Below are 52,020 nucleotides of genomic sequence, written 5' to 3'. Positions count from 1 at the left end.
AATTTTTTTTTTTAATCGAAAGGTGGTGTGTGTCAATTGGTCCCATTTAAATTTATTTGAGATCTAACAACTACTTTTCGAGTTATATCTAATAATGCGTTTTTACTTGACGCTTTTTTCGTCGACCTACGTTGTATTATATACCGCATAACTTTGATACTAGATGTACCGATTTTGATAATTCTTTTTTTGTTGGAAAGGAGATATCCCTAGTTTGGTACCATGATAAGGAAACCAAGATCTGATGATGGGATCCCAGAGAAATCGAGAGAAACTCTCGAAAATCCGCAATAACTTTCTACTGGATGTACCGATTTTGATAATTCTTTTTTTGTTGGAAAGGGGATATCTTTAGTTTAGTAACATGATAAGGAAACCAGGATCTGATGATGGGATCCCAGAGAAATCGAGGGAAACTCTTGAAAATCCGCAATAACTTTTTACTGGGTGTACCGATTTTGATAATTTTTAATTTAATCGAAAGCTGATATTTATCATGTGGTCACATATAAATTTTATCGAAATCTGATAACTACTTTTTAAGTAATCTTTGATAACGCGTAGTTACTTGATTATTTTTTCTTCGATCTACGTTGTATTACTCTTCGATGTAATTGAAGTCGGTTTTTTTTTCGTTTGCGAGCAAACACAATTATTTATAGATAAAAGGAAAGGAAAAGGAAATTGAGGCTCTGTTGTACCCATCTGTTAGACAATTAAACTAGGTTTCATTTAGTATATAACACGTTACATACTATAGGTAAAGGTTGTAATGGGAGATGAAAATTAAACCATGTCGAATACTCTAGTAAGACTACTTTATTAATATATTACTCACGTTATTTATACTTACATTTACGATATACGCTTATATACTGAATATCATACGCTACAATACGCTAATAGGCTACACTATCGTTTATTTTTATCTGGTCTTCCTTACTGAAGTCATGTACGGAATGATTGGCAAAAATGCTAAGTATCAACTGTTACTTTGATTTCGTAAGCTAGATGATTCTTAATTCGATTATTTATTTTAAATCATTTTAGTTCAATCAATAATGAAGAACTCAAACCAAATTTAAATAATCACAATATTTTAGTAAAATACACTTTACCTATACTAATATTATAAAGAGATAAAGTTTCTAACTTTGTTTGTTTGTAGGGGTTAATCTTTGCAAATAGTGATCCGATCACGAAAATTCTTTCACAACAGAAAGCTACACTATTCAGAAGTGACATAGGCTATATTTTATTGTGATTAAACAAAAAATTCTCGTGTCACAATGTTAGTTACCGAAACCGCTCTTCCGAAACGGCTTGACTGTTTTTTTATGAAATTTTTGTGTGCATATCGGGTAGGTCTGAGAATCGGCCAACATCTATTTTTCATACAGCTAAGTTATAAGCGGGGGGGGGGGATTAAGGGGGATTATGAACATATATGGCAAAACAACGTTCGAGGGCTCAGCTAGTTTATTATAAACAAACTTATCTTGTCTTCCTCATTTTTTTAAATGTCAAGGCAGTGTTCTATTATTACTATCTTTGCGTAGTTTTCATACATCTCAAACGCGTATAAAATGTTTCACTTCTATAAGGCTTCGAAGACTATTAATATTCATCTTCCATATAACTAAAAACAATGGTGCGTAGAAACTTTCTAATTAATCGTGCTTTACTTTAGATTGCATCATCACTTTCCATTAGGTGAGATCAATGGCATACGTTTGTTATTAACTTCTTGCATTAAAATTGTCGGTGATACGACATGGCTCAGATAGGATACGTGGATCGTAAGTAAAAGTGCAGATTCAAATATAAGCAAGCATCGCTAAATTTTTAAATTACTTCTTTTTTAATTCCTTTTGTGTTCTACGATTATGAGTAATTAAACAGGGATGATTTTTTTCGTACGTCACAGAAAAAATTCAAGAAAAGTACGTGAAGCAATCCACAATAAAACAGCATGACGTAATTCAACCTAACGATGAACCTTCCAAATATTAGGAGATTAGAGATACTTTTGGCGTTTTCCCAACAATGGGACAGTATTTTACTATATATATATATATATATATATATATATATATATATATATATATATATATATATATATATATATATATATATGTGTTAAATGCGTGGTGACCCTAAATCAGGTCTGACTTCCTTCAGTGATTATTTCCATACCCAAGATGTGCGGTTAAATGCAAATAATTAAATTCATGAGCGAGTTCGTACTCTGACTTGCACTTCGTTGATTTTCTGATGGCTGTGACTACAACAATTTTTAATAATGGCTTGGTCCGCCCCTGAACTTACTATGTTTATATAAAATAATTACTAGTTTAGTAAGAGTTTTATCACTCTTGAGGCGTGTTATCACTTTATTTATTGTATGTACAATTCTGTATCTATTCTTTTAAAGCGTGTTCTTTAAACAACTACTTAGTTTTATTACTTTTCTGATTGCATTTTTTTTTTCATTTTATAATTACGTGTACAAGAAGATAGAGCAATAAGCGTTTGTGATTTGTTTTTAATTATTTATACGGCAAGGGAATTATTGTCGAGGAAAACTTAATTTCACATAAAAATTATCATTTAATCTATAGAGATTATATGTATGCATTATATTAAGGGTATGCATACGAACGATGCGTGGTTTTTCTGAATTGGGTCCGTTTAACTTTAAAAGTGATAAAAAGTATGTAATATATTACTTATAACAATAACATAATTTGCATGAATATTTCTGTCTTATTATAGCCAATAAAAAGAAGTTATTATTATACTTATTTTTGTTAGTTAAAAGTAATAAACCCGTCAACACATGATAAATTTTTTTAATTCAATTTAAATACATTTTTTTTTTATATCACTAGGTCGACAAACAAGCGTACAGCTCACCTGATGGTAAGCGATTACCGTAGCTTATAGACACCTGCAACACCAGAAGCATCGCAAGCGCGTTACCGACCTAATCCCCAATCCCCCCAGGAGCTCTGGTCACCTTACTCACCAACAGGAACACAATACTGCTTGAAAACAGTATCTTGAAACAGTGATTTTGCTGTGATCTTCTGTAAGGTCGAGGTACTACCCCAGTCGGGCTGCTCCATCTTTTGAGCAGCAAATTCCTACTGTGCCAGCCACCTCAGTTAAAAAACACAACAACTAATATAAATAAATAACATATTTTTTTTTAGCTGCTCTAAATACCAAAGTCAGTCTTGTCAATGTCTTCACTGAACAACAGATGACTCACCGAACATTGAAGCATCTACTCTGATACTGGCAATTCCGCAAGGGAGCTAAAGCCAAAGAAGAAGAAGAAGAAAATACATGATAAAATATATTAATCTTTTATTGATATTGCACATTTGTGACTTATTGGTGGCTCTTGACCCTGCAACCAAGCCACCATACAACTGGCGCTTGACAAAGGCCACTGATGCGTTCTTAGCTTGAAGTTTGCCCGCGCATCGCTCACGTACATCCGTCACGCTTGGCGGCCACTCGGATATTCGTTTAGTTTGCTCTTGGACTTGGTGCCACTAGTGCGTATGTGGGCATGACCGCGCTGTGATTATGAAAATATAGTGATGAGTTCCAAGTAAAATACTTTACTTGTAGACTGAGAAAATTAAAGAAAATATATATACATGTAAGTACAGTTTTCTGTAATATTTCAACAACGCAGTTTTTTTTAACTCTTTATATAATGAAATTTGTAAACTATATACCTATGACCTAAAGTATTTGTTGCAAATCAAATTGTTGAAATTATGTGTTGACATAGAGACATAAATTTAAATAATATGCTTAAATAATTAATCTTATTAGTTTACAAATTCTTCCAGCGGATATGTATAAGTTGTTAAACTCTATACAAATAAATAAAATTGGAGTGTCTGTTTGTAATATTAAAATAACCGCTTTTTACTCAATGTATGTTGACGTATACGTGATACATATACCAAAATAGTATTTTTTACATTGTTATCATGTACACCTTAACACCTGCTAGCGATCGTTACTCATAGTAGGGAATATATCCGCCAACCCGCATTGGAGCAGCGTTGTGGATTAAGCTCTGATCCTTCTCCTACATTGGGAAAGAGACCTATGCCCAGTAGTGGGATATTACAGGCTGAAGCGATTACAGACTATATATGTGTTTACTGGCAAATATTAACAATTAGATTTAGATCACAGCTAAATAATACTGCTTTCAAGCAGTATTGTGTTCCTGTTGGTGAGTAAGGTGACCAGAGCCCCTGGGGGGATTGGGGATTTGGTCGGCAACGCGCTTGTGATGCTTCTGGTTTTGCAGGCGTCTATAAGCTACGGTAATCGCTTACCATCAGGTGAGCCGTACGTTTGTTTGCCGACTTAGTGATATAAAAAAAAAATAATAATAATATTTCAAACTAGCTGTCCCGCGACTTCGTCCGCGTGGAATTTAACAAAAAAGTTAATGTTCTGTTTGCAGAGTTATATAATAAATTCGTAAAATAAAATAAGCCTACTACATCAGATATCTGCCAGTGAAAGTCCTGTCAAAATCGACCCAGCCGTTTCAGAGATCAGCCGGAACTAACAGACAAACAGACAGACAGACAGACAGACAAAAATTTTAAAAAAATGTTATTTTGGTATATGTACTGTGTACACGAGTACATCCATATGCATTTAGTAAAAAGCGGTTATTATTTTAATATTACAAACAGACTCTCCAATTTCATTTATTTGTATAGACTAGCTGATCCGACAGACGTGATCCTGTCTCATAAATTGTCAAACGAGGAAAATTATAATAACCGTTAAGTTTTCTTTCCATTTCTTTAAATTTTCCAATTATCTGAGCATTTCCTTAACTTAAGATTATACAGAAACCTTAAACCTGCTGCAATGTCTTAGCAGACTTCAAATAAAAACCAATCATTTTGTTATATTATAATTAAAATAAAATAAGTGATCATTTTTACTCTCGAATTTTGCACACAATACATTTAGCGTTATGCTTTTATTCATATAGAAGATATCAATGACATTAAAAACACTGTTAAGGAATTGTAAAACTATTGCTGCCTACAAACTGATATACAGAGTAAGTTAAGTAAAACTCGAAGTTAATATTTTTCTTTTCAATTCGAAATACCTATCATCATACTTACACAGCGGAATGTTATAAAACATATAGTCCACAATACGAATATAAAGCCTAACATTAGAACATACTAATAATTTATCAATGATTATCTCTTAACGTCTCAAACCTTACTAATGTATTTTATAGCCGTGTGGCAGTTTTATGGACTTATTTATTACAAGTAGCCTGAGAATAGTAGGTATCAGTAAGTATTATGATTATGATACAATACGTTCAAGCTACCTTCAAAAGTAACTCCTATGATATCAAAGGCCACCGGATGGATCTTTTCGTCTCAAGGCACTGAAAATAGCCCGATTCGTACAGATGGAAGTATAACTACTATTAACGATTAATAGCGATATTGCCTTGATTACGTGTAAAATATGGGTATGTTCTATTACAGCTGACAATGGAATTACATAGTAAAAATGTTTAAAAACGTACAATACTAGCTGTACCCCCGATTTCGTCCGCAATTGGAAATCTTGATTTTCCGCCCCTCTCATAAGGGAACCTTTCTATTTACCTCAGATCAAAGTCTTATGAGGAGAGTTATTATTCTACAAGAACCGCACCAGCCCTCTCCTTATTAGTATGGACACAAATCATACCAAATTATATTTAAATCAATTTCGATTACAAATTATTTATTTATTATATTTATTTATTTAGTAAGAATCACCAAAAAATTACATGTTTAAAAAAATTACAATCAGTTATATGTCAAGGTATTAAATCTCTAATATATATAAAAGCGAAAGGTCACTCACTCATCACGAAATCTCCGAAACTATAACACCTACATGCTTGAAATTTGGCAGGTAGGCTCCTTATAGGACGTAGACATCCGCTAAGAACGGATTTTACGAAAATCGACCCCTAAGGGGGTAAAACGGGGGTTGTAAGTTTGTATGAAAGTCCTATGTTTTTGAAGTAAGAGACTTGAAATTTAAAATATATGCTCTATAGATGATGAAAAGGTGTCAAAATAATGTATCTTTAGAAATTAACTCCCTTTTGGGGTTAAAACGGGGGATGGTAGGTTGACTCACTCATCACAAAATCTCCGAAACTATAACACCTACAAAGTTGAAGTTTGGCGGGAAGGCTCCTTATAAAGCGTAGACATTCGTTAAGAACGGATTTTACGAAATTCGACCCCTAAGGGGGTAAAACGGGGGTTTAAATTTTGTATGAAAGTCGTATGTGTTTGAAGTAAGAGACTTGAAATTTAAAATGTTCGCTCTTTAGATAGTGAGAAGGTGTTCAAATAATGTATCTTTAGAAAGCAACTCCCTTTTGGGGTTAAAACGGGGGATGGTAGATTGACTCACTCATCACGAAATCACCGGAATTATAACAGCTACAAACTTGAAATTTAGCAGGTAGGTTTCTTATAGAGCGTAGATATCCGCTAAGAACTGATTTTACGAAACTCGACCCCTAAGGGGATAAAACGGGGGTTGGAATTTTGTATGAAAGTCCTATGTTTTTGAAGTAAGAGACTTGAAATTTAAAATGTAAGCTCTATAGATAGTGAAAAGGTGTCCAAATAATGTATCTTTAGAAATCAACTCCTTTTTGGGGTTAAAATGGGGATCGTAGGTTGACTCACTGATCACGAAATCTCCGAAACTATAACACCTACAAACTTATAATTTGGCAGGTAGATTTTTTATAAAGCTTAGACATCCGCTAAGATCGGATTTTACGAAACTCGACCCCTAAGGGGATAAAACGGAGGTTGGAAGTTTGTACGAAAGTCCTACATTTTTGAAGTAAGAGCCTTGAAATTTAAAATGTATGAAAGAAAGAAAGAAAGAAAGGATGGTCCCATCCATCCAGGATGGACAAAGATGAAATTCGGCAGGGAGGTAGATTATAGTTAGTAGACGTCCGCTAAGAACGGATTTTGCGATAATCTACCGCTAAGGAGGTTTTAATTGGGGTTGATAGTTCGTATGAAACATATACAGCAGCTATAAGTTTGCCTGATAGGTTATTTATACTGCAGCCTGAAAATAAAACTAAAAATGTGGTGTATAGAGAGGTTTTATAAATATACTAATATACTAAATTGTGCCTTTTAAAAAGTTACCCAGTGTGATAAGCATTTCAAGTGACTGAAATAAAAAAATAATTTGCGTTAAACATCTTAATAGTAATGCATAACTTCATAACCATGCGAACGTAGTTGCGGGCAACAGTTACTGTATTATAAAACAAAGTCCCCAAAAGTGTATGTGATCGATTCCTTCAAAATCTACTGAACGGATTTTCATATGGTTTCATCAATAGAGAGAGGGCTTCAAGAGGAAGGTTTACGGAAAGGCTAAGTCGATTTTGATGATAGTTTGCCGGAAAACTTTATGACATCCTGATTTCAACGCGGGCGAAGCCGCGGGTACAGCTAGTATTACTTTAATTATGTGCGTAATAAAACATCTATACCTACTTATAATACCTAAATACCGTAACACGTTCAATTGTCTACATTGGTAATTTAACAAAAATTTGGAGGACAATCTGTAATTATATTATATACTAGCTGTGCCCGCGGCTTCGCCCTATAAGGAACCTACTTGCCAAATTTCAAGTTAATAGCTGTTATAGTTTCGGAGATTTCGTGATGAGTGAGTCAACATACCATCCCCCGTTTTAACCCTAAAAGGGAGTTGATTTCTAAAGTTACAAATAAGTACATTATTTGGACACCTTCTCACTATCTATAGAGCATTCATTTTAAATTTCAACTCTCTTACTTCAAAAACATAGGGACTTCCATACAAACTTCCAAACCCGTTTTATCCCCTTAGGGTCGAGTTTCGTAAAATTAGTTCTTAGCAGATGTCTACGCCTTATAAGAAACCTACCTGACAAATTTTAAGTTTATAACTGTTATAGTTTCGGAGATTTCGGGATGAGTGAGTCAACCTACCATCCCCCGTTTTAACCCCAAAAAGGAGTTGATTTCTAAAGATACATTATTTGAATTCCTTTTTACTATCTATACAGCATACATTTTAAATTTCAAATCTCTTACTTCAAAAACATAGGACTTTCATACAAAGTTCCAACCCCCGTTTTACCCCTTAAAGGGTCGAGTTTCGTTAAATCCGTTCTTAGCAGATGACTACGCTTTATATGGAACTTACCTGCCAAATGTCAAATTTGTAGCTGTTATAGTTTCGGAGATTTCGTGATGAGTGGGTCAACGTAACATCCCCCGTTTTAACCTCAAAAGGGAGTTGATTTCTAAGAAACATTATTTGGACACCTTTTCATCATCTATAGAGCATACATTTTAAATTTCAAGTCTCTTACTTCAAAAACATGGGACTTTCATACAAACTTCCAACCCCCGTTTTACCCCCTTAGGGGTCGAATTTCGTAAAATTCGTTCTTAGCGGATGTTTACACCCTATAAGGAACCTACTTATCAAATTTCAAGTTTGTAGGTGTTATAGTTTCGGAGATTTCATGATCAGTGAGTCAACCTACGATCCCCCGTTTTAACCCCAAAAAGGGGTTGATTTCTAAAGATATATTATTTGGACACCTTTTCACCATCTATAGAGCTTACATTTGAAATTTCAAGTCTCTTACTTCAAACACAGGACTTTTATACAAACTTCCAACCCACGTTTAACCCCCTTAGGGGTCGAATTTCGTAAAATCCGTTCTTAGCGGATGCCTACGTCTTATAAGGAGCCTACCTGCCAAATTTCAAGTTTCTAGGTGTTATAGTTTCGGAGGTTTCGTGATGAATGACCTTTCGCTTTTATATATACTAGCTGTGCCCGCGGCTTCGCCCGCGTTGAAATCAGCGTGTCACAAAATTTTCCCGGCACACTTCCAGTTAAACTCTCATTATAATCGGCTTAGCCGTTCCGTAAACCTTCCTCTTGAACCGCATGGAAATCCGTTCAGTAGATTTTGAGGAAATCGATCACATACACTTTTGGGGACTTTGTTTTATAATACACTAACTGTTGCCCGCGACTACATCCGCGTGGTTATGAAGATATGCATTACTATTAAGATGTTTAACGCATTTTTTTTTACTTCAGTCACTTGAAATGCTTATCACACTGAGTAACTTTTAGAAAGGCACAATTTAGTATAATTTAATACTTGTTTTTATAAAACCTCTCTATACACCACATTTTTAGTTTTATTTTCAGGCTGTATATGTTTCATACAAACTATCAACCCCAATTAAACCCCCTTAGCGGTGGAATATCGCTAAATCTCTCTACTCTACTACTATTATCTACCAACTATAATCTACCTCCCTGCCAAATTTCATCTTTAGCCATCCTAGATGGATGGACCTTCCAGCTGTTTTTGGGTTCTCGTGATGAGTGAGTCAGTGACCTTTCTCTTTTATATATATAGATTACGATGTATTATTTGGACACCTCCTCACCATCTATAGAGCATATATTTTAAATTTCAAGTCTCTTACTTTAAAGACATAGAACTTTCATACAAATTTCCAACGCCCGTTTTATCCCCTTAGGGGTCGAGTTTCGTAAAATTTGTTCTTAGCGGATGTTTACGCTCTATAAGGAACCTACCTATCAAATGTCAAATTTGTAGCTGTTATAGTTTCGGGGATTTCGTGATGAATGAGTCAATGTACCATCCCCCGTTTTAACCCCGAAAGGGAGTTGATTTCTAAAGATACATTATTTGGATACCTCTTCACCATTTATAGAGTATACATTTTAAATTTCAAGTAGCTTACTTCAAAAACATAGGACTTTCATACAAACTTCCAACCCCCGTTTTACTCCCTTAGGGGTCGAGTTTCGTAAAATCCGTTCTTAGCGGATGTCTACAATGTATAAGGAGCCTACCTGCTAAATTTCAAGTTTGTAAAAGTTATAGTTTTGGAGATTTTGTGATCAGTGAGTCAACCTACGAACCCCCGTTTAACCCCAAAAAGGAGTTGATTTCTAAATATACATTATTTGGACACCTCCTCACCATCTATAGAGCATACACTTTAAATTTCAAGTCTCTTACTTCAAAAACATAGGACTTTCGTACAAACTTCCAACCCCCGTTTTATCCCCTTAGGGGTCCAGTTTCGTAAAATTTGTTCTTAGCGGATGTTTACGCTCTATAAGGAACCTACCTATCAAACGTCAAATTTGTAGCTGTTATAGTTTCATAGATTTCGTGATGAATGTGTCAATGTACCATCCCCTGTTTTAACCCCGAAAGGGCGTTGATTTCTAAAGATACATTGTTTAGAGACCTCCTCACCATCTATGGAGCATACATTTTAAATTTCAAGTCGTTTACTTCAAAAACATAGGACGTTCATACAAACTTGCAACCCCCGTTTTACCCGTCTAGAGGTCGAATTTCGTAAAACCCGTTCTTAGCGAATGTTTACGCCCTATAAGGAGCCTATCTGCCAAATTTCAAGTTTTTAGGTGTTATAGTTTCGGAGATTTCGTGGTAAGTGAGTAAACCTACCATCCCCCGTTTTAACTCCAAAAGGGAGTTGATTTCTAAAGATAGATTATTTGGACTCCTTCTCATTATCTATAAGGCATACATTTTAAATTTCAAGTCTCTTACTTCAAAATCATGGGACTTTCATACAAACTTCCAACCCCCGTTTTATCCCCTTAGGGGTTGAATTTCGTAAAATCCGTTCTTAACGGATGTTTACACTCTATAAGGAGCCTTCCTGCCAAATTTCAAGTTTGTAGGTGTTATAGTTTCGGAGATTTCGTGATGAGTGAGTCAACCTACCATCCCCCGATTCAACCCCAAAAGGGAGTTGATTTCTAAAGATATATTATTTGAACACCTTCTCATCATCTATAGAGCATACATTTTAAATTTCAAGTCTCTTACTTCAAAATCATAGGACGTTCATACAAACTTGCAACCCCCATTTCACCCCCTTAGGGGTTGAGTTTCGTAAAATCCGTTCTTAGCGGATGTCTACTTCCTATAAGGAGCCTACCTGCCAAATTTCAAGTTTGTAGGTGTTATAGTTTTGGAGATTTCGTGATGAATGACCTTTCGCGTTTATATATATTATAGACTAGCGACCCGCTCCGGCTTCGCACGGGTATAAAATATAATTATAGCCTATGTCATTCACTGAAAAAATGATTAAAATCGATCCAGTAGTTTTGATTTATTCATTACTGCCCGTGGCCCGCACGCGTTAACTTAGAGTAAAAGCCGGCCGGAACCGTCGCAAACGCTACGTACCGCGATTTTTAAATCTGTAATATCTTCGAAAATATTCATTTAAATCATATGCTGTAAAGGGCCATATAGATCTATATTAAATAAAAAACATATTTAAGGTATTTAATTGGATAAGGATTAATACTGTATTGGTTAAAATCGCTTCGAAAATTAGCCATTATTTGTCGTAAAAAGTAAATGACAAAAAAATGTTATTGTGGGATATCCATAAGAGATAGGTATATACCATCGCGGAGTTTTCTGTAGACCTTTTCAATGTGTACAATACTTAGTACATTATTTTGATAAATCTCGTAGGGTTTAGCCTGCGTTTGCAATTTAAGCGAAAAAAAATTAATTATTTACGACATAACATTAGAAAACTCAAAAATAACAGTATTTCTCCACTACTTAATGGATGTTATCATACATATAAACCTTCCTCTTGAATCAATCTATCTATTAAAAAAAACCGCATCAAAATCCGTTGCGTAGTTTTAAAGATCTAAGCGTACATACATGAGCAGGGACAGAGAAAGCGACTTTGTTTTATACTATGTAGTGATATAGATTATAGACTATAGATACATCGATTATAGATTATAGATTGAAAAATGACTAAATTCCAAATCACACGTCTGAATTTTGCTATAGTCAACTTTTTACTAATATTAACCCCAGTGCTGAGTATAAGCCTTTTTCTCCATGTAGAAGGGTGGAAGCTTAATCTTCTACGCTGCTCCACTGTTAAATCGTTAAATATGTTTTTATTTGACTGACATAAAACCATTTACCAGCTTATAGACGTCTGCAACACCACAAACATCGCAAGCGCGTTGCCGACCCTAACACCAATTCCCCCCAGGAGCTCTGGTCACCTTGCTCACCACCAGGAACACAACACTTGAAAACAGATTATTTATCTGTGATCTTCTGTAAGATCATTCCAGAAATTTCCTGCTGTGCCCTACATCAGTAAAGTACCCAGTAAGCATAAAGTAATTGACGTCAAGGAATAGTAAAGTATTCACATACTGTTCGTGTTCTATGTGCGTTACATTTATAGTAGATTTTTATTTGTGTAAAATTCTGTTCATCTAAAATTTTGTTTTTACATACTCGTTAATAGTGCTTAAATGTGTAACACTTCACACTTAAATATTGCCTCTACGTTAAATGAAATTTTTGCAGACATAGATTATTTTATAAGGTGGAACAACCTTGCCTAAAAGTTAGTTAGCAGCAGAAAAAGAAAGAAGGGTGTGTGAATATTCCACTGCTTGGCAATTCGGATCACGTCATCGGTACTCATCGGAAAACTTGCACTGCGTCAGCATTACCGACGGTCCGATGCGTGTGTTTCGTGCGATGCGAATCAGTGGACGCTTTTATAGAAATTTATATACAAAGAATTTTAAAATATGTTACGTGTGATGCATCCGAGCCTTGTGATATGAAACTACGAACAGCTAACTAATAATAAACACTAGAAAAGAAAAATTTACCTATAAAAGTAGAGCTGTTTTCACACAAAAATAAATGTAGTTTATAGCTATATTTATAGATTTGTTTTCAGACAAGAAATCCTAATATTTAATATTTTTCGCAGACAATTAATTTACTTACTACACTGAACACTGAATCGCAAAGAAAGAGGGTCAGTAAGAAAATCTTCAACAACTTCAAAAGTACCTCACCTAGCTTGTACACCCAAGTTAGAATATTTTTTATATGTTATGACATAGTGGTTCTTAAAAACCAACTTAAACTACTAAAATAGCTTTTATTAATTTTAATTGTTCCGTTGGTTCCTTGGCAATCAGAGATAAATTAATCTTGTAACAAAGATCAGTCTGTAAAAATCCCTTTTTTACATCATAACCTACCGCTTATTATTTAACCCTACCCATGTAGGTACTAATTGCCATTCCCTGGAATTAAGGCGTCTACGTGATCCACCAGGTAGAATCTTACACAGACTTAAGTATATAATAACTACTAAAATTCGACGAACAAAACATACCCATCATTACGGAAGACAAGAGACTGTGGTTCCCATACAACATAAATAAAATATATATTTTAAAATATAAGTACATAAGGTTAATATGACATTTTTAATTAATATAGTGTAGACAATTTAATGTTTTTAAAAATGAAACAAGTTCTCAAGCCGGTTTATATAATTTCGTTTGGTAGAGCGATGTCTACGTTTTTATTTTGACCGGTTAGTAGGAATTAATTAGTACGTAATCAGTTTAATAGAGGTCTATCCTAAGCCTATTAAATTAATAAGTAGTTTCAGCGATAAGTATTGAAATCGACACCAAGTCGATAAGTATGATAAAATATTATTTTTATGACAAGGCATATCAAGTCGACTTTTTAACCGACTTCCAAAAAAAAGGAGGAGGTTCTCAATTCGATTGTATTTTTTTTGTATCTCTTTACCTCAGAACATTTGACTGGGTGTACAGATTTCGAAGATTTTTTTAAACGAAACGTGGTGCTTGTCATGTGGTCCAATTTAAATTTAATTTAGATATGACAAGTTTTTTTTTTCTTCTAAATATATAGACTAGCGCTTGAATGCGATCTCACCTGATGGCAAGTGAAGATGCAGCCTAAGGTGGTGTGCGCTTGCCTAGAAGATGCCTATTCACTCTTGATTTAAAGATACCCAAGTTATAGTTCGTTGGAAAAACAGAAGTCGGAAGGGCATTCCAAATTTTTGCGGTGCGTATTAGGAACGAGGAAGCAAATCGTTTAGTGCGAGATCGTGGGATTTCAACCACATAGCAGTGCAGATTCATGCCTTGCGGTTCGGTGGTAGTAAGGTGATGGTGGAACCAAATTGTAAAGTTCTAGAGCACACTCTCCGAAATATAACCTGTAAAATACCGACAAACAAGCAACCTTGCGCCGATGTTCGAGACTTTAAAGTCTAGAGCAAACCAGCGATTTGTCACCTATGAGTCTTTTGGCGCGTCGATCCACAGAATCCAAAGCAGCGAGCTGGTACTTAGCAGAGCCATCCCATAAGTGGCTGCAGTACTCCATACACGATCGAACTTGTGCTTGGTAGAGAGTAAGAGGCTGTTCCGGTGTGAAGTACTGCCTTACTTTATTGAGGATACCAAGTTTCTTACCAGCAATTTTTGCCTTGGAGTCTATGCATTGTCCGAAGTTCATATTAGACGAAATATTTATGCCTAGATGATCAATACTATCGGTGATCGGTTCAGATACACCTCGGAAAGTCGGAGCTAATGGGAATAGACTCCGTTTGGCGGTGAAAAGACACGCTTGCGTTTTGGAAGCATTAAATTTGACTAGGTTGGCGTCACCCCAATCGGATACCTCTTTCAAAGCCAAATTAATGCGTTCAACCAGAGCTTCTCTATGCTAATGAGTTTCAGCCCCACCAGCTCGGGGACCGGACACGTATCTCTCCGTAACAGTACTGTCATCCGCGTATCCAAAGATACCGGGCCTGAGGAGGTCATTAATGTGAATCAAGAAGAGGGTTGCAGAGAGAACTGATCCCCGAGGGACACCGGCATTAACCGCCATCAAGTCAGACGAGGAGCCATCTAAGACCACCCGAAATGATCGCCCACTCAGGAAATCTGATATCCAGTCACACAAGCTCGGGGGTATTCCGTAAGCTGAACGCTTGCTCAATAGGCTCCCATGCCAGACCCGGTCAAATACCTTCGATACATCAAGTGAGACAGCTAGCGCCTCTCCGTGCTTGTCCAAGGCCTCCCCCCCAGATGTGCGAGGCGTACACTAAAAGATACCCCGTGGACCTGTTACGGCGGTAAGCGTACTGCTGCTCCGCCAGGAGGTCATTCAACTCGAGGTTTGCTAGGAAGACTAGTACTATACAAGTACTTTTTGATTTATCACTAATAATACGGGGAAGGTTGAAATAACGCGAATTTCTCATAAACAGTTGGTGGGATTGTAACCAGCCCCGGATTTAAGGGGGGGGGGGGCGAGCCACTTGCCCCGGGTGGCAGTTTCGTGGGGGCGTCAAATCCTTGAGCTATACGGGTGTGAAATCGCAAAGCACAGCTAGTATATCTATATTATAAAGCTATTGGGACAATTCACATAAATTATTACACCTATCTAAATTAATGAATTTTATAACGATTGAACTTTTTGTAATAGGAATTTGTACTGAATAAATACTATTTAGTTTTTTATTTTATTTTTTTTTTTTTTTTGTTTTCAATATTGACAATTTTACTAATCGATCAATGATTAAAAAACTTTACAATTTCGTTGTTTCGTCGTATAACATTTGGACATTAATACATTTAAACATCAAAACTTTCGCGTTTTATTTAAAGTAGAAAGTAAAAATAAAATAACTTAATGTTTTTAAAAACAAATGCGTCATAGTGTAATACTAACTGTACCTAATTATAGAAGAGACATTTATCATAGATTAAATTCTTAAAAACTTCGATTAGGCCATTCTAGATACGCTTTGCAATGTTATGTATATTGACAAACTAATTATGCAAGCTAAATTTAGTATTAAATAATTGTTGGTAAGTGTGGAATGTGACATGGCAGTCTTCTCAATCAGTTCAGCCGAGTTTCACCCAGAGTATTCACGCTGTTACTTTTACAACGCGCGGCCGCACATGACAACGCTCTGTTTCCTTAAGTCTCATTGTCATTTAATACGTTGTTTGATGGAAAACTTTAACTTTCCACTCCTGTTAACTTGAACTTCTTGTACACGTGACAATTTAATAAAATCACATTGGACAATACTTCTTGTGTTTCATCTTTATAATTTAGTAAAACTAAAACTAGTATTTATGCCTCTTAGGCCTTGTTATCTTAAGAGCTAAGACGTACTAAAACGACCGCTTAATGAACAAAATTCTCTTCTATTTTTGATTTATATGGATCATAAATCTTAATCATATCTAAGTTATATAGAAATTTTACTTTCACGTTGTCAGGTCTGTTTTCATTTTTCTGGTGGCAGTTTATTTAAATATTATCTGTTACTTTATTATGCCTAAAATAATTCTTCCAAAAAATAAAACACAAAATCAGGTAAGTATAAAAAATAATTAATGGATGATCATTTTTTACCGAGTTCGTGTTCTATAGTGGATTGAAATAACTCAGTTGGTTGAAGCCTAAAGAGCTGCAAATCAGGTATCACGAGCTTTGCGGATGGGTAATATTTATTTTTTTTTTTTTTTGAGATCACGATCACGACTTGCAAATACTTAACATAAATATTTACAAATGGATTATAGAATAGAAATATATGAAAAATTATTTTTAATATGAAATAAACTGATAATCATCTCTTAACAATATACTAATTAATATGGTACTTACTTAGTTACTTTGGAAAATTAATATTTTTATTTATTTATCGCACTATGTAAAAGTAAAGTAAAAGTTAATATATATATATGTACTAGCTGACTCGGCAAAGGTTCTCTTGCAGCTAAACGCTATTTAAAATTAGGGGTTGGTGGTAGAAGGGTCAAAATTTAGGGTTGTATGTATTTTTCAACGCCAAATCATAATAAAATAAAAAATAAATAATTTACCTACAAATTAAAAAAAAAATAAGGTAATAACTAAATACAACTATAATACAATTAAATAAAAAAAAAAAAATATATATATATATATATATATATATATATATATATATATATATATATATATAATATATGATCTACAAGTAATTTCTTACAGCATTGGAAACTAAAATAATAAACAGCATTAAAATTTCCTTAAGTAAGAGGTAACATATTGGGATAAATATATTTACTTATCTAATAAGTGATGTGAATGTCATTATAATTAGTGATGTGCCGGATCGTCAAAAATGTATATCCGCGGATACGGATCCGGATACGGATATTTAGTGTCAAGATCTGCGGATGTGGATACGGATCTTTATTTATTCACTCAATCGGTGTCAGTGCGTGACCTTGAAACGATAGTTGACGTCAGGCCCGCTGCAACGACGAGCAGGACTTATGTTGCCAGATCTAATAACCCTTTTATCCGGAAAAAAAATGTTTTTTCGTATACGTACATTTTTAAAACAACAACATTTAACGTTATCGTTACATCCGCTACCGATACAAGGGTCTATGCAAATAATAACTAACAAAAAAAAACGGAAAATGGTTTTCTCGTTACTTATATTATTATTATTATTTTTAATTTATTTATTTTAAGTCGCTTTTTAACAGCTAAGGTCATTAGCGACTACAATAATAACATTTATATAGTCGTGTTCATATTTATCTTTTTCAAAAAGTTAACTGTCTGTATAAGGACATTTTCAATTAAACAATCTTAAGTTATTAGGTAGGTTACATGTTGATTTATCTCTATTATAGGCTTGACAATCTACTACTATAAGATCCTCGAGAAAAGTGACGGATACGGATACGGATTTCATTTTTCTCGCGGATATCCGCACATACGGATACGGATACGGATATCCAGAATATCACTAATTAAAATTAAGCTCGCTGCCACAAATGCATCATGGTATTTTTTTATATGTATTATTAGCTCACCGACGTCCTGTTTATCCCTGTTTATCGATTATACTTCAAAATGTACTTTCTTTAAAATTAAATTATAAGTTTACTAGCGACCCGACCCAGCTCGCAAAAACTATCAGTGTTCCTCTACTATATTATGCATGTATTATACTCACATATAAACCTTCCTCTGGAATCACTCTATTTACTAAAGAAAACCACATCAAAATCCTTTGCCTAGTTTTAGAGATCTAAGCATATAGATAGCGGGAAGAGACTTTGTTTTATACTAAGTATGTAATGATGATTTACCAATAATCCTTGCGTCAAATTACGAAGCAAATGGCAATGAGACACGTAGATTTCATACAAAAAACTAGGGTCATCAAATCACCAAACACAAAAATACTATAATCGTAAGCTTGTACTATCACAAAAGATTGGGATGTGATTTATCACCTAGATAACATGACTGGATACCGTTGTGGATTCATTTGCCAGCGCGGGCGAGATCGAGTGCTCCAAGCCGAGGTCCACAGTCCACACCGTTACTTTAGCGCCAAATCTGTCTACAATACGCTCCATGTACATACTTTGATTCGGATAAGAAATTTAAGGTCACGATCCGGTTTGCGAGCTGTCTGCGTAATCTTAAGCCTGACTTAGAAGCTTCCTTGTATGGCACCGATGCATAATTTAAGTTTATCACATTTTGCGGCCAATGTTAATCTTTACCCTGATTTTATCGGAATGAAACTGAGTTATGTGAACGTATTTACGAATTGCGACATATCTATGAATTAAAAAATGGTATTGTTTTCAATCAAGTTAAGTGCATAATTTAAAAAGATTTACATTCGACTTTTAATATAAATTTCAACAATCAATTTTAATTTATTTTAAACTAGCTGCCCGGACAGACTTCGTTCTGTCAAAAGTTAATAATAATATTTTTTTTCTCAATATTTTTCTTAATTTTTTTTTTCTTTTAGTATTAAAACTGTTCGTGGTTCTTAAGGAACATATAGAAAAACGAATTAGGCGAACTAGTCGAGCCATTCTCAAGTTATACGCTTAGCTACATTCATTTTTAACCGACTTCAAAAAAGGAGGAGGTTACTCAATTCAACCGTATAATATATATTTTTATGTATGTTCGGCGATAACTTCGTCTTTTACGTACCGATTTTGATAATTATTGTTTGTTGCATAGGAGATATCCCTGGTGTGGTACGATGATAAGGAAACCAGGATCTGATAATGGGATCCCAGATAAATCGAAGGAAACTCTCGAAATCTGCATAAATTTTTACTGGTGTAAGCCGATGTTTATCATGTGGTCACATTTAAACTTCATCGAGATCTGATTACAACTTTTGGAGTAATCTTTGATAATGCGTATTTACTTGACAATTTTTTCGTATACCTACGTCGTATTACTTGTCGATATAATTGAAGTCGGTTTTTTTTTCGTTTGCCTGCAAACACAATTATTATTTATATAGATACATAATCATTTGTATTTTGAAAATCTTAATCATTTATAAAATGCGGAAAGTGCGAAAAATTAAATATAAATGCGAAAATAATAACTTATCAAACATTTTATAACTAAAACATAGTTAATTGAACGCAATTGCTGTTGTTTATTTTAATTAATTTAATCTCAATGTTACTAATTGCCAACTTATAATTAAATATCTTTCTTGTAAATGCTTATAATTATGTTTAATATTTCCCGGTCAGTTACCTTATATAGGTAGAAAAATAAGTTTACTTAAAAATAGTATGTTGTTGCCATGCGCTGTTAACTTACTTGTACCGACAATGTCCCTTGGGGATGAGAATTAATACGTTCGTTGCCCCTCTCAGACTAGCGCTTGTATTCCTGTCTTTTATACTATTTCTGTACATACAAGTGAAATAAAAAAAAATACCGTAACTAAGCCTACGTCCATACATACGAGTATATACCTCTACACGAACAGGCTTATACGAGTACATGCTGCAGACGCATTGCTGTACAGAAATAAATTTACTTATATTACTTGTTTACTAAAAGTAATATCCAGATATAATTACTTGCTCAATGTTCTAAATCTTTATATATCTACATGACATCTTCTGTGCTCATCTGGCGCCATTGAAATTCATTAATACTAAAGAAGAAGTAGAAGAAGAAATTACTTTAAATATAATAACCTAATAATAATTAAGTAAAGGATATAATATATCACCCAGTCACTCAAAGGCTTGTTACTAATATATCGTTTGTAGTTAATAGCATAGCGTATAGTTAAGCAATCTAACTAAATATATGACGAATATTAATAATTGTGTTTGCTAGCAAACGAAAAAAAATCGACTTCAATTACATCGACAAGTAATACAAGGTAAGTAGACGAAAAAAAAGAACAAACGCACTAGTCGTCACTACGATTTTTGAGGGTTCCCCTCGATTTCTCTGGGATTCCATCATGAGATCCTAGTTTCCTTATTATCGAAATCGGTTCACTAACGACGAAGTTATCCCCGAACATACATATATATATATATAGACGGTCGAATTGAGTAACCTCCTCCTTTTTTGAAATCGGTTAAAAAAAGTGAAACTGTCTTGGTTATTTAATTTGTTATAACTACGAGTATATAATCAAATTATTACAGACAACAATAACACTAGGTTCAGTTTAGTAAGAATGTTTGAACAGTAATGAGTTAATAATTATTATCTAACATATTATTCATTAACGATATCAATAGCTGTTTCACCAATTCGAATTTTTATGTATTTGCTGACGATCTTAACATATTTAGACCAATCTGTTCCAATGCTGATGCTTTACTTTTGCAGGGCAACTTAAACAAATTGGTATTATAGGGTCAAGGCAATGGCATGGTCCTTAATACGGATAAGTGCCAGGTTATTTCTTTCTCGAGAAAAAAAAATCTCGCTTAGAAGGTCTTACTTCATTGAGGGTAGCATTTTATCAGAGGTGTCTCATGTGCGCGATTTGGGGATAATGCTTGATGATCGACTCCGTTTCCATGTTCATATTAACAATATTGTCAGCAAAAGCCTTAAGACCCTCGGCTTTATAATCCACAATTGCAAAGATTTCAAAAACCCCCAGACAAAAATTACTACTCAGCCCTAGTTCGTAGCAACTTGGAGTATGGTAGTGTCGTGTGGAATCCTTATTACGATATCCACTATAAAAGAATTGAAAAGGTACAGAAAAGATTCCCACAGCACCTCTCCTTTTATCACAATATACCTAGATCGCTCAATAGTTACGAGGAAAAACTAAAGCATCTTAAATTTCCACCACTTGTGAATCGAAGACGTCTCCACGATCTTGTGTTTCTGCACAAGTTGGTGAATGATGTCATTGACAGTTCTTACTTATTAAATAAATTAAACTTTCACGCCCCTTCAAGAGCAGCAAGACCATCTTCATTTACTTTAATTGTAGGAAAATTCACCCGTACTCGTCAGGGACGCCATTCCCCAATTAACAAGCTGATGATGATTTTTAATTCGTTTTACAAATCTAATTGCAGAAAAAACATTGATAAAAAGGTAAAAAAGAACCGATTATAATATTTCTATTGACATTTTTTCGACTAACTTATCAATTTTTAAATAAAATATAATAGTTCCTTAATGATTTTTATTCTCTAAATAACACGTATTTACTTGACTATTATTTCGTTGACATTTCTTTAAACTAAGAATAGACTATGAACTATAAGACCCAATTTTATTATGTGTATAATATATAATTATGATAATAAAATAATTAATTCCAAAATATATTCTGTTCATACACTACTTTTTTTTGAAACCTACGAATATAAAAATTAGTTTTGTTATGTACGTATAAATTATATATTTCGTATTAAAATACCGAACGCCGAGTTGCACGAAACAAAATTAAAATATAAGTAGAGATTAAACTAATTTAATCACAAGAATTTCATACAATTCTTGCGATTAAATTAGTTTAATCACTACTTAAATTTTAATTTCTTTTCGTTCAACTCGGCGTAAGTGTTTTAGTGGATTTGTTATTATTTTCATTTATGTTCAAAATACCTTTATGAAAATATTCTGATGTTCAAATTTAATGATAAAATAAAAATAAACATTTGCCGTACCTACCATTAGGTTTGGTTATTCTTAGGATTAAAAAAAAATCTTAGAAGCAATAAAAAAATGTTGTATGATTTTTTATGTTTATAATAATATGTACTAAACATTTTTATAATCATTGAAATCGAGTAAAGAAAATAAAATCAGAAAAGTTAGTTTAGGGTGCCTAGAGGTGCAAGGCAACCAGTAAACCGGTTTAACCGGGAGATCCTTTGTTTGGTTATCGCGAAGTCGAGACGTCGCGACTCGCAGCGGACACCTTGTCGCCTGACTGACGGCACGTTTATCATTTTCAGAGACAGCGCGACGAGTGCGGATGTGTCGACGAAGAAAGTCGGGCAGCTGAGGGCCGGCCCGGCCTGATGGCGAACATATCAGTGTGCGCACTGCTCGTGACGGCATTTCTGGCCACCGTTGCCGATGCTGGTGCGGCACGATTCGGCGATCGCTTGGCACCGCGCGTTCCCGCTCCTTATGCCCCACGCAGTGCGCCCGCGGCGAAACATTACGTTGATAATGAAGAAGACGAACTGTACGAACAAGATTATTATGAACACGACAATCACGATGAAGAAGAAAACCACCCACCGGCAGACTTAAAACCTCCACCACCTCGGCGACCCACTCGGACAGAAGCTCACCGCCTTGAAATGAGTACCGAATATTTTGTAATTCCAGAGCGGTCTTCACCGGTTCCTTTGCCATCTTCAACTTCTCGTACTGTTACGAAATCTACATTACGACCAGCAAATACAACGCAAACACAGATATCACCATTACCTAAATTCAGTTTACTAAGAGAAGAATCGTGGGCAGTGCCTATACTAGCATTGGCTTGCGCAAGTATGGTAATTATTGGTGGTTTTGAAGCATTTATTGTTTGGGGAGCGAGTAAAAAGGCACCTAGTCAACGACATCTCCTCCTAGGACAAACTTTATTATTGGGATTATTCACATGTGCTGCTACAGCGGCATTATTTACTGCTGCTCCTACAACATTTACATGTGGTGCTGTACGATTTGGAACTGGCGTCTCCTATGTAATAGTGTTTGCATCACTACTAGTTAAATGTGTTTTCTTACTAAGTTTAAATGGTGGAGTGTATTTACCGGCAGCGTACCAAGGATTATTATTATTTTTTGCTGTTATGATACAAGTGGCAATAGGTGCACAATGGCTAGGTGGTTCACCCCCACGATTAGCGGTAGAAGCAATAAGATGTGACTCGCCTCTGTCCGATTTATTGCTCTCGTTGTGTTATGCAGCGTTTTTAATAGCAATTGTATGTGCAGTAGCTTTGAGATCACGTGGAATACGAGACAATTATAGAGAAGCAACACACATTGCTGGAGCTGGGGGTGCAACTGCTGCAGTATGGATCTGTTGGATAGCAGCAGCCCTAGGTGCACCCGAGCAACACCGAGAAGCCTGTGTTGCAGCCGGATTATTAGGAACATGTGTTGTCGTATTTACGCTAATGTTTGCTCCAAAAGGACGACGGTTAGCTGCCTTAGGCCGTGAAGGTCGATGGGATGCAGATCGAGAAGAAGGACTCAGCTCATTAGGAGCAGGTGGTTCAGGCTATTCTCCATCTTTCTTCCATTTCAAGCCAGTCAAATATGGTATGGTGTCAGCTGCAGCTCCAGGGACAGTCCTGCCGCCTATGCTCGACCGTAAGGAACCCCCTGCTCAGCCAGCCGGTTAGTTAAGTATCTAAAATGCGCTGATAAGTAAGAAGTGGCGCTTTCACGCACCGGGATTTGACAGCAGCTCGTAATTGTTACTTTTGCAGATCCGTACGGAGCTAAGATCGGTGGTTCACTCCTGCACGCACGCTCACTGTGTCCTCCGCCACACTACCCCCTGCACCCACTAATGCACTACCACTACAATTTTCCACTTTATCATCTTCTACCGCCAGGTAATATCGCACTAGAAACATCCTAAATTCTTTATTTGACATAACAATCTTCTAATCCGATAATATCGGTAGTAGTAAGTTGTAAAAGATAATTATTACGCATTCATTAAATATTTTTTTTTACACGTCTTCTTGTGGCTGTTAATATTAGATAAAGTTTTTCATTAAAGAATTGCTAAGTAAAAGTATAGCAAAACATAAAATGTTTATTAGTCTTGGCCTCAACGTAAGTTAGATACTATCAATTTGTGCGATGTCCTTTAGTAAAGCTATCTAGTGTAAAAAAAATACTAAATAAAGATACTTGCACCAAAATATTACATTTTAAAATTTTTGTCAGTCTGTTTGTTTCACTTAGTTCACAAAACAGGCAAGTTTTCCAGACACCGGCTAACTAATATTATAACGATGTAATGAAGGCTATACTCGTATTATAAGTATAAGAAAAATATATTAATACATTTAGTAAAATACATGAAGTTTGAATATAACCTAATTCAGTGGTTCTTTTTCTTAAATTCCACGAGAATAAAGTTACAAAAGTAGCTTGCGGTAAAGATTGATTTATTACAACTTTACAAAGTTCCTTTTATTGTTTTAATAAATCTATTTGTCACTAATTACTATCTGCAATTTATAACATAATAAATTAGTCTCATACGTTTCCGTTTTTTTTAAGACACAGTATTTAAACCAAAATTTTCTAGCACTCAGTTTCTGATTAACTTCTCATTTTTAATCAAGCATATTCATCATATAAATCATTTTTGGGGTAACATCGTTTTTGGATAACATATTGTCTCTAAGCGTAAGAACTTATCTTTCACATGCAATTACAGTAACATTTATTGATTTAATACAATAAACCAAAACATTTTTAATAATTTTAGAATAACCATTACCTAGGTAAGTTTTATAAGGCGCCGCGTTGGCGCAACGGTTACAGCTATGGATTGTACCTGTTGCGTCGGCGGTTGCGGGTTCGATCCCCGTACATAACAAACATTTGTATTCGCCATACAGGTATTTGTGCAGTCCTTGTGGGTCACTCCACCGTGCCTCGGAGAGCTCGTTAAGTCGTCGGTCCCGGCTGTTATCATGTACACCTGATAGCGATCGTTACTCATAGTAGGGAATATATCCGCCAACCCGCATTGGAACAGTGTGGTGGATTAAGCTCTAATCCTTCTCCTACATGAGGAAAGAGGCCTATGCTCAGTAGTGGGATATTACAGGCTGAAGCGAGCGAGCGAAGTTTTATAAATGATAAATTATTCATACAAAGAATGGGAGATGGGAAACTGACGAACAATCGGACAAAAGAATAGACAGACAAACAAAGCCTTAAAAGTACATAGACGTAAAATATACGTATCAATAGTGTAATTATAGATAACCCAGGCATGCTCTTTGTAGAAATAAACTCCTATGTATATACAGATGTTTTACCCCTTTGTAAAATTTAAGGAAGTACACTTAATAGGGGATCGGACAGTAATCAGATTAAAATCTATAATGTACTTAGATAAAATAAATTAATCGAATAATAATTTAATATAATTCATTTAAATAGTTTTAAATGCAGAAATAAAATATTGTTATTTACAATATTTTTAATCAGTACTGAAACACCAACTACAGTGCGTGACGTCATTTGTGGGATCAAAAGCATTGGCCGCGTTACTCTAAAACCGCAATATTGCGAGCACACAGCTGACACCTAACAGTTAACAGCGCCCAAATATGCGTTCCACTTATTAAATTCGCTCACAACGCCCGCGGCATTTTTACGTTCGTGGAACGGCAATTTCAGCAGACGTGATCGATGGCGTTGTGGGCCTTGTTATTACCACAAATGACGTCACGTGCGATCAGATGACGTAACGTGGCGTTTTGGCGAAATTTTTAAGCAAACAATATTAAAACATGATTTTGAGTAGGCTATATGTAAATAAAATTTGGTTTACCTAAGTACTTACCTACCTGAAAGGCTATAAATAAATAAAATTTTGTTTTTAATCGAAATAAGTATCCATAAAGATTTATTTAAAAAGCTTTCTGAAAATTTATACGATCCCCTATTGTGCTTGACAAGTTAAACGCCGGCTTGATTTTTTAGTTTTTCTGTGTTGACCATGGGGAACATCATGTAATCGACACACAATTTTTTCCGTTGGTGCCGCGGGGGACACATGGGGCCACATGAACGCGAGCCAGAGGCAACTTAAAAAATAATATGACTTAGAAAAATATGTCATTTAGTGTAAGGAAAAATAAGTATGATCTTTAATAAAAATTATGTAAATAAGGACTTTTAAACTGGCCGCATGGACTAAACAAGTGAGGCCCAACTGGTGTCCGCCATGGCGTTCAACGTGTTAAATTATTTCTTATTTGTATCGATATCGCTAATAGTTAGTAAATGTTATTATGACTCTGTAAAACTCTGATTTTTAACAAATTATAGTTTGTTAATGTTACAGAAAAACTTTTACTTTTAATATTGTATTTATTTGATAACATTTAATGAAATTACATAAATATGTTCCATATCTGGATGAGGATTGTGGGAAACCGGGATGTCTGGCGCGAACTTGGCCTTTGTCCAGCAGTGGACTGCAATAGGCTGAACAGACTGACTGACTGATATAAAATATTAAAACCATACCATATGAGTGTATATGAAATTACTTAAAAAGTTTTTTTCTTATAAAATTTGCCCCATAATGTCACACACAAAAGAACTAACAGCTTTGTATTAACAGGCGTGATGATGCGTCCGGAGGAGGGCAACGTGTACACGAGCGTAGAGCCCACCTTCAGCAGCAACCCCAACGTCTACTTCCAACGCACAGAGCCGTTGCACGTCGGCATGATGTACTGAGCCTCTGGCAAACCAGCGTTCCAACGCGAACAGTGAGATTTGACAGTGCAACTGCTAGTCACTATGTGGTAAATGATATACGTTTAGTAATCTTTAGTAAATGTAAAACGGTATATTAGCTGTTATTTGGACATTCATCTAATTCTTGAAACCCTAATGCAACTAGATATTGTTATTAAATGGAATTGAAATATGGCCTTTGCGAATCTTTTCAAATACGTGAAAAAGGTCAGGATGAAAATACACAACTACAGACATGTGTGCTTTAAGTAAATTACCCGCAATATTTATGTTCAATATATATTTTACAATTATACACGTATATTAATACTATTTTGATTATTTATGTATGGATATTTGTACTTGTATGTGTATGTGTATGAATTAAGGAATCTATTATACACTATTTTTTTTTTTTATTCATCCTTAAGGATATTGTACACTTCCTATCCGTCGCTACTATATCATGTCCTGTGCCCAAAGGTTATCTGGAAGAAATCGCTCTTCAGCGATAAGATCGCCTTTGTACATCTTTTTGTTGTAATTACTACTGTTTGTTTATATTTTGGTGTACAATAAAGTGTATATTATTATTATTATTATTATGTTCTCGGTACTTAAGTTGGTTAAACCCAAAAAATTAAAATTAAGGCAGTATTAGGAGACAGAAAAAATTTTTGAGAAATAATCTGTTTATTCTAAGCTATGGCATATAACAAATGAAAGTTCATTATATAAGTGAATGTATTAAACTAGGTTAACGTATAATAAAAGAGCCATGACACAGAAAATTTATTTATTTTGCAAACTCCTACTTCTACTAGTAGTGTGGATGTGCTATTATCAATAGGAGGTATGATTTGTTTGTTTGTAAACGTCAACTCTGAAATCTGTTTAAGTGTTTGTGTAATTGTTTGTTCACTAAAATGACTGAAACATAGACTATAAATATATCGCTAAGACTTAGGAGCGAACGAAAAACGATGGGTTTCAAAAGATGCCTGGTGAATAAACAAAAACTGTATAATTCTGTTCTGTGATTACTATCAGTTTTTACTTTAAATTTATATAAATAGGTACGTATTAAGTATTTATGTACGTGCATCACTGCATGCTATTTCATTCTAAATCAACTTTGTAAAAACTCCTAACGATCTTAAGAACTTTACCTTCATTTGATATATTTAACATATACCTACCTTAATTTTGAAAGTTTGTTGACACTATTGTGTAGTGTGTGGAGCTTCATAGCTTTATATATTTATATAATGTTCCTGCCACAATAATCGGGCTTTGTACAGTGGAAATAAAATAAAAAAGTTTACTACTACAAACTCCTAGAATTAAACAACGAAATTTTACTATATAATAAATGAGTATCTAAGTAGTTCCATTACATAAAAACAATTTTATTGACAGTATCCAAAGCAGTTTCTTATTTAATAAGCCAGTGTCAGCTTTTATTTACCAGATGTTGTCTGACATAACAGTACAGACAAATTTTTGGATTTATACGTCTTATGATGATTTGCTGCTAGAACATTATCATTGTAATAAGTATTAATTTTAAAGATCTTTTAAGTAATATTGAGTGGCGTACTTGGCGCCATAACTATTCTACGTTTGAAAAAAAAAATAGTTTTTAAAATATAGCTTAGTTATTCTTGTCTTAAAATAAAACCATTTATACTTAAAAACTAAAAATAACGTTCTTCAAAATAGCCAGTTTTACAATTACTGCTAATAATATGCTATTGTAAGCAATTTAACCAAATTCAGAAAACATTTATTTCAAAAAGAATAAATAAAAGTCTAGCACTAGCAGACGTGTATTTTAGCATAATTACCATTTTTGCATTTATGTACTTTTCTAACTATGTAAAAAATTATTTAAACAACATCAAGATATTGGATTTTGTCCATGTATTTTATTACTATTAGATTTGTTAAAAATGTGTTATTTAACAATAATGTGATTTAATATTATATGACCCACCCCATCATGAGGATATGTATGACATAATATTAATTTCGATTAATTAAATACTTAGATGTAAGACAATGTAAGTTTATATGATTGTAAATAAAACTAAAGACTGTTTAGAACTATTTTATTATTTATAATTTACTCTAAATATTACATTTACTGTAAAAAAAAAAAAACAAAGAAGCTTCAGCACATTGTCTAATAACTTATAAACAGAGTTGCTTACACACTACAGTAGAAAATCAATATGTTCAACATTCTTACAAGCACACACCAACCAGTCTTTACTTCACTTGCTACCTGTAGACAGCAGAGCAAGGAGGCCGGAAGCAGCTGTAAGAGATACTATGTAGTTACTGAGCAGAGGTTAAGGAAATATATTTTACAAAATTGACAGCTGTTTTGATGAAAAAATTAGATCTAAATAATTATGTCAAATTGAAGAAGATTTATTTTACAAAGCTAAAAATTTTTTGTTTGCTACAGTGAAAACATAAAATTGTATGGTAATAGAAACCCCCTAAGATAAATACATCCTGAAAAAATTATATTTTGATGTCATGATAAAATTGTCTTAAAAAAATTAATCTTTAAAATTATTATTAGTTAATATCTTATTCTTCTTGGAAACTCTTATATATAAAGTTTTCATATTTCTTTCAACAGAAGTTATTTCTTAAGAACTTACCACTTATTTATCTCGATTTTTGAGATAAATTTTAACTTATTTCTTATAAAGATTTTTACTAACTTTTATTTTTTAATTTAAAAGGATACACAGTAGGAGTGAAAGAACGCAGCAAGTAAAAGCTGCTCAGAATTACGATGGTTAAAAACAGGGCATTGTTGTAGAAAATTGAGAAAGTAGTGGCTTCATAGTCAGCTACCTCATTCTTTTTCCACAAAATTCTGAAAATATAAAGAAAAAAATTAATATTCTTTGTACATATCTAACTATACTAATATAAATATAAATTACGCGACACATTGTTTATCCACGATGGACTCCCTAAACTATTACTACTTAACCGATTTTAATCAAATTTACACACTGTGTGTAGTTTGATCCAAATTGAAAGATAGGCTATATTTTGCTTCGCACAAATAATGTATTGATGAACACATAACTCAAAATTACAGAATAAACTCTACTCTCATAATAGTAATAGAGTTGTTTAGTTACTATTGTTATTGTTATTCTTATTTTAATACCTTTCATCCTTTTCCTTTCTACTCATTTTCTTTTCTTCTGCTAACTTTCTAGCCATCTCACGAGAAACTGCGTCCTCTCGTTTGACAGCGACACGATGCTTCAACTGGAACTTGGTGTTACGGTAAGCCAGGGCCAATAACCATGTGCTAGCTGTTGTCACTAATGCGAACCATGCCAACGAAGTGCTTACTTCTAGAGCATGGACTCTCCAAAATAACCCTGTAAATAATAAATAGCACTCAATTTTAATCTTCACATCAACCTTAGTTATTAAACACAAAAACAAATGAATTTTATGTATGCAAAGCGCTCTCCTTTAACTAATAACTTCATTTCAAGACAATTTGAAAGTAACTTACATATGGGAATAGCAGATACGATGAAGGCATTTCCATAAAATAGGGCTGATGATTTTGTAGACACATTTCTACTAAAATCTTGCAACAGTAACTCTTCTTCCTTGGTAAAGGCTTTGTTTCCTTTTCCTGACATTTTTAATATTAATTTATAAAAACTATCGATAATCTCAAAATCTGTATATCTACAAAACCGGAGAAAGTAAATAGCTCAAGTACGCTCTTGATACGTGTACGGTTACAGCTGACAAGCAAAGAATATAGCACTCTACTGCTGACAAGGCAGTAGAAAATCGTATTCGAATGACATTAGGCTTACAGGTCACTTGACGTTTTTAGTCTTGTATACCAACGTGTCAAAGTCCGTGCCAGATTATAAACTTGCATTGTACTTTTATGATACTTTTTAATGACTTTAAGTTTAATCTAAATTGGAAATAATAAATAGAAATTTTTAAATGAATTTAATTTACTTCATTATGTTGGAGCAGCCTGACTCGGGTAGTACCTCGACCTTAGAGAAGATCACAGCTAAATAATACTGTTTTCAAGCAGTATTGTGTTCCTGTTGGTGAGTAGGATGACCAGAGCTGCTGGGGGGGGGGGGGTATTGGAGATTGGGTCGGCAACGCGCTTGCGGTGCTTCTGGAGTTGCAAGCGTCTATAAGCTACGATAATAAAAATAAATCTCTTACTATCAAGTGAGTCGTACGCTTGTTTGCCGAGCTAGTGATATAAAAAAATGTTATTTAAAGAAATGTAAGTTTATTTTTATCCCTTTTTAAATACATGTATCATTTGCATCGTATATGTTGTTTAGTACTTTAATTTATCTTTGTCAAAAATTCCCATTACTTATTTTAATCTGTTGGGAAAGTAATTATCATTGTAATTATAGTTCTGTGACTAGAACTTCAATATCCAAAATCTAAAATAGATGTTACAAAAAAACTTTGAACTTATTAAAATTTGAGAAATCGATGTTAGGAACACCGATATTTTATTAGTGGTTTCTAAAATCGATGATTGTCTGTGATTGTTGACACCTCTAGTCAACGGATTATTTTTCAAATTTGAATTTGTTTTTATCTGTAGAGTAACGACTAACGTTTAAAAGATTTTATACAGTAAACATAGCAAATAAATAAAAATAAAACAGAGGTTTACTTATTTAAAAATGAGCCATTTTGAGTTTTCTATTCCCTTACAAAAAGATGAGCTATTGGAATCTCACGCTGGACAGTATCATGTCGAAGATATTGTCCAACCACGGGTATTATTGTCCAAACTTCAAGGTTTGTATTTCAATTTATGGAATGAATTCTTTACTATTATCTCTTACATTGACATTAAGCCATTTATTTTTATACACAGATGCTGCTCGAGCATATAACTCCGATGGGGTTGAATATATTCTTGACCACTTCGATACGTATTTTTCGATTATAGTTCACAGTACAAAATTGGAGTGGAATGTCATAAATAAAGGTAAGCATTTAAATAAAATCGTTATTGTTATATATCATGATGATGATGATGATGATTATTTAAATAAAATCGTTATTGTTATTTACATATTTTTCTGTAGGTTTTGACCATGTAGTAAGAACTGTCAAGAATCTTTGTGGCCATCTGGAACTTATCCTACAAGACCAAGAAATAGATGCAGATCTGCGCGTAAAAAACTTGAATCTCGTTAAAATGACTATGTATTTATTTACTCAAATAATGAAAACTAAAGATGCTAAATTAGCTGCAGATGTAAGTATCAGTTACCTACCTATATTTATACATTTATGTATTACAGATATGTTCTAATAGTATGTGATATTTTAATTTATATTAGAATTCAACTAAGCTAACATTGGGCAAGAAAGGAAAGAAGGCTAATGATGATGATGAATTCTGTGGCTGGACCGAAGCTGACAAGCAAGCAGCACTTATCTGCTTACACATGCTCATTCAACACCCTCTATCACGTTTATGGGATCCACCTTTAGCAGAAGATAATTTTGTTTCGTAGGTTTTTCTAATTTTACCCTATATAATTTACATTTATTACACTTGGTATTTACAATAATTTACCTATAAATACTCTTATTTATCAAACTTTTGTACAGAATTTATTTAATATAATCTTTATCTCTCTTACAGAATGATTGCAGAACCATGTTACAAAGCCTTAGAAGAACAGATAATTAAAACAAAAGTGGTACGAGAAACAGTGTTCCAAATATTAGGAGTTCTAATTAAGAAATATAACCATGGTACCTCTTGTCTCATAAAACTAGTTCAGGTAAATAACTTTATAATTAGACAATATATAATCGCTAATATGTCCCCTACTGCACTTACATAATTATGTCCGTTCATCTTATACTTACAAATATCTAAGGATGGCTGGTAGAAAATGCGTTTAGTATTAAATGTGTTTAATTATAGGCTGTAAAACATTATAGTTTATATCGACGGGTGTAAAGTAAAATAATTGTGTTTGCTCGCAAACGGAAAAAAAACCGACTTCAATTACATTGACAAGTAATACAACGTAGATCGACGACAAAATAGTCGAGCAACTACGCGTTATCAAAGATTACTCAAAAAGTAGTTATCAGATCTCGATAAAATTTATATGTGACCACATGATAAACATCAGCTTTCGATTAAATTAAAAATTATCAAAATCGGTACACCCAGTAAAAAGTTATTACGGATTTTCGAGAGTTTCCCTCGATTTCTCTGGGATCCCATCATCAGATCCTGGTTTCCTTATCACGGTACCAAACTAGGGATATCCCCTTTCCAACAAAAAAAGAATTATCAAAATCGGTACATCCAGTAGAAATTTATGTGGTATAATACAACGTAGGTCGACGAAAAAAGCGTCAAATAAAAACGCATTATTAGATATAACTCGAAAAGTAGTTGTTAGATCTCAAATAAATTTAAATGGGACCAATTGACACACACCACCTTTCGATTAAAACAAAATTTGTCAAAATCGGTCTACCCGGTCAAAAGTTCTGATGTAACATTAAAAAAAAAAAATACAGTCGAATTGAGAACCTCCTCCTTTTTTGGAAGTCGGTTAAAAAGTTAACTACAATTTTGAGATTTTTTTTATTGCAGTAACTAACTAAAAACTTTATATTTTACAACATGGCAAAATAAAAAATACAAATATTGCCTCATTTCATGTACTTTTGCCAAGTAAAAGAAGACAACTACTGCTGTTTTGTAAAATTACACGACGTACATGCGTTCAACTACTGCTTGGCTGCTTATACGCAGTCCGCACGAGGGGCGCACGTTCATTCCTATTGTGTCATTAGTCAGATGTCATGTGCTTCGCCGGCCAGCAACAATGTTTGTTTGTTTTTGATTTTTACGTATTAAGGTTTGTGTGAAAGTATTATCATAATAATAAACCATTTTGATACATCACAATAGACATGACAAGAAGTTTTTGGAAATTTTTGGAATTGGAAAAGTAATACTTTTTACACTTACTGTAATATATCGAACATCGAAACGACCAAGTGGTAGTTAATTCAGTTGTCATATTTTTAAGCACAATGTAAAGGCAGACAACTGCAATATCTCATAAATTAAACATAATTAGAAGAAATGAAATATACAATTGTTTGTCTTTATAAAAAATATAGCAGTGATTAAAAATTCAACAAATTTGGTTTGAAATTGACAAAATGGGAGCACTTTTTCCTATTTTGCGCTCTCCTGAAAAGTTGCTGTTTTGTATATAACTCTTTTTACTTTGCACCCGTCGATATAATAGAAAGAATAATTAAATTAGTGACATATCTGAAAAATATCAAAACTCATTTATTAATTAGTATATGCTTATGAAATTCATAAAATACTAGCCGAACTGGCGAACTTCATACCGCCTTATTTTATTTTCTTGAATATAATAACTATATATATCTAAATGAAATATAGCCTATCTTTCAACTTGGATCAAACTGCACACGGTGTCCAAATTTGATTAAAATCGGCTTAGTACTTTAGAAGTCCATTGCGGACAAACAACGTGATGCGTAATTTATATATATATTAAGATTCTTCTTCTTCTTTAAATACTATGGCTCCATCAGCTTTTCGCCGATGATTTTGCCAACGACAAGTGCTGAAAGTGTATTGATGTCCGGAGACAGGGTCCGTTTTGGACAATAGTGGGTTAAGCCGCTTAAGCTGTGGTTAATTGAAAATATTTGAAATGATTATTTAATTTTATTTTTTGCTAAATTATAATTTAATATCATTGATTCTAATAAACTTAACTAGGACACCACAAAAAAAAAGATGGCACTAAAGTTAGAAGAAAACAAACATTAACCGGCCGCGGAATTTTTTTGGGGAGCTCTACATAGTATAAAATAAAGTCGCTTTCTCTGTCCCTATATCCCTATGTATGCTTAAATCTTTAAAACTATGCAACGGATTTTGATGCGGGTTTTTTTAATAGATAGAGTGATTAAAGAGGAAGGTTTATATGTATAATAACATCCATTAAATGGTGTAGAAATACTGTTAGTTTTGAGGTTTCTAATGTGATGTCGTAAATAAGTACATTTTTTCCGCTTACATTGCAAACGCAGCCTGAACCCTACGAGATTTATCAAAATAAAGTACTAAGTATTGTACACATTGAACAGGTCTACAGAAAACTCCTTTTATATATGTCTATCTCTTATGGATATCCCACAATTACATTTTTTTGTCATTTACTTTTTACGACAAATAATGGCTAATTTTTAAAGCGATTTTAACCAATACAGCATTAATCCTTATCTAATTAAATACCTTAAATACATTGTTAATATAGATTTATATGGCCCTTTACAGCATATGATTTAAATGAATATTTTCGAAGATATTACAGATTTAAAAATTGCGGTACGTAGCGTTTGCGGCGGTTCCGGCCGGCTTTTACTCTAAAGTTAACGCGTGCGGGCCACGGGCCAGTAATGAATAAATCAAAACTACTGGATCGATTTTAATCATTTTTTCAGTGAATGACCTAGGCTATAATTATATTTTATACCCGTGCGAAGCCGGAGCGGGTCGCTAGTATCATATAGTAGTACAGTTAATTTCGGACAATTAAAAAACAAATGATCGAGAGATCCTTCCTCCAAGCCACATTCACATAAGAAACTATCACGATTGCGCAATTTAGCCAAGAACACAGGTGTACAGGAGAAACCCAATCGTATATGTATAATTATCGACGTAGATATTTTACCTAGGTCGGAGTATTTAAGAAACCATGGCTTGATAGGAATACACGGCTGGATATTGCCAAAATATCCAGCCGTAACCAACCTGTAACTAGTCTTGAGGATTGCCATAGTCTATTCCAAGATTTATCCAAACGTTGCTTAGCCAAACTTCTAAAGTCTCGGGAAAAGCACTTATTATATTTATCACAACCTAGGTGATTAGGATATTAAGATTGTTAGAAATTCATTGCTATAAAGTAATTTATAACTGCATGTTAAAGTTTGTGATATATGGTGTGTGATGATAAACATAAGAAAGTGTAATTTTTCGTTTTAGGTATTACAAATAGTTGAACACTCCGTGTTGCCTATATGTGCTGGAGTAGTGCAGTTAACCAGAGATTTTGGGCTTGGTACTTTTGGACCTCAAATGGTAAGAACTTATATGCATAATATATAGTCTAGATAATCTAACTACCGATTAAATAAACTGAGATATTCTTTTGCTTTCATACATAATAGAATGTCTTCGAAATATCGGTAGATACCGTATAGCCACTGTAAAAGTTTGAAAACTTAAACTGAGATATTTTTATTAGGTTCGTGAGATCACAGAAGCCTTGGCTTCAACAGAGGAAGACAATGGAGTTGTTGGAGCTGAACAAGGTTCTGCTAAGAACTGCGGAGCTTTTCTACTTGAACTTACTAAAGAGTTACCTAAAGAAATGGTCAATGCCATTGCTACAATACAACCCTACTTGGAAAGTGATGAGGTATATTTTAATCTATGAAAGTAATAGTCGAAAACCGCAGACCAGGTTATCATGGTAATTCTTACTATTGGGCTATGTTATCTAATATATTAAAAGATACATCTAACAGTAATTTACATATTAAGTATTTATACATATAACAAAACATTAAAACTTATGTATGGCCAATAGAACTCAAAATGTAATTTTGTTTGTCTATCATGTCCGCACATCACGCTCAAACTACTGAATGAAATTTTATGCAGTTTTTGCAGTTGTGTTGTTCGGGGTTTAACTTAAAAATTAGGCAATGCATGTTTCATTTTATAACTGCTTAAAAACTGAGATACTGAATATTTATATATAGAACAAAGTCACAGGTGAAAGCTAATAATATTAGATATTAAGCTATTTTGATAACACAAAATAGTTATTGTTTTCATTTTTTTTTTATAGTCATACACCATTCGCATCAGTGTATTAGGCATGATGTGTGAGGTACTAAGTGTTGAGTTAACGGGCGAAGGATTGTCAGATGAGCAGCGCATACAACGTGACGACTTTCTAGACGATCTGTATGAACACATGCATGATCTTTCAGCATATGTGCGACATAAGGCAAGTACACATTAATAAATATCCATGCTTATCTATCCATTTATTGTGGCTGATAAACAGTTTTTTAGGACATGATAGTTCCAGCTTAAGATATATATACAAATAAATAAAATTGGAGTGTCTATTTGTAATATTAAAATAACTGCTTTTCATTAAATGTATATGGATGTATACACAGTACATATACCAAAATAACATTTTTTACAATTTTTGTCTTTCTGTCTGTCTATCTGTTTGTTCCGGCTAATCTCTGAAACGGCTGGACTTATTTTGACGGGACTTTCACTGGCAGATAGTCGATGTAATAAGGAGTATCTTAAGCTTCTCTTAATTTTTAAATTTATTTATTGTAAGTATAACTCTGCGAACTGAACAATAACTTTTTTTTTAAATTTCACGCGGACGAAGTCGCGGGCACAGCTAGTATAATATAAATTACACGCTTCACACTCAATGGCTCACAGTAAAATTTTCTCCTGTGTCGGGGGTCCAGAAACACACATGATACGCACTCACAAACGCCCAGACTACGACTAACATTTATATGGCCAGTATAAATGTTTGCATAATTATGTCATATCATATACATAAATATATAGGCGCCTATCGAGCCCGCGTGCTGCCGTGTAGTGTCGGCCGAGTAGAATATCACCACCCCCTTTCGTCCCGTGGGGATCGTAAATGGCGACTGAGAGAAAAACATGATTTTCATGTGGGTCCTGGAGAAGGAAAACTTCATTTGAAACCCGGAATGGGATCTCCGTCAAGCATTCGTGGCATAGCTCTAAAATGTGAAAGTCTCCTGCAGCTGGACTGGCTCCACACGTATCGACTCGTCGTTCCTCTGGGCCTAACCAGTGAGGTCGAGAGGATGGCGCAGAGCTTAGGCAATTCTACGTTTTCCTGAAGAGTGTCCTAGGAGACACAGTGTCTGTCTGACACTATCTAAATCGTCTGCAATAGACAGACTAATGCCAATGATGATGATAATGATAATATTGAGCCCGCGACCGCAAGCGTAACAGCCAATGCTGTGACTGCTGCTCCAACGCACTATCAAATATAGATACAATAGATACAGATGGCATTGATATGATACATTATTTCTAGGTTCTTCAATTTTGGTGTAGGCTACAAAGAGAAAACTGTGTACCAGTGACTCGACAGCGCGGTGTTCTCGAACGTGCTATTGGTCGTCTGCGGGACAAAGCGGCACTCGTTAGAAAAGCAGCTATTCAACTTTTAAAAGTAAAAATATTTTTATCTGTCTTGATTTAATCACTTTAGTTCTCATTGAAAATGTTACAATCCTTTTTTTAGATATTTTTGGAATGTAATCCATTCTCAGCACAATTAAAACTAGAACTTCTTGAAGAGCAATTGGAAAGTGAGCAAAAAATTTTAGAAGACCTCCAAAAGAAGTTACACCCGGGTCCCGACCCTGCTCTTGTCAAAAAATGGGAAGAAATTGAAGATGAGGTCATTAGGACTATAAACGAAAAAATAGACATATTAACTCAAGATGAACCGGAACTATCTCAGGCTTCTATTGAAAATGTGTATGCAGCAATTCGTAAAAAATTACGCGAAAAGGATTTTTATAAAGCATATTTAATTGTTAAACATGCTGAGAGACAGTATCCTGATGCAAAGTTGTTGAGATGTGACATGGAGAAAAGTGATCAGGTACAAACATTAACCTTGATATTCATTTACCTCTTATTTGATTAAAATATTAATTCTGATGTCATAAACAATTATTTGTAATATGTTACAGATCGAGTACTTTGTGGCACTATTACGTAATGTTTTTATTACACCAGAAAGACGACAATCAATATCTTTAACACAGCAATGTGAAAATGAACTTGCACTTTACAAAAGACTTGAAGAAAAGGAGAGTATTGTAGCATTTTTGCAAGAATCAGTGCATTTCAGTCGGATGATATCAGAAGCAGTTCCTCTAATTAATTCACTTTTAATGTCCAAGCAAGCAGGGGATGTTAGCGAAGCTATTGATTTTTTTACTACAGCACATCATTTCAACATAGAGTCCGCTAAAGAGGGAGTTGCCAATATGTTACTTCTCGTATGGTCACCAGATCAAGTAAGTAAAACAAAGCTATTTTAAAAAAAAACACTTAAATTTTTATGCTTTTAGTCTTAATAGTCTTATGGTGCATTACTTAATGGGTTTTTTACTCCTAACTTATTTTATTCAACAACTGTTTTTTTTTTACGATTAATACTTTTTATAACCTAAAAACTTTTACATTTCATGCAGATTTTTTTTTATATCTTGGCTCTAATGGATTGAAAACACATAAAATTGATTTATTTCGTTTGATGGCTATAAAGTTACCAATAAAAACCTTAAAAGAAAATCTCCTAGCAATACTGATCAAACTGTATCTATGTGTGTATACATAGTACAGAAAACAATTGGCAACATGATGATTTATGAAGTGGACAACGGCGCTATAAAATATGGAGCACCCCGACTGGAGAAGTAACTCGACCTTACAGAAGATTATACATAATAATACTGTTTTCATGCAGTGTTGTGTTCCTGTGGTGAATAAGGTAACCTCCTGGGGAGATTGGGGGTAGGGTCGGATACGCGGTCGCGATGCTTTAGGTGTTGCAGGCTTCTGTAAGCTACAGTAACCGCTTACCATCAAGTGAGCCGTACGTTTGTTTGCCAACCTCATTGTATAAAAAAATAATTTGGTAACCTATTTTTGGCAACAATCTATGTGAGGTTGACAGAGTAGCGCTATAACTCACACTGTGGTCGCAGGACAAGCGCGAGGCGGTGGAGCGTGCGTACCGCGAGATGTACCTGGAGTGTCCGGGCCGGGCGGAGCGCGCGCGCGCGGCGCACGTGGCGCGCCAGCTGGCCGCGCTGGCCGCGCGCCTCGACCGCGGCGGCGCGCTCGCGCTCGAGCACCTCGTCGACAAGTGGCTCGCGCGAGCCGACATCACGCCCGCCGTCATACAGGTCACTCTCTCTCTCTTTCTCACCCGCACATGTACCTGGAGAGCCCGGGCCGGGTGGAGCGCGCGCGCGTGGCGCACGTGGCGCGCCAGCTGGCCGCGCTGGCCGCGCGCCTCGACTGCGGCGGCTCGCTCGCGCTCGAGCACCTCGTCGACAAGTGGCTCGCACGAGCCGACATCACTCCCGCCCTCACTTGTTCTCTTTCTCGCTCACTCTCTCTTGCTGTTAGTTTTGAGATCTACGATTTTATGATGCCTTCGAGCTCCGTGTTTGTTGTTGTTGTTGTTGTTGTACACGGGCTATTTTCCGCAACTCGACGTCTTGATGCGCCTTTTTTGCGTGATCGGCTGGTGGGCACTATTCGTGCCAGCCAAGCTCCTTGAGGAAGCCTAGCAGACCCTTCACGTTGCCGACGACTTCCTGGAGCAACCTCGGTGTCCCGAGGTGTAGCGCCCTGTAGTTCGCCACACCACCGCATTCCAGCAGGATATGTGAGGCCGTTTCCTCTGCCTCCAGGCACGCTCTGCACAGGGGGCTGTCTGTAACACCTAGATTGTGTAAGTGCTTGTTAAGCAAGGCATGTCCCGTAAGCGCCCCGACCAGTAGTCGGAGCTGGGCTCTTCCATAACCGCGAAGTTTGCGGGACAATCCTGGGTTGATCGTCGGAAGAGCTTCCTTGGTCTGCCTGCAGGTAGTTAGGTTTGTCCAATATTCTTGGTGCATTACCTTGGTGTTGTGTCGCAGCTGGCTGCGCAGCCATCCGAATGGCAGAGGCAGAATGGGTTCGGGTCCGTGGACCCTCATCTCCGATCCATTCCTCGCCAGTCGGTCGGCCGCGTCATTGCCTCGCGATCCACTGTGTCCCTTTATCCATTGAAGGGTAATGGTATTTGTTTCACTTACCTTCGTCAGAGCTCGATGGCACTCGTATCATAGCCCTGATGTCATAATGTCGCTCTGTAGGGCTTGCAGGACCGATCTGCTGTCGGAAAGTATACGGATTGGAAAACCCTGTACCTCTCTAGACTTGATCGCTGTTGCTGCCATTATGATTCCCATACATTCCGCCTGGAAGACGGTGTTGTGGATTCCTAATGGCGATGAGATGTGGATATTCAGGTCTTCTGAGTAGACCCCAGAACCTGTACCTGTTGATGTTTTCGACCCGTCTGTGAAGATTCTTAACTCCCTAGGGTTGAGGCCTTCACCTGGGTCTTCGTGTAATTGTATTCTGTATCTTTTGTCGAATACGTACTGTTTGGGTATCCTGTCGGTAACCGCTTCGACGAGCGGTTCCCTGTTTGCCAGTTCGCCAAGTATTCTTGTATGTGCTACCTTTACGTTCCTCCAAAGGTTTAGCTTCCTGAGTCTTACCGCAGCCGCTCCCGCCTCCTGTTGGATAAACAGGTGCAGCGGCGGCAGGTTCAGTAGGGTTTCCAGGGCGGCTGTCGGAGTAGTCCTCATGCAGCCCGTAGTCGCCATGCAAGCTAGCCTTTGAAGTCGTTGTAGTTTTGCTTCTCCGGTGATTAGTCTGGTTCTCGGCCACCAAACCACAGCACCGTAGCTGATAATTGGCCTGATGACGGACTGGTACAGCCACAGAGTGACTTTTGGGGATAGACCCCATTTCTTACCTATCATTCTGCGGCACTGCCAGAAGGCTATTGTAGCCTTGTCAATTTTGCTGTTGAGATGCTTGCTCCAGTTCAGTTTGCTATCTAGAATAATTCCTAGATACTTTACCTCCGAGCTGAACTGTAGCTCCGTACCGAACAGTCTAGGGGGTTTGTAGCTCCCCAATTGCCGTTTGTTAGTGAACATTACCTGTTCCGTCTTTCCAGGATTGACGGTGAGTTCGTTATCTATGCACCATCTCTCCACAATTCGTAGCGCCTGCTGTGTGACACTGCACACGGTACTGCTGACTCTGCCGCTGATTAGGATGGCGATATCATCAGCGTACCCGATCGTGAAGTAGTTGTGCTGGTTCAGTCTGGTTATAAGGTCGTTTACCACTAGGTTCCACAGTAGTGGGGAAAGCACCCCTCCTTGTGGACATCCTCTGGCTACCAGTGCATGTTGTGCCTCAGTTGATGTAAGTTTGATGACTCTTTTTCTGAGCATGTTACCTATCCAGTCGATCATCATCGGGTGTACCCCGTGCTTAACTAGGGCCGACGAGATGCTGTTGAAGTTAGTCTTGTCAAAGGCTCCTTCTATGTCGATGAAGGTGCCAAGACACATAGCCTTGTTTTCAATGGCCTCTTCTATTTTACTGACCACTGCATGTAGAGCTGACTCTGTTGATTTACCTTGGCTGTACGCGTGTTGGTTTGGATGTAGGCGTACTGTAGCTAGGGCGTTTTCTCTCAGATCCCGTTCGCACAGCCTTTCCAGAGTCTTCAGTAGAAAAGATGTAAGACTTATAGGTCTGTGGGATTTGGGTTCAGAGTAGTCACTTTTTCCCGGTTTGGGGATGAAGATTACCTTTACCTCCCTCCACTGCCTCGGCACGTAGCTGTGAGCTAAACAGGCCGCCAAAACAGTGGTAAGCCTCTGGATCAGTCGGTTACTTCCCCACTTTAGAAGTGCCGGGAAGACCCCGTCCAACCCTGGGGATTTGAAGGAGTCAAAGCTGTTGATAGCCCATCTGACTTTTGATGGGCTTACTACCTTGAGTGCATATTCCCAATGCTCCTCTGTTGGGGCTACGTCCTCCTCGGGCCAGTCCACCGACTGCATGATGTGGCACCCTGGGAAATGTGTCTCAACCAGGATGCACTCTGCTTCTTCCGGCGTGCTCGTGAAGGTGTTGTCAGGCTTTCTTAGGGAGCCCTTCAGCTGGCAGGATTGGTTTGCTAAGACCTTCCTTACCCTATTGGCCTGTTCGCAGGTTTCCACGCTGCTGCAGAATTTGCGCCACGAGTCGGTGCTTCTGTACCTTAGTCGTTTCTTGTATCTGGACTTGGCTTTCTTATACCTGTCCCAGTCCAGATCGGCGCATGTATTCATTGCTCTGTTTAAAAGTCGCCTCACCTTTTTCCTGAGTCTTTCCAGTTCAGGCCCCCACCAGGTTACTTTGTTCTCCGGTGGCAATGATAAGGGACATGCAGTTTGGTAGGAGTCTATAATGTTGCTAGTCAAAGTATCTACCTGCTGTTCTATATGTTCTGTTCCCACAAGCCGGTCTGGGCATGCCTGCTCACTGAGCAGCTGCTCCAGTCTCTCAGCGTAGTGCACGCGGTCAGTTTTGCGTGGGTTACGCCTAGGGGTTGTTGGAACTGTATTTACCTGCACATCGAAGCGTATCCATCTGTGATCTGAGCACGATGCCTCATCAGATACGTGCCAGTTGGAGATGGTCTCGGAGGCCGCTTCTGTGGCAAGAGTTAGGTCGATGATTGTCCTGCTACGTCTGTTCACGAAAGTGGGCTCAGAGCCCACATTCATGATCTGTAGGTTTGTCGTCATCAGATATTCAACTAAGAGCTTACCTCTTTCGTTTGTTGTTTTCATTGCCCATAGGGTGTGATGTGCGTTGGAGTCAGTGCCTATAATTAGTTGCAGCCTGGCCTCTTCGCAGTATGTTATCAGCCGTGCCATGTCGTGCGGCGGTGGCGCATCAGCCTCCGGCATGTAGGCCGACGCGATCACCATCTCCGGCAGGCTGTGGTCTTGCGTACTATGCAGCTGTATGGCGCACACATCTCTAGAACAGAATCTCGTTAATGTTTGCGCCTGTATATTGTTGGTGATGTAAATACAGGCCCTGCTGTTTTCCGAGCCTGTATGTGTAATTAGCTTACCTCCAGAGTTCCGGAGTCCGCATACAGTGCCATTCCTGACCCACGGCTCTTGGATCAGTGCAATGGCTGTTGTGTTAACCTCCAACCATTTACGCATTTGAGCCGTTGCTGTCATGCTATGGTGGAGGTTTGCTTGGAGGACTTTACAGGATGGGTGAGCTGGGTAAGCCATCGTCAGACAGCATCCCTGCCTCCTCCATCACTGTCTCCCCTATGGCCAGGTTGTCCAGGCTTGCCAGGCAAGCCCCCTCCTCCGACTCCAGAAGCAGCTCCTCCACGACCACTGCCTCTTCGGTCTGGGGTTTGGGGCTCGACTGCCTCACAGGGGGTGGCTCGGGGATAGCCGGGATTGCTCCCGACCCTTCCCCCTTCGCCTGTTCTCCGTTGTTTTGATCCTCCATGGGGTCGTCATGCTCCGTTGGCAGGTGCTCGGTAAATTTACCTTTCGGACCCTGGAACTTCACGTACACCGACCCCAGCAAATAGCAGAGTCGGCGCTCTCGTTCCACCAGGGTCTGCACCACGTCCTCGGGAGCGCTGAAGATCAGGAACGTATTACCTTCCTGTCTGTCAACCTTATGGAGGATCCAGCTGTCTACCTTGGCCCACACATTCTGGAGCCGCAGCGCGCGTCCCACCTTCCAGATGTCCGGTTGTTCACCCGGAAGGAGGACCCCGCAGCGGACCAGCCTGACAAGGTCGCACTAGCTCCGTGTTTACTCTTGGCTCACGTGCGCCGTCATACAGATCACATAGTTTCTTCCTCACCTCACTCACCCACTTAATCTTGCTCATACTCATACTCACATTCGTTTTCTTCATTCTTTCATCTCCTATGCTTCTTACATGTGTTTAATATTGTTACCAGCAAAATCGTTCTCGCACTTTTGTTAACGTCCTCTTGACACCTAGATGACCTCCTGATACGCCATCATGTATTTCACGGAGAACATCTGGTACTCTCGTTCTTGGGACAATTATCTGAAGGTAGAACTCGCTGCCGTTAGTCTTCTCCCATTTCCGGTAGAGTATTCCGTTTTGAAGTATCAGACTGTCCCATTGAGCCCAGTATGCCTTAGTGACAGCGCCAGTGGGTGCAACCTCACTCCAGACTGGTTTTACGTCACCCCGTTTCTTCCATGTGATGATGTGCTGAAGGACGTCATCTCTTTCTTGAGCTTCCCTCATAGCATCATTCTCCCAGACACCCAAAGGACTTGTTCTTGTTAGCTTTAATGTTACTTCATTAGATTCTTAATTCTAGAAAGTAAGACCATTACAAACTAGACCAACAGGCTAGACATTTAAAAGTAATTTATTGGTTTGTAGGTATTTTGGGAAATGTTCCTAAAAAAGATTGACGGTACAACGGATATGGACAGCTACGCAGCTCTATCATTACTAGTCATGATAGCCAAAGCTAAACCGTCAGTGGCGCTCGCAAACCTAGAAATTATTCAGAGTCATGGCCTAACCGGAGATTACAACTCAAGGAGATTAAGTGCTGAACTACTGATTTCACTGTCAAAGAAGAATACGAGATATCCTGCAGACCACGTTATATTCACATCATTGTTCGATAGTCTAATGGAGACCTTTTTGAAATTCGACAAGTTTACATCTTTCGCTGCAAATTCTATAGATTTTATTTATGCAGTCTGTGACACACCTGATGTTTTATGCACAAAGATCCTAGCTGAAATGTACAAGAGTATAGAGCAAACGATGATAAAGAATACAGATAACGAAGAAGAGGCCAGTCTTCCGACTGAACTGCTTATTAGATTTATATTCATGCTGGGACATATTGCACTACAGCAACTTATATTTCTGGATATAAGCGTCTACAGTGAACTGAGGAGACGAAATCAAGTAAATATTTCTTCCTTTTTTCAAAAATTTTTTGCAAGATGTCCTCATTTTTTGTCCGTACCTATAGCATAAACTCTTTTAAACAAGTTTTTTATGTTAGTAACATTGTGTAGATGATTCTTTTTTTTTATTTTTTTTTTTACCAATGTATCGCCTGAGACGCGCACACAAATATTATTACTACTCATGTTTCTCTTTATAATATCTTCTTGAATTAGTGTTTTGCAATAAGTAGTTAAAAAAATATTCAAATTTTCGTCAAGGTCCGAGAAGAACGTAAAGCGGAAGAGAAACGGAAGAAGAAAATCGGAGCATTCGCAACTCCCAAGCGGCGCGGACGCGTCGACGACTTGCGCAGACAAACGCTCATGAACGCGAGCAACGCCAGCGCCTCCTCACGAGGACAGCGTTCAGCCAGCGTCGCCTCCAACAAGGCAGCCTCGGTACGTTTGAGAGGCCAGCAGGTTCTTTGTATAAATTCATAACATCGTTCTGGTGTAGTGTTGCGTGTTCCATGTACGCGCTTAATCCAGTAGCGTATTTTAAGATTCAGCACCCCGGACCAATAAAGTTTGTCGCTCCATAAATTAAGGGAAAATATCCGAAATATATTCCGGTTGATCTTTTTTGTTTAGGTATTAATCCACTATATTATAACAAATAATTATTGATTCTAACCAAAATCGATTATTTTTTCGAGCACGTTAAGCTGTCGGTTCCAGTTGTTATCATATACACCTAATAGCGATCTGTTATCATTGGAAAAATTAAAATCTTTTTAAAAAAGAATTTCTTTATGAACACTAATTAATTTATAATATAATTAATGTAGGACAATTTAGACATGAGAAATTCGGCAAGTGTTAATGGTTCCGCGATCAGATCCGAACTGAGCTTGAACTTTACTATGGGATAAATCTATGGAGTTAAAGGTGCTGATGAAGCACTTACTCATTATTAATCCCTACAGTACAGGGATGTAACAGATCGTTACTCATAGTAGGGATATATTATTTAGGTTGGCGGGTACGCCAACAAGCAGTGAAGCAGCGTGGCAGATTAAGCTCTGATCCTTCTCCTACATAAAGAAGGAGGCCTATGCCCATTGGCGGGATGTTACAGGCCGAATTGTTCAGTCAGTTCAGCCTATTGCAGTCCACTGCTGGACGTAAGCCTCCCCAAGTTCGCGCCAGACATCCCGGTTTTCCGCAATCCTCATCCAGCCTACACCGAATTGTTCACATAGGCCTATATGGCGGCGGCTTGATGTCCGTATATACTCAATCCAAATAATTGTAACGGAAACTGAATTTTGAAAATCGGACCTATGGAGCCCACTTAAGTCCGAGATGCGTGTTCATTTTAGTCGGAGCGAATATTTAATAGGAAGTCTATGGTTTCGCAGACAAACACGACCATGACCGAGGAGGAAGCGGCGCTAGAGGGCGCGGCCGCAGACGACGCGGACGCGGAGTACGTGCGCGGCGTGTGCGAGCGGGACGTGGTGGGCGCGGGCACGGCGCTGGCGCGCTACCTGCCGCTGCTGCGCTGGCCGCTGGCGCACCCCGCGCGCGCGCCGGCCGCGCTGCAGGCGGCCGCGGCGCTCGCCTACACCAGGTGCGTGTGTACGTGTGTACGTGTGCGAGCGGGACGTGGTGGGCGCGGGCACGGCGCTGGCGCGCTACCTGCCGCTGCTGCGCTGGCCGCTGGCGCACCCCGCGCGCGCGCCGGCCGCGCTGCAGGCGGCCGCGGCGCTCGCCTACACCAGGTGCGTGTGTACGTGTGTACATGTGCGAGCGGGACGTGCTGGGCGCGGGCGCGCTTTTGTTAAGTTATTTGAATATATATTTATTTATTAACATAAAATTTCTTATTTTAACAGATATATGTTGGTGTCAAGCACAGTATGCGAAGAAGGTCTCCAATTAATGGTAACAGTGCTAAAGAGGTCCAAAAATGTTTCACTTCGAACAAATCTAACAATTGCATTTGCTGACCTAACGTTACGATTCCCTAATTTGACGCAGCCGTGGACTCATCATATTTACCACATGTTAGTATATCAATCTCCCTGTAACTTAATTTTATATAATAAGAACATTTACTTATCAATGCCATTATTATTTCTTTATAAAAGGACCAATTGTTTAGTAATATAATAACATACTAAAAATATATATCTACCCTCAATTTTGACTCAAATATTCTTCTAGTACATAAAAATACTTTAATTTTTTCACTACCACACATTTATAGTGAACTTGCAAGAAACTTTTTAAGAATTATTATAAAACCCATGTTTTACTACTAGTGAATGTTATTCTTAACTTTTTTCCAATAGCCTCAGTGATGAAGAACTAGAGGTACGTCAATGCGCCGTGAAGATGTTATCTTTCCTTGTACTACACGAAATGGTACGTGTAAAAGGTCAAATAGCCGACATGGCTTTGTGTTGTGCAGACAAGGATCCGCGTGTTGCCACTATGACGAAATTATTTTTCAAACAACTTGCTCAAAAAGGAAATGCATTATATAATGTAATGCCCGATATTATATCTAGATTGAGCGACCCCGAATTAAACGTTCCGGAAGAACAATATAGGATTATCATGAAGTAAGTTTTTAGGGTTACATCACTGTTGTTATAATATATTGCTTGAAATATTTTATCGTTAAACAGTCAATCATTTTACTGCTTATTATTGATTAATAATAATAATTCATTTATGAATTCAGATATATCACGTCACTTATACAAAAAGACAGACAAATGGAAGCATTAGTGGAGAAACTGTGTCAAAGATTCAAACTATCGACAGACGAACGACAATGGAGGGATTTAGCTTATTGCTTGTCTCTATTTACTTATAATGAAAGGTCACTGCGAAAACTCATAGAAAATCTTGACTGTTACAAAGATAAGTTACATTGCCATGGAGTAATGGAATCCTTTACAACTTTGATGAATAACACTTCCAAGATGGCACGGAATGAAATAAAGGTAGTAAAATGTTTCTTAATCATATTTGAATCGTTATTACGTTAGATACTATTTTTAAGATTTAATTAAATAATAATGATTTATTTGTATAATAATATGTAGTTTTAATAATATTTAATTTTTATACTTTATTGTTACTTTTTCATACGTTATTTGTACTAGCTGTGCCCGCGACTTCGTCCGCGTGGAATTCAATAAAAAATACTATTGTTTAGGTTGCAGAGTTATAAAATAAATAAATTTCTATAATAAAAGTAGTCTAAGTTACTCCTTACTACATCAGCTATCTGCCAGTCTAAGTCCCATCAAAATCGGCCCAGCCATTTCAGAGATTAGCCGGAACAAACAGACAGACAGACAAAAATTTAAAAAAATGTTATTTTGGTATATTTATTGTGTATACATCCATATGCATTTAGTAAAAAGCGGTTATTTAATATTACAAACAGACTCTCCAATTTTATTTATTTGTATAGATGTTATTAATATTTCTTATATTGATAAAGGTTCTATTTTTAAGTTAGAATTTTGGTATATAATTAGTTTAAAATAATTTAAAAAACTCCAAATGAATATTAGTCAAAACCTCAAATATTTCAGAGTTTGGTAAACGAGTTGGGTGATAAGATAGAGGAGTGCTTCGCTGTGGGGGATAAAGACGGGGAGGATGGGGATGAGGTGACCAGTGAAGGCGCCTACACACGTCAAGAAATACCTCGAGCCACGCCTAGGAGGCGGCCCGCGCGGCGGAACAGACAACAGTCATCCTCTAGCCCTGATGAGGTATAATTAATTATAAAGTTCACGCAAAATAGGCGCAAAGTCGTCGAGTTGCGGAAACCAGCCCGTGTTAACCATACCATACCAACCATAATTATAAAGTTTTAGTATTAGAATCTTCTCACATTAAAGGTGGGTAGTAAATAAATCACCATCAATACTTTTAAACATATTTAATTTTACAGCAACCAACTTTTTTACCTTGTAAATCTTATTGTTAAACTGTTATTAATAAAATTCAGTCAAAGAATGAATATCCTATTTTACAAGCGGATCTTTATATTAGGTCCTTATATATGAAATTGGCGTTTTGTCGTACTGGCTACTTGGATCTGAAATATTTCTTCTTTGGTTAAGAATTCCAAACTCAAATTTGTACAGCTAATTACTGATGCATTTACGTTTCGAAAACTGTAAATCATTTGTTATTTCCTCTTTTGTTTTTCATCTTTGCGTCACTCAGTTTACAAAATGGAAAACTTGAAATATCATGTTATTTACGAGTATGAGTTCCACCGTGGCACCAGTGCTACAGAAACGGCTCGAAGGGTTAACGATGTGTATGTCTCACTTCACTCACTTCAGCCTATCGCAGTCCACTGCTGGACATAGGCCTCCACAAGTTCGCGCCAAAAATGGCTTGAAATCATGTGTTTTGCCCATAGTCACCACGCTGTGCAGGCGGGTTGGTGACCGCAGGGCTGACTTTGTTGCACCGAAGACGCTGCTGCCCGTCTTCGGCCTGTGTATTTCAAAGCCTGCTGGCTTTGGTTTGCTTGGTTGGATGGTTATCCCGCCATCGGTCGGCTTCTAAGTTCCAAGGTGGTTGTGGAAACTTGTTATCCCTTAGTCGCCTCTTACGACACCCACGGGAAGAGAGGGGGTGGCTAAATTCTTTAGTGCCGTAGCCACACAGCACATCTTTACATTTACAAGAAATAAAACAAGATTTGTGCATTCTTTTATTGCAGAATGAACCACCTAATAAGGATTTCACTCCGCAATCCATTAGAAAATCTAGGAGGAAAGTTGCCCAGAGGAACAAAACAATAAATGAGTCAGATGAGTCAGGTACTTTAAATTTTCATAATAAATCATGATATTCAGACATTGTAACTTGAATTTCTATTTTTATTTAACATTATCAATCTTAATTTCAGAAGATGAAGATATTCAGAAAAAAGAAGTCTTCAAAAAGCCAAGTGTAAGAAAAGTAACTCGTAGGAAGATTTAATATGTTAGGAATATTTTGTAATATATTAGATAATTATTTTATATTTGAGTTTCATTTCAAACAATATTATTCGCCGTTTATATTTATAAAATAGAAAACATATATCTTTTGACCTATATGTAGATAATAATCTTATAAGTAGGTTTACTATATATGTTATATATGTTTGTATAAATTTGATCAAGTAATGAAAATGTATTGCAGCAAACATGCAATAAATGGTCTCTCCCACTTAAAATACATCCAGAGCCACCGATACGCATGTTCAGGCTAATTACATCACATTCCTGAAAAAATTGGGCTTGTGAAATTTTTCGTAATTACTCAAAAAGTTGAGTTTTTTATTCAAACTAAAAGTATTGTCATTCGACCTGCGCAGACACGAATTTTGACCCTCTCAATGGTATGAACTTGTGACGTAAAACACATGGGCGAGGTATTGGTAACGTCGTACAGTAATTGGTCAATCTTATTTCGGGCCAAAACGGCCGCTTATGCGCCTTTCGTGATTCGTTCCTTTCCTTTACCCACTTCCTTCACAACAACTATTAAATAACAATTTTTATTGACTGGCTTTACTAATGACGATGAGTTGAGATTTTAATAACGATTTTATGAATGACGAAATTAAAAATAAATAACTTTTTTTTATGTCACTAGGTCGGCAAACAAGCGTACGGCTCACCTGATGGTAAGCGATTACCGTAGCTTATAGACACCTGCAACACCAGAAGCATCGCAAGCGCGTTGCCGACCCAATCCCCAATCCCCCCAGGAGCTCTGGTCACCTTACCAACAGGAACACAATACTGCTTGAAAACAGTATTATTTTGCTGTGATCTTCTGTAAGGTCGAGGTACTACCCCAGTCGGGCTGCTCCATATTTTGAGCAGGAAATTCCTGCTGTGCCCTACCTCAGTAAAAACTTTATAGATATAGATATATAATGACAATTAAATATTTACATCGACGCGTTTTTGACGGCGCGTTGGCGCAACGATCACAGCACCGGTTATTGCGCTAGTAGTAACGGATCTCCGCACAAGACCAACATTTGTATTGGTCATGCAGATGTTTGCCGTGGTCTGGGTGTTTGTGCAGTCCTTCTGGGTCTCCCCACCGTGCCTTAGAGAGCACGTTAAGCCGTCGGTCCCGGTTGTTATCATGTACGTTTGATAGCGATCGTAACTCATAGTGGGTAATATGTCCGCCAACCCACATTGTAGCAGCGTGGTGGATTAAGCTCCGATTCTTCTCC

At 36.7% G+C, this 52,020-nt stretch overlaps 3 protein-coding genes across 3 annotated transcripts; 2 read left to right on the top strand and 1 right to left on the bottom strand.

Moving 5' to 3' along the window:
- Nucleotides 1–22,458: 22,458 nt before the first annotated feature.
- On the top strand, nt 22,459–27,166 carry LOC123656699. The gene is made up of 3 exons (XM_045592361.1): nt 22,459–23,797; nt 23,890–24,018; nt 26,784–27,166. The coding sequence occupies exons 1-3, from the start codon at nt 22,459–22,461 to the stop codon at nt 26,900–26,902; spliced, it is 1,587 nt and encodes a 528-aa protein (XP_045448317.1). The 3' UTR covers nt 26,903–27,166.
- A 1,833-nt stretch (nt 27,167–28,999) lies between these two features.
- On the bottom strand, nt 29,000–30,755 carry LOC123656704 (translocon-associated protein subunit gamma). Its single transcript, XM_045592365.1, has 4 exons — nt 30,462–30,755; nt 30,102–30,321; nt 29,667–29,798; nt 29,000–29,245 (listed from the first exon to the last, which is right to left on the bottom strand). Exons 1-4 carry the CDS (start codon nt 30,592–30,594, stop codon nt 29,179–29,181), a joined length of 552 nt encoding a protein of 183 aa, XP_045448321.1. The 5' UTR covers nt 30,595–30,755; the 3' UTR covers nt 29,000–29,178.
- Nucleotides 30,756–31,635: 880 nt separating this feature from the next.
- Nucleotides 31,636–50,803, top strand: LOC123656697 (condensin complex subunit 1). Its single transcript, XM_045592359.1, has 21 exons — nt 31,636–31,753; nt 31,833–31,946; nt 32,047–32,219; nt 32,305–32,477; nt 32,613–32,754; nt 36,039–36,134; nt 36,301–36,474; nt 36,910–37,071; nt 38,182–38,319; nt 38,392–38,757; nt 38,849–39,178; nt 39,872–40,072; nt 45,205–45,747; nt 46,011–46,190; nt 47,153–47,364; nt 47,630–47,800; nt 48,089–48,361; nt 48,484–48,748; nt 49,349–49,531; nt 50,500–50,599; nt 50,689–50,803. The coding sequence occupies exons 1-21, from the start codon at nt 31,636–31,638 to the stop codon at nt 50,760–50,762; spliced, it is 4,188 nt and encodes a 1,395-aa protein (XP_045448315.1). The 3' UTR covers nt 50,763–50,803.
- Nucleotides 50,804–52,020: the final 1,217 nt, after the last annotated feature.

This window comes from Melitaea cinxia, chromosome 9, assembly GCF_905220565.1.
Source record: "Melitaea cinxia chromosome 9, ilMelCinx1.1, whole genome shotgun sequence".
NCBI lineage: Eukaryota > Metazoa > Arthropoda > Insecta > Lepidoptera > Nymphalidae > Melitaea > Melitaea cinxia.
Note: the sequence above shows the minus strand (reverse complement) of the source record. Positions and strands in the feature narration are given on the sequence as shown.

Bases quoted from the DNA above. Each gene is read 5' to 3' on its own strand.
- LOC123656699 (XM_045592361.1), top strand. From the start codon at position 22,459: ATGGCGAACATATCAGTGTGCGCACTGCTCGTGACGGCATTTCTGGCC. The intron at 23,798-23,889 runs GTTAGTTAAGTA...TTACTTTTGCAG, and splicing joins ACCCCCTGCTCAGCCAGCCG to ATCCGTACGGAGCTAAGATC. The intron at 24,019-26,783 runs GTAATATCGCAC...TTGTATTAACAG, and splicing joins TTATCATCTTCTACCGCCAG to GCGTGATGATGCGTCCGGAG.
- LOC123656704 (XM_045592365.1), bottom strand. From the start codon at position 30,594: ATGTCAGGAAAAGGAAACAAAGCCTTTACCAAGGAAGAAGAGTTACTG. The intron at 29,799-30,101 runs GTATTAAAATAA...TTATATTTTCAG, and splicing joins AGAAAGGAAAAGGATGAAAG to AATTTTGTGGAAAAAGAATG. The intron at 29,246-29,666 runs GTATCCTTTTAA...ACCTCTGCTCAG, and splicing joins CGTTCTTTCACTCCTACTGT to TAACTACATAGTATCTCTTA.
- LOC123656697 (XM_045592359.1), top strand. From the start codon at position 31,636: ATGAGCCATTTTGAGTTTTCTATTCCCTTACAAAAAGATGAGCTATTG. The intron at 38,758-38,848 runs GTACAAACATTA...AATATGTTACAG, and splicing joins ACATGGAGAAAAGTGATCAG to ATCGAGTACTTTGTGGCACT. The intron at 50,600-50,688 runs GTACTTTAAATT...TCTTAATTTCAG, and splicing joins AAATGAGTCAGATGAGTCAG to AAGATGAAGATATTCAGAAA.